The sequence below is a fragment of the Lithobates pipiens genome, unplaced genomic scaffold, assembly GCF_037356315.1.
Source record: "Lithobates pipiens isolate NorthernLeopardFrog02 unplaced genomic scaffold, aLitPip1_a1.2 Scaffold_25, whole genome shotgun sequence".
Taxonomy (NCBI): Eukaryota; Metazoa; Chordata; class Amphibia; order Anura; family Ranidae; genus Lithobates; species Lithobates pipiens.
The window spans coordinates 182,983,038-183,055,126 of NW_027507787.1; the positions used below are offsets into that span (position 1 = coordinate 182,983,038).

Genomic DNA, 72,089 nt, shown 5'->3' on the forward strand with positions numbered 1-72,089 from the left:
TCTGTGACCGGGGGGACACAGAACTGTTCTGGAAAAGAAAGGTCAGTGTAACAGAAGAAGAGAAACTTGTCAGAGCAGAGTAGAATGAAATAGGAGGGCTTAAGGCTTTGAGCCCGACAGCATGGGAATGTGGTCGCCCCTCCCTTTATTAATAAGAGAATAGAAGCAATAGTGTAAATATTTAGGGCTATATACAGGTTAATGTATTTGGGTTAATGTCCCTTTAAGAGAATGGCAAATTGGGCTGGGGGCGGGGTTAAGGGTTGCAAGGCTATTGGTGATATCCCAAATGGTCATGTGACCCATGGGGAATGTTCTCGAAAGGGGCTTATTATATATAGGAATCTCTCACAGGTGCACTCACACCTGTTCCCAGCCAGGCAGTGAAGGTGCAACAAGCTTCCAACCCCCCCCCCCCCCCCTTCCCTTGTCGCTAAGCACGTTTATGGTGTCTGTCACCCTACGTGATGTAGGGGGGACTTTGGTTAAAAGATTTATGTATGCTCGAGTCCTTTAAGACTGGGCTGTTTTGAAGTTGATCGTTTGAAATATAAGAATTTTATGATGCAATAAAATTATCAGAATATGGTTATTATTTATTTATTGATTTGAATATACCAATAAATGTGCAGTGGCCAATTCTTTGCCAATAAGTGTGTTGAGTTATTATTTAAATAGGCTATATAAGTTTTGGTATTTGGGGAGGGTAGGTGCGGCCTGCATTCCCATGCTGTGGCCAGGGAACACAGCATTGTTAGCGATGGACTGGCTTCAATCAGTAGTCCGTTTATTGCCATGTGTCAGGTCATCGGGGGGGAGATGCCATGTCATCTTTGGCCTGGTTAGCACATTGGTAATATCTTCCAAAGACTGGGGTGACTGTTAAACTTATGGAGTCTGAAGGGAGCAGCTGTGTGTAGCTCTGGCTTTTTAATTCATGGAGACAACATCATTCCAGCGTACAAGTGGTACTTTTGCTGATAAGTGTCCCTCAATCCCAACTCAAAAAGTTGAGAGGTATGCATTAGTACACACCCTACACAAAACACTAAACAGTTATTACATTTGTGAAATTCCTTAACATTGAAGAGAAAAGTCTAATAGGATTTTCAGGAAGTCCTCTCTGTAGTTCAAAAAATGCTGCATGTATTCTGCCAAGGAGGAGCTGTTAGAACAGGGGTTACATCATATCCTCCTCTCTCTCTACACACTGTAATCAAACTACATTTCCCATGAATCTTTTGGAATTGCAATGAATATATTTTTCTAAATTTGACTTCAATTACACGTTTCCAGTTTGTACTGTACAGTATATATTCTCTATGTGCTTTTTTTTATATACGTGTTGTAAACTGTATTGTATAATAGCTCTGCGGGACCAAGTGCATAAACCGTTTGAACTTGAAACCTAAAGACTTTTATTTATAAGCAAATGAAATTTAAAGGCTTTCTTCAGCACACAGGTAAAAATATAAACCAAAGTCCGCTTATCTTCAGGACAAAAGCAAAAATTCAAGAAAACACATACAGTTCTGTAGCCGGGTCTTCGCCCCAAAGTTTTGAGAGTCCTTATCAAATCTTTTGCAGCCTCCAAAACAACAACACAGCTCATCAGACAGGTGTAAATCACCTACGCCTCCTCACCACCACCTCTTCACTACTTCCTGTCTTTTATGAGCTGCTTTCCTGGAGGCCTTTAACCCCCTGTGTGCTGAATCCCTTTGTTCAGGGTGGGAGGCTCTTTCCCACCCGAATATCACTTCAGAGCCCCCCCCCCCCAAATTCCGGGTCCCAACTAACTCTCTCTTAATATAGAGAGGACCGCGAGTCAATCCTCTCCTGATGACTACACCCAGAATTTCTCACCCATTCTGGGTGACCCCCCATAAGTCTACCGTGACTCCCTTAAAGGGACCACAATCCGAATACTGGTGATACATAGCACCAAACCTTGGCATCCTGTACAGTGTGTGTGTATACACACACACATATGTAAATTCTATTTTTAGAACACTGCGATGAGGAATGGCCTAGAGCCAAAGGGAACCAATTATTCACCACATGAATGAATGAATGAATGAAATACTTATATAGCGCACAATGCGAACTGAATCGCCTCTAGGCGCTGTGGCGAGCTTTGATCATCTGCTAAAAGAGGAAGGTCTTGAGTTTTTTTCTAAAAGCCAGGTGATTTTCTTCCAGGCGGATGTTGATTGGTAGAGCATTCCATAGCAGAGGCCCTTGGACAGCGAATCTCCGATCACCCTTGGATTTATACCGGGCTTTGGGCACGAGGAGGAGGCTTTTGTTAATACATAATACATCTCTCTGCTAGCTACTCCTCTGCTTGTTGATCATGTCGGTCCACCGGTTTGTACAGACTGTGTTCTTTATTTCAAGGTTCTGATGAAGAGGTTATCCTCGAAATCCTTCAACCTATTTTTAAGCATTTGCCCCTGTATGGGCATGTCCAACTTTTAACCCTCTAGTGCATACTTTTTAACCTCACTTTTATGATATGTAGTTTATATATTGATATTTTTGATGTATGCATTTTATTGTTCATGAATAAACTCTATGACTTTGATGCTAGCGTTTGATCACCAAATTCATTCCACACAGCTTTCTTCAGACCACCTCTGGTCAGTCAAGGCAGCGGGGCACACAGTATCATCTTCTTCAGTTTTGTGGTTTCATACAGTACTACAACTTTTCACACAATTAACTTCCTCACGAGCGCAGTAGTATTTTTTTCTTCTTCTGTTTACATTTTATACTAGGACTGTACATGTTAAATGTGAACAAGCTCACTTCAACATAATTCCTTCCCCAGGCAGCCAGCCATACTACTCTGTAACACACAGAATAGGTAGGTTACAGCCTTATAACTGCAAAGCATGTTTGTGCTTTCCCATTCCAGCCACAACAAGAGATAAACATATTGCCCTTACTTGCTTTATGTAATCATTACTGAACTGTAGACACATGCCCATAATTCTATATTATACACACTGTACTCTGCTGTTAGAAAGATCTCAAAGCTACAGGAAGAGGAGGAATATTTCTAATACTGACTAACAGCTTGTATGGTGTATGTGAGAAGATCCCTAGTTACACCAAAGAGCTGGGACATGCTGCTTTACATCAGGATGTGGGACAAGTAAATGTCGGCATGAGAAAAACACACACAAAGTGCAGCGCTAACTTCCTAATCAATAACACAATAATGGTGAAACCCTCTAATGTATGGATATCTCAATAAACTTCAATATTACCACAATACTGGTCTGCGTGATATGTAACGTCACATCAAACTGAAAATAAGACATAAAAAATAACTGCAAACTTTGCAGGGATGGTGGAAACCTCTCCTACACATATTTGGCAGTGAATGGTGTCCACTGGTTATCAGTGCAGCCTATCAGTGCCCATAAGTGCGTCCTCAGTACCCATCAGTGCAGCATACAAGTTCTGCATTAGTGCAGCCTCAGTGTGGTCTCATCTGTGCCCACCAGTGCTTGTCATTGCGGTGTTATCCATGTCCACCGGTGCCCATCAGTGCAGAGAAGAGATAGTTACCAGACAGCGGCCTGATGACAGAGCGGAGATCTCAGGCTGTGACAGGTCTTGTATATAAAAACACTGATAACCGTAATGCCTCCTGGACCAGCATTGTGTTAGACAGCACACTGTTTCAATGCCCATCCAGAAGGCAGGACATTACAGTGATCGGTGATTCACATACAAGATCTGTCACAGCCAGAGATCTCTGCTCGGTCATAGGAGGAGGAAGGAGGGGGGGGGGGGGGGGGGGGGGAAGGACACCGCCTCCATGGGTGGTACAGACTGGGGGTGTCAAGATCCCTCCTCCCACTACAGCGAGCAGGGATGAAATAGAAATCCCTGCTCGCTTTAGAGAACTACAAAATGGGCAGTGACAAGACCGCTGGCTGAGTATACATGAGGAATAGCATCCAACGGTCTTACAAACAGGATATCACAGGGCAGTAATGGTTTTTCAGCAAGATCAGAAGGCTATTGCAGAGAACTACAGAGCTAAGAAGATAGATGGCATAGTTGGTGAAGATAGTAGCTCAGCAACAGGGACATGGAAAAATGTTTTTTTTTCCCGGAGTTCTGCTTTAACCAATTCCAACCCGGGAAGATTTGGCTGCTGAATGACCAGGCCATTTTTGGCACTGCGGCAATTTAACTGACAATTGTGCGGTTGTGTGATGCTGCACCCAAACAAAATTGTCATTCTTCCCCCCACAAATAGAGCTCTCTTTTGGTGGTATTTGATTGCCTCTGGTTTTTATTTTTTGTGCTATATAAAAAAACACACACAAAAAAAAAAAAAAAAAAAAAAAAAAGCACAAATAATATTTTGTACATTTTGCTATAAATATCCCCATTTTTTTTCTTTAAAAAAGGCAATTTTTTTTTATTTAGTTTAGGCTGATATGTATTGTTCTACATATTTTTGGGCAAAAAAATAAAGATAAATTCGCAATAAGCGTATATTGATTGGTTTGCGCAAAAGTTATAGCGTCTACAAAATAGGGGATAGATTTATAACATTATATTTTTTTTTTTACAAAAAAAATTGTGGCAATCTGCCACATTGTATTATATACAATTTTTGGGACCATTGGCATTTATACAACGATCAGTGCTATAAAAACGCACAGTTTATGTGGCCACGGAAATAGCAGATCTTGGTTCTTAGCCATTAGGAACTCGCAATCTGTCACTCCTCACAGACCAGAACAGGGATTTGTGCGTTTAAACACACACACACGTCCCTGTTCTGCCTCGTGTCGGCAGTCATCGCAAATGTCAGCCACGAGTATCGGCACTCCTGAAAAAAAAAAAAAAAAAAAAAAAAAATTTATATATATATATAATTATTTTTTATACATACACCTTTTACTATTTAAAAAAAAATAAAAAATAAAAAAAAAAGTGTGTAACGTTTGCTATTCAGAGCAACCGAATTGCAGCTGTTTTCTGGCTTATGTCATGACCTTTTTTTTTTTTTTTTTTTTTTTTAAGAAAAAAAAATTAAGATGGAATAAAAACTCAAAATTATTTCATGTTTAGCCACACACACACACGCTAAAATAGAAAGGCGTCTTTGCTTCAACAGAGTTCTTATTAGACTAAACCCAAAAGACAAAATTTTCAAAAACACTGCACCCCATGCATTGGCAAGAAACACAAGGCTTATTTTGTGGAAACTTTATTTTGTTATTACTTTAAGTACAAGTGCTTTAGATTGGCATTTCCCAAACCAGCATTAATTCCAGTCTTTAAGTTCCTTTCACAGAATCATGGGTTAAAAATGAAACTGCTAAAAGCTGTGCTGAAAAACGTGTCAGGGTTTCCCAGTTCCAGCCCAGCCAGGACATCACCGCTTTAAATGGTATGATCCATAGTAGACAGTACTGGTTGTGTAAAAGGCACAAGTTTCTTGTCACATTGTTAGAGAATAGCGATCCTAATCAAGGCCATAATCAACAGCATCCAAACTGTCCTGAGAATAGAGCTTAAAAAATTCCAAAAGGACCTCTGGAGCAGTGAAGGTTGCCTCGACAGCTGGGTCGTGTAACATACGATCACGCCAAGCTTTGATGTCTGGAGTCTTATCCAAAAGACTAGAAAAATAAAAACAGCAAATTTAGTACAAGATATGTTTTGGTGATTTTCTATGTCTGTCTAGCCAGTCACAGTTGCCTGTCCCTTTTCTCCATAAAAATCAAAATAATCTGGCACCAGGGGTGTCTTCTTAGTGCTCCCCTCTCCTGCTCATCCAACTTAAAATGAGCATTTCTATGGAAGGATCATTGACATTGATCTTTATGTGTGTAGATAATCAAACTGCTATCAGTATTAATATATAGCAGGACTTTTTTTTCAGAACAGAAGGGCTTGGAGAGACCTTTTTACCACACCACTTCCTCTCCAAATTACAAAAAGGACAAAGGGACTTAACACCAGTTCATTTTGTGGGTTTCCATCTTTTAAAAGCCCTATGTCAGTGAGAATACCTGTATAACATTGGGCTGTATGCTTACTGGAGGACTCAAGGGTGTTTTAGGTACACACAGAGTAAAGGGCACACATGTTTTAAGTTTGGACTGGATCAGCTTCCTCAATTTTGATGTAAAAATCCAGTGACTAGTATGATTTTAGAACTAATAAGTAATAGAAAAAAAAAAAAATACTAAGTTTACAACTGCAAAGATTTGATATTGGTAAGCTATTCAAGATGATTAAAAACAAAAAAACTCAACAAGCAATGAATAAACAAAGTTGCCCTTACCTTTCCAATCCAAAAACACTGAATCTTTCAAACCAGGGCCACACCATGTAATCAATAAAGGATACAGATTTACCACCGAAGAATGGGGTTTTCTTCTTAGCAAGTGCCTGAAAGGCAGAGCAAAGACAGCAACATTTTAAAAACAATTTTACCCATTTCACCATTATCTTGGATCATAAGATTTTAGAGCTATGCTGAATATACTGCTCAGTGGGTCTGTTTAATTTTAAAATTCATTTTTATATCTGTTTGAGATATAAAATATCAATATTTTGTATTCTATTTTTTTGGCCAGTAGACGGTCCTCCATCTCTTTTTTCACCCTATCCTTATCTGTTTTACTGGATACAAAGCCCAATAGCTCAAACTAAGAATGACACACAGAAATGCATGAATTAAAGCAGTACCTTTTTGGACAGCTCTGTAGAGCGTTTCAGTTAAAGAGGAGGAGACAAATGAAATGGTTCATGATGATTACTATTAAATGAAACATCTGTGAAACATACATAGTCCCATTCTGTCTGCAAACACACTGGGTCTACAACAATAAACGTACACAGAAAACAAGTTTCCATGGAGGTATTTGAGACGGTAGCAGGGCTGTCTTTAATATTGATTGGACCTAGAGCAAAAAAAATAAAAAAAAAATATTGGAGCCCCCTCCATGCAGTTTTGCCCTCCACCTAGACTCAAAATCAGTTTACTGAATCAGATCAGCCAACGATTGCCAGACATTACAGTATATCATTACCGCTCCCTGACTGGTTGTTAGAGGTTACAGCACATCTCCTCACTGCCTGCACACTATGGATTGGGGAGGTGAGGGGACCCATTAATTAGACAGAAAACTTAGCTCTTGTACACACGGTCGGAGATTCCGACGGAATGTGTCCGATCAGACCATATTGTTGGATAATCTGACTGTGTGGTCTCCATCTGACCGTTTCCGTTGGACCAAGTTTTCCAACTGGTCTATAAAATTTTCCGACAACATGCCCGGATCGGACAAACTCAGACGGACAAAGTGCCACACATGCTCAGATCAAATTCCTAGACCAAAGCTATTTGCTACTAGTCTGAACGTAGTCCCGTCGTAACGAAACAACGTCATCACGTTATGTACAATCGAATTTTCCGATAACTTTGTCCGACCGTGTGTATGCAACAGTTTCGGACAAAATCCAACGGATTTGGTTGTCAGAATGTCCGACCGCATGTACAAGGGCTTTGAGATCCTAAGACTCCTGGGATCAGTGGCAGTGCAGGGTGGAAGGGAGGGTGTGATCAATGGCAATGCAGATTTTTTTTCCAGCGACTACCAATATAAAGAAGAGTTTCAACACTGGCCACCAAAAAAAAAAAAAGTTATTAGGGGTTTACACTGACCACTAATATAATAGAAATATTCACAGTAACCACCAATGTAAGGAGGGATTTACACTGACCACCAATGTAAGGGGGGAGCATTCAAACTGGCCACTAGTGTGAAAGAAAGGATTCTACATCAAGCACAAATGTAATGAGATTTACACTGACCAATGTAACTAAGACATTTAGCCTGCGCTCACATTTGTGTGCATTAAACTACTGGCCTTTAGCAGATACACAGCAGTGCCATTAATTGTTTGTGTGATTTTGAAAAAGGGTTTGGGAACTTTCTTCTGCATTTGTAGCCCATAGAATAGGCTGCCCTACATCTTTATCCACCCTGTCAGTACACCATCCTCTCCACTCCAATCCCCCTCCCCTTTAACTCCACCTGCCTCCTCAGCTCATCTTACCTCCATACCTTCCCTCCTTGCTCACCTGTGCACCCCAAACTGCAATTTGCAGAACAGGCTAAGGTTAGGCTTAATGACCAGTTGCAGGCAGGACTTTCAAGCATGCCCCTTTACCTCCATAGTGGGAAGTATAGGCGATGATGGATATGATTTCGGGGGAGGGATACGATATACATATGAATACTGCCTCCATTTACACATCAATGCTGCTGGTCTGCTTCCATTTATATATCAATGCTGGTATTCACATGTAAACACAGGGTCTGCAGGTGAGTCATCTGTACACAATAGGGCAGGACTGGGCAGCATTAGTAACAGAACTTCACACTGAGATATCAGGACACAGCATGGGACTAAAACCTCAAGGGATAAGATAATTTAAAATGGGATAGTTGGAAAGTATGAGGCAGATGCTTTGGGCCTCACAACATTGACAGGGCCCATGGCAGCTGCCCCTTTACCCCGCCTTAAAAAAAACAGCCCTGGATGGTAGCAAACCTTTTCAATCACCCAACCTAGGAAAAAGGGCCATAAGAAAAGATGAAACTGTACTACTGAAATAAAAAGGGATACATGGGGCTTTGTGGTGCAGCAACAACATGCATCCCTGTCTCTCTAGTCAGCTCTGGCAAAGATCATTCAGCAAGTTTCCCAACATTTGGCTACTTTAATTTTAAATGTCTGACAAGTTGTTTTATCATGTTTGGCATGGACACTTCAGAGATTTTGTTTAAAATATTATATTGTGCATATGTCTGACATCTTATGCCACTAAGTGTACCTACTTTGTTTCCATATTTCCATGGTGCACATGCACGACTCTGAAAATGTCAGCTAGACTGTGGTACAGTATTGATTCTGGTAGAGCAGTTTTGAACATAAATATAACAGTATGCTGAAAATGCTCTATGTGTCACTAATAGAAGTGAGTCTATTCATTGAAAAGTTGCACAACGGCTTCTAATATTTGAATACTGGGATAGTTGGTATATAGAGTATAATATACATCACAGTGCACAGTATGGAGTGTATAACGTATAGCACAGTGAACAAAGTAGAGTGGTGGGGCAATCCATCATGCTGGGTTCCCCAAAACGATCAATAAAATAAATCTTACCTCTTCCAGTTTTTTTAATTTCTCAAGGAACTGTGATTTTAATTCAGTGGTGTCTTTATTATCTTTCTGGGCAAACACAATCTGGTAAAATACAGGTACGACCTGAAAAGCAATAGATACCAATATTGTTTGGTTATGTTGTTGGGTCAGAAAACAATAATTTTCCCCTGTACATCGCTCCTGTCCATACAACTCATTTGTGCCTAACAGCAACATAATTAATATTGACAATAGTAAACAGATGGAGAGGACTGTGATACTTCAAATTGGGCACCCCCCCAAAAAAAAAAAAAAAAAAAACTATGTAAGATGCCAAAGGGCAGCCATTTTCAGATTTTTTTTTTTCTCTGAAGGCAGTGACCCTCCCTTTAGAACATGGCCATAACACAACATTCATCTCCATTTATCTTGAGCCAACATTTCCAGAAGAGTCTGGAAGCGTCAAAAGAACAGCTACCTCAACTCATGAATGGCCATTAAACCATTCTGCTGTACCACGACTTAGATAAAGTACCAAATAGAGATTTGCTAAAGCTGTAAATAATTTAATGCTTTTGAAAGAGTACTGATGAAAAAGCTTTGGCTATACTTCTATGGTTCACAGGAGTGCAGTTTGTTCTGCAAAAGCCCACTGTTGGTTAATGTGACAGAGCCGGTCAAAGCTCTGAAAATATGGTCGGGATCCACCCAGGTGCCTCGACCAACAGCTGGCTTAGCCTCTCAGCAAGTCGCTGAGAGTCTGAGCCAGCTGGTCCCACCCCCTGCACAGCCCAGTGCTAAAGGGAGCGTTGGAGGGACATGGCAGATAGCTGGTGATTGAAGTCACTGCAGCCTGAAGACAGAGCTGAGCGATCAGCGATATTGGATCACTCAGTTCCCAGTCTGGAGCCAGCAGGGGACAGATGTAGCATCAGATCACTGATAAAGCTGCAACCACCTAGCAGAGGATATTTTTTTTTTCAGAAATACCAAACTTCTCTTTTAAGGTCTGCTAGCAGTAAAAAAACATAAAAAGATTACCACTTCCTATTGAGGACATTGGGATCAGGCATCGTAAAACATAGGGTCATAAAACCCACTAGGAGTTCATGACATGCAATAAAATGTCTTACACAGAATTAGTTGATATTGTAAAAGCCATTTAGATCTGATCTACAAAAGACCTTTTCTCCAATTGACAGTCTTAAAATCTACATATAATCATAATTTAAAGCTACATTGCTACTGATAATATATTTGAATGCGGAAGAAAATACTGGACAGATAAAGAACACACATGACTAGGCTATCATATACAGGGGCAGAAAAGACATCTTCCCCCTCCTGGGTAACCTGCCTATCTGAGGTAAATCATGTTTAATATCTCTGAAATGTCAGTTGAATACTGTACAATATTAGGTGTCAGAGCTGGGCTCTCAGCAGCTCCCTTCTCTGTGCTCAGGCTGCTCAGCTGTTGGATAATTGTCAGCCTGATCTACATATCTGCAAGTTCTCTGCTGTGTTCCTGTGAAAGACTTTGCCCGGCTTTGGTTCCTGAACCTGTTCTTCTGCCTCCGACTACACTGATCTCTGGTTTTCCGATTACTGGCTTGTCTGGCTATCCACTTTGGCTTCCGATCCCTGGCTTTGTTTTGACTGCATTTACTGAGTCATGGTTCCTGATAATATGACCGTTATCAGATCATTACATATGGTATACTCAAATTATTAATACATTTAGAAAACCTTATCTGATTGAGGGACAGCTGAATGATCGTAAAGACTGACATCCCATCGGCCACTCCTCAGACCTTCTCATCGGTCATTTGTGTCCACACCCATAAGCAGTCTAGTGCTCTCCTTTTACCATCACCCAAGATTTATGAGAGCCACTGATCCAGCTTATGCTCATTGACTGGACTTTGCTGAATTCACAGAGCCAGAACTTTGAGTACTTTCATTATTAAACCTTTTTTGTTTTCCTTATTGTCTTTTTTCTGTTGCAACACCTTTTTTTTTCAGTAAATATTCAGTTTGAACTGTGTTTTTTTTATTAAATAATATTTTAAAACTGTTAATATTGTCACTAATGCACCAAAGAATTTAAAGAATCCCTTTCTCCTTAAAGAGCGCTACTATATCATAATCTCTGGAATATTCCTGTGTGGGGACAGTGTATATTATAGACATTAAAAAAGGCATAATCATTATCGTGAACATTGATATTTAGAATATCTGGTGGCAGGTGATTTGAGGAATAAATGGTTAACTGTAGTTAACCAAACCCAGTGGTGATCGCTTTCAGTCTACTGGCACTTAGATTGTGGTCCCATGTGCTGGAAAATCTGTGCAGGGTGAAGCAGAGTGTCATGGTTGCAGATGACAGTGAGGTGTGCGTTTGACAAGCCATTTGTCACAAGATGTTGAAGGTGGCAGGAGTCTCACACTGTGCTCAGACTCCTGAGTAGGGAGCACTACTTGGAGGCAATTGGGAAAGCACTTTTCTCTAAAGTTTACTCCAGGAACCCATGTAATGTAGCTCCCCATTGTCCACATCCATGGACTTCTACGCATTACCTCCATCCTAGCCTGATCTAGTAACATCAATGAACTGTGTTCTTTAGCCTTGGGCTTAGTGGTGAGGATTTCACTTTTTGAGCAAACAGTTGCCCAGTTTCCCTATAGTGGTTTTAAGGGTCATGTACAAGATCATTTCACTTTCTGGGCACTAGGGATGAATTGCTTTGGAAAATATGGCCTATAATTTTTTTTATGGAGATTTGTTTGTTCACTTTTTCTACTGATATACACATTAATCCATTTTTTATTAAAGTGGTTGTAAACCCTTACAGACCACATTTACCTACAGGTAAGCCTAGCTTAAGGCTTACCTGTAGGTGAAAGAAATATCAAAAGACAGGCACCGATGTCTACGGTGAATGAACCGTAGACAACGGCATGCAGGCACACTGAGCGTGCCTTTTCTAACGGCGATCGTGCCGTTAGTGGCAGCTCTCACGCGCGGGAGTGACGTCATCGCGGCACCGGAGCCGCGATATCCGGAAGGAAGATGGAAGCTTCGTGGAAGAGTGGACAGCGGTGGCATCGCAGGCTCCTGTGTCAGGTTAGTGACACATAATGGGCATAGTGGCCCATTATGCTTTACCTTTGCAGTGAAACAAAGAAGAATTAAAACCCATCAGGGTTTAATTCCTATTTAAAGATACCAGCACATGTTGACCACTTTATGATTCAATAAAACCATATTTAAAGACTGATTCATGGGCTCTAAGGGTCAGTTAAATTCAAGGAAAATTTTCAGTTTGGGTCACTGGTCAAAAGTAAGACAGTCCATACATTAGTAATTGTTTTTAATTCTAACACGAGGTTGAATAAAAAAAAAAAAATAAAAAAAAAAAAAAAAGACCCAATTCCCTCATCCCCACATTCGAGGTGGATAGGGGAAATCATATCCGCTGAGTTATGGACTTCGGACAGCGGGGGGACTTCAGTGTTGCCAGCTACAGCCATTGTCTCTTCCCAATCAGTAAAAACCCAACAGTGTGGTTGTACAGAAGTTGATTGGTAGATCGGCTTATGTACAATGAGCCTGCCTAAACATGGTTTGGATTTCAGCCGGTCCTTGCTGAAACATTTTGAATTTCTAACCATGTATTGGCTGCATAAGAGGCTTCCACTTTTGTATATACTTTCCACCCAAAAACAAAAAAAAAAAAATAAAAAAAAAAAAAAAAAAAAAACACAAAGGTTCTCATTATACATACTGCAGAGAAAGCTTCCAGCAACATCTTCTGTTCAGCTTTTGCATAGGGGTCAGTTGGAATCAGCTTAGCCCCAGGAAAAACTTCATCCAGGTATTCACAAACAATTGCTGATTCATAGATTATTTTCCCATCAGAAGTTTGAATTGTAGGCACCATACCCGCAGGATTCAGCTCTAAATACCAGTCCGGTTTGCTCTTCAGATTGATGTTTACTACTTCATGCCTATAAAAACAAGTAACACAAAAAGGTGGTGTTCCTGATTCAAACTGTGCTATAAAATAACTCCACATACTATTTAGTAGCCCTATACTGACACCTGTCATTAAAACGCTTGTTACTCCAAGACTTAGCCCTTGTACACATGGTTGGAGATTCCAACAACCGAAGCCGTCGGATTTTGTCCGACGGATCTTGTCCGAAACTGTTGCATACACGCGGTCGGACAAAGTTGTCCGAAAATCCGATCGTCCGGAACGTGATGACGCAATTTAGTTACAATAGGACTACATTCAGGCTAGTAGCCAATAGCTTTGATGTAGGAATTTGATCTGAGCATGCGTGGCACTTTGTCCGATCGGAATTCTCCACACATGATCGGAGTATGTCCGATTGGAGCATTTTGTCGGAAAATATTTCCAGCAAGTTGGAAAATTTGGTCCGACGGAAACAGTCCGATGCAGACCACACACAGTCGGAATATCCGACAAAACGCTCCGATCATGTGTACAAGGGCTTAATATTCCCGATATATGCCTGCTGTACCATGTACTTGTATGAGAAAGTATCTTGTGTCTTTCCCCTCTCCTCTCTCTCTCCCCCTCTTGAAATATAGAGTGGATGGAGGGTATAAGAGCGATTTTGTTTAAGTCCCTTAGCATTTATGTCCCGGAAAAAACAGAAGATGGTTCTAAATGAATTAAAACGCTCCCGGACAGAGGTGGCATTTGTGCAGGAGACACATTTTAATATTCCCTTAGATCCTACAGTGGATACTTCCTCTGGGACCTCCTGTTCAGGGTGGCACCAAGAGATGTATTATGCGTAAAATGCATGAATTGCAGTTGACAGATGTATGGCGGGCTTTACACGCAGGGGAAAGATTATACTTTCTCTAACCCCTACCAATTGTATTCCTGCATAGACCTTTTCCTGGTTCCACACCATCGACTTACCTCAGTATTAGAGGTGTCCATAGGAAGTATAACATGGTCAGACACCATGCCCTGGTCATGCTTTGGCGATTTCTAAGATGTGTGCACTTTTAAGCAACCCCCCCCCCCAGAGGATTATGTGATGCCAAGAATTAGTGGGAAAGAGACCTTAAAAAAAAAAAAAAAAAAAAAAAAAGACTCTCACCCCAGCTCAGCATCAGATTATTTTTTATCTCTCACTTAAGTCATTAATATGTATGCGCAATGGTATTATACCCAGTCAAGGCTTAGTAAATTCTCGGAGAACCCAGATCACTGTTGGCGTTGTAAAGAGCAGGGAACTTTATTTCATATATTGTGGTCCTGCCCAAAGATTAGACAGTACTGGTTGGAGGTACAGAGGATCCCCCAAAGGTTTACAGACTTCTCAATGTCAGATGATCCCACGCTCTTTGTTACATTGTTCACAAATCCCTCAGCAGACATACAAAAAAAATCTATGGTATGTCATTTGGTTAAAGCGTGTGTCACTTTGTTGGGGAGACTAAACTACCCTCTATTGTATTGTGCCTTAATAAGGTCAGAAACATTGGGGCAAGGGAGGACTTCGTGCTTTTGGCTCAAAATATAAAAAAGCAATATATCAGTCTATATACTCAGAAGGAGGAAGGAGAATGATGGACGGTCCATTGGGGAGTAAGGCCCACTTGGCTGTCTGGGCACGTGCTTTGTAAATTTACAGAAGCTTTCCATCATCCTTGGGAATGGGTTAGGTTCGTGGGGAGAGAGGGTAAATTACTATACTTTTTTTCTCTTTGGTTTTGTTTTGGGTTGTTTTGATTATCTAATAAAAGGGGGGGGGGAATCAGAGAGATTATAGTGACAGTCGTCTAGGCTTCAAGACTAGGGCAATAAGGAGTCCCGTTGAAGTTAGGAGGAGTATACGTGGAAAGATAAAAATTAATGTGCATATTCAGGTGCAAAAGGTGGAATATTAAAATTAGCCTAGATGTAATAAAAGCTAAAAAAAAAAAACTGTATGTACTGGAAAGATATGCATTAATGTATTCTCTGCCTCCCTTTTATAAATAAAGAATTTGAAAACAAAAGGAGAAAGTATCTTGTTCTCTTTGTATTGCTTCCTTTATGTGAAATCCCTGGTGATCCTGCTATTCCCCTTGCTTTCCCATTAAAAACTGACCACACCATAGTCAGTTCTCTAGCTATGCTGGAAACTCACAATGATCTCTCCTCCAATGATCAGACTTGTCCTGTGTAGTATGGGTCTATATTCATAACTGATTTAAAAAGAACTTGGGATTATACAGGATTTATATAGCGCAAACAGCTTACGCAGCTATTTACAACTAGACATGTGAAGAGTAAAATATTTCGTTTCGGAATTTCGTTTTCGTCCGAAAACTTGATTTCTTTAGTTACTCCCGAAATTCGTTTTTATTTATTTCGTTCAAAAATTGCATTCGTCCGAAAATCCACATGAATTACGGTCGAATCTGTCTTTGAAGGCTTATGGCGTCTGTCGAATGTATAAAGAAGATTCGACGGAGCTAGTATATAGCATACTTTAGAACCCTATTAAAGTCAATGGGACTCCAACGTTCAAAATCTAAAGTGCTAATTTTAAAGGCTAATTTGCAAGTTACTGTCCTAAAAAGTGTTTGGGGACCCGGGTCCTGCCCCAGGGGACATATATCAATGCAAAAAAAAAGTTTTAAAAAAAGGGCCGTTTTTTCGGGAGCAGTGATTTTAATAATGATTAAAGTGAAACAATAAAAAAGTGTAATATCCCTTTAAATTTCGTAGGGGGGTTGTCTATAGTATGCCTGTGAAGGGGCTCATGTTTCTGGTGCTTAGAACTGTCCCTGCACAAAGTGTCATTTATGCAGGAAAAAAAGTCCTTTAAAATCACTCGCAGCTATTATGAATTGTCGGCTCCCGTAATACAGAGAACACTCATTGAAAGTCATTGATAAAAAAATAAAATAAAAATAAAGCGTGGGGGTCCCCCAAATTCAATTACCAGGCCCTTCAGGTCTGGTATGGATATTAAGGGGAACCCCGCGTCAAATAAAAAAAAAAAATTGACGTGGGGTTCCCCCTAAAAATCCATACCAGACCCTTTATCCGAGCACGCAACCTGGCAGGCCGCAGGAAAAGAGGGGGGGGGGGGGGGGACGAGAGAGCGGCCCCCCTCCCTCCTGAACCGTACCAGGCCACATGCCCTCAACATTGGGAGGATGCTTTGGGGGTCTGTGACCCCCTCAAAGCACCTTGTCCCCATGTTGATGAGGACAAGGGCCTCATCCCCACAACCGTGGCCGGTGGTTGTGGAGGTCTGCGGGCGGGGGGCTTATCAGAATCTGGAAGCCCCCTTTAACAAGGGGACCCCCAGATCCCGCCCCCCCTGTTTGAAATGGTAAGGGGGTACAAAAGTACCCCTACCATTTCACAAAGTGTAAAAAATGGTTAAAAACAAACACACTTTTTTGAAAAATTCCTTTATTAAAAATAAAAAAATAAAAAAAAAGATTCCAGCGGCGGTAATCCACTCTTGCTATCCAGCGATGGACGGTCATCTCTCCAGCGATGGCTCATCTCATCCAGCGCAGCGAATCCATCCTTCTGTCTCCGTGGAGGAGACACTGCAAGGATTCCGGCGGCCTAACGTTTCTTATATACGGTGGGCGGGGCCACCCGTCACCTGACCCCGCCCCCCCTCTGACGCAAGGGGAAACCCGGGGTTCCCCGTGACGTATGGGTGACCCCGCCCCCCTCTGATGTAATGGAAACCTGCCTGTGTTACATCAGAGGGGTGCAGGGTCCACCCATACGTCACAGGGAACCCCGGGTTTCCCCTTGCGTCAGAGGGGGGCGGGGTCAGGTGACGGGTGGCCCCGCATACAAGAAACGTCAGGCCGCCGGAATCCTTGCAGTGTCTCCTCCACGGAGACAGAAGGATGGATTCGCTGCGCTGGATGAGATGAGCCATCGCTGGAGAGATGACCGTCCATCGCTGGATAGCAAGAGTGGATTACCGCCGCTGGAATCTTTTTTTTATTTTTTTATTTTTAATAAAGGAATTTTTCAAAAAAGTGTGTTTGTTTTATTTAACCATTTTTTTTACACTCTTTGTGAAATGGTAGGGGTACTTTTGTACCCCCTTACCATTTCAAACAGGGGGGGGGGCCGGGATCTGGGGGTCCCCTTGTTAAAGGGGGCTTCCAGATTCTGATAAGCCCCCCGCCCGCAGACCTCCACAACCACCGGCCACGGTTGTGGGGATGAGGCCCTTGTCCTCATCAACATGGGGACAAGGTGCTTTGAGGGGGTCACAGACCCCCAAAGCATCCTCCCAATGTTGAGGGCATGTGGCCTGGTACGGTTCAGGAGGGAGGGGGGGCCGCTCTCGTCCCCCCCCCCCCTCTTTTCCTGCGGCCTGCCAGGTTGCGTGCTCGGATAAAGGGTCTGGTATGGATTTTTAGGGGGAACCCCACGTCAATTTTTTTTTTAAATTTGACGCGGGGTTCCCCTTAATATCCATACCAGACCTGAAGGGCCTGGTAATTGAATTTGGGGGACCCCCACGCTTTTTTATTTATTTATTTTTTTATTTTTTTATCAATGACTTTCAATGAGTGTTCTCTGCATTACGGGAGCTGACAATTCATAATAGCTGCGAGTGATTTTAAAGGACTTTTTTTCCTGCATAAATGACACTTTGTGCAGGGACAGTTCTAAGCACCAGAAACATGAGCCCCTTCACAGGCATACTATAGACAACCCCCCTACGAAATTTAAAGGGATATTACACTTTTATTGTTTCACTTTAATCATTATTAAAATCACTGCTCCCGAAAAAACGGCCGTTTTTAAAACTTTTTTTTTGCATTGATACATGTCCCCTGGGGCAGGACCCGGGTCCCCAAACACTTTTTAGGACAGTAACTTGCAGAATCTTTTCTCTGTCAAATCTTTTTTCTCTGTCGAATATTTTCTCTATATAATCTTGGACTAATAGAGGTAAGGTTAGGCACATTCGACCACAGGTTCTATAGACAGATTGTTATTGTCAGAGTCATGTCGAATCTCCTATTCTATATCGAACTGTTGTAACAATGAAAACGAAAATAAAGCATTTATTTATGTCGGGTCTTTCGTTTTTCGGATTTTGTGCTTTCGTTAGTCAAAACGAAAACGAAAATAGCTGAAATTCGGACGAAAATGCATATGTCTATTTACAACTTGAGGGTAGACAGTACAAATACAATACACTTAAATACAGTAGGAATCAGAGGGCCCTGCTCGTTATTAACTATGATAGTTTAAAGATAAGCATTCCTGTGGCTATACATCTGTATACTGGCTATGGCTAAAACCTGTTAATTACAGTCTCCTTTCACATATAAAATACAAGAAAACATTGAAAAGCAGGAGTGCCTCGCCTAGGACAGACAAGTGAATGTTCCTAGAAATTGGAGAGACTGTCATCTCCAAGACTTCCTAGTGACTTCAGAAGTTGGGGGCTCCTCATTACTATACTACGTGTGTGTTTTAATCATTGCATTTCATCAACAAATCTGAAATGGTAAATATATGAACCGGTCAAATGAAACAAGGAATTTAACCCCTCTGTTACATCCTGACAAGCGCCCGCTGCACAGCCATTCACTGGGAAGCTCAGTGTGCTGCTGCTTCTCTCCCCAGCTGTTTTGCAGCTGATAACAAAAAGGTATTTATAATGTTTTTTTTTTTGTTTATCCTTTCATTTCTATTTTAAACTGAATAAGTTGATTTACAAGGTGATCGTGTACAATCACATGAGGAAAACAAACCTAGGCATGCGCAGAAGAAAATTTGTATTCTTTGTCATCTGTGACTGTACGTTGGCACCCTATTCATTCATTATAAATGAGATGTCTGTACACAACACCTATTAATGTGCCGCACAACACAATAGAAAGCTTACATGTAAATGTGCATGCAAAGGCAGAAGACTGTCAAAACTGAATTTCCTACATCTCAGGAAATAAAAATAACACATCTCACAGTTGGTGAAGTAAAAAAAAAAAAAAAAAAAAAAAAAGCAAGTCTATGGCTACGTACACAATAAAGAAAATGCATTCGAAGACAAATACTAAACAATGATCCTCGCTCATTCCCTACTCATAGTAGCCACACCTGCCGCCTATCCCTCCTCCCTTGATTGACAGACTGGCAGAAGTGACATTTCCCCGGCGGGTTTGTGATTGCATTTAGTTATCTTGGAAATGATGCCACTTGATGAAAACCGTCACTTCTGGAAATGAAGTACATGCTCACCCCTTAGTGTGGGGGCGCCCACCCTCAGAGCTGTGATGTGCTCAGCAAAGAAAAGTGACCACATGTCTTGAATAATAATAATAATATTATTATTATTATTATTATTGATCTGCACCTTTCATGGATAAAAAAAAAAAATATATGCAAGCAAGTTTGTCTTACATTTCAAAGACTGATTATTTCTAAGTACATATTTTACTTTGGGGAAATGTATATTGATTACTTAGTTCATAACCACTTTGAATACACAAAGCCAAAGCAAAAAACATATCAAACTTTAAATCACCAGACAGTGTGTATATAAATTTCTTACTTGACTCCTTTGGCAACTAGGACGAGTCTTGCTCTCTGGGCAAAGGGGCAGAATCTCATGCTGTATAGTCTAATCGACCCTTCCGGCACTGGCCCTGGGGCAGCACTGCCTGAAAGGAAAACATTATTAACACGATTGCTCAATTCCAAAAAGTAGGCATGTTACACAAATATATATTTTTAACCAAAAGTTACACAGGCCGTGTGAAATAACAATAGTTGGCCTAAAGCAATCGCTGCCTTCTCTACAGTAGAGATTTGTTATCTTTATACAAACAGTATTCAAAAGAATGTTACATTTCTGTAGGAGATATGTAAATGTTTTATTTCCATAGCTACCAACCGCCCCTACTTTCAATAGATTTGTCCCTTATTTTTAATATCTTGACCTGGAACTTGTCATTGTACACAAGATCAGTTATAAATAGGAGTTCAGGTTGCCTTTGCTTGTAGGCCTCTTTACAAGTCATTTGAATGCTTTATAAACACCCATGTCCGCCAACGTGTGGTTTGGCTCTAAGGCCCTGTTCACACTAATGTGCCGCAGTAACACGCGTTTCACACATAGTGCAATGGGGTGCCTTAGCACAACACAACACATATTACCACAACACACTAGAATGAAAGGTGTAAGTGGCTTTTAAAAATGACCTAGCTAATGCAGAACAAGCTGGTTCACACAGGGGCAGCACGACTGCCTCAGGCAATCTGCACACGACTTCAGCGGCAGCTTGCAAAAGGACTTCTGTATATAAGTCAATGCAAGTTGCCTGAAGTCACCCCAAAAGTAGTACAGGAACCCTTTTCTAAGTAAGAGCGACTTGAGTCGCTCCTATTAGAACGGTTCCATAGCACAGAATGGGACGCGACTTGTCAGGCGGCTAAGTCGCCTGACAAGTCGCCCCTGTGTGAACCGGCTCTTAACGTGCCTATAAATGCAACATTTTTATTCATTTAAAACTGAAGAGCCAATTGGCTGTTTGTGGCTCCTGACCTGTCAGTTCTGTGCATGACCAATGGGTGCTGTACTCCTAGAAGGAGGGCTAGAGACTTACACATAGAAATCAGTACATCCAAGCAGACATTCTACAGCACGACATAAAGGGAAGCATCACTCACCCCCACCTCCATCTTCTACTTTACCTTTCTCGCTGGGTAGGCCACAAAACACATTCACATACCCATCGCTAAAGCAGCACTATGTACAGATCTGCCGTGTACTGGGTCCTGCAACATCGTTAGGAGGTTGGTTGTGTAATTTGGGTTCTTCCAGCCAGCCTCCTTATGACACGACACACACAGGTACCAGTAGCAAACAGCAAGCCCCCAAATGATGTGCCCTGGTGCATGCAGTCTCCTGGGATGTGCAACATAGGTATTCCAGGAGAATACAGGCAACAGAAACGTCATTGTAGTCTAGGAAGTGGAGAGCGAATTACCCCAAAAAAGTAATACATATTTATATAATAATAATAATAATAATAATAATAATAATAAATCACTTGGCTATTGTAAGGGGTGGCAGGATGGAGGAAAGTGGCCTGGGAGGATTAAGTTCCACTTGAAAGCACAACTTCACCCAAAAGAGGACGTTCACACTTTTCTGCCTTACCCCCTCCTCTACTACTCAGACACGTAATTTTTTTTTTTTTTGGGGGGGGGGGGGGGGGGCACGTGGAAGGGAATGGGTATTTGGTTTTGACAATTTCCCCTAGGCGATCGAAGCATAAATTCTGTCCCTCACCCCTTGCCTGCAATCTTCTGGGATGACATCACTTGAAGCTCTCTGGAGAACATCCCCAATCCAAGTCACCTGAAGCTCAAACAAGTTCTGGAGCTTTTTTTTGTCGCTTAGGACCCCCCTACTCTGGACAAATGAGACCCCTTTGGATGGCAGCACTGTCAGTCTGGGGGAGGAGAGGAGAGGGGTGTAAGGTGTCCTAGCAGATTTAGATATGAAAAAAAATAAAAATAAAAAAAATAGGGAAGGGGCTGAACTCTAGCTCAGTTTATAAGCAGCTACTGTAAGTTCCCCCCTTTTGGGATAAAGGTTTTACATAAATAAAAGCTGACCATTGCACACATCCGATTCCCCCTCATTCTGAAAAAAAAAAAAAAAAAACACACACACACACACACACAACACACGATCCCTAGGTGAAAATAAAAGAAAAAAAAAGCCTAAAGAAAAATAAATGCAGCCACCGCATCTATGAACTGGTAAGCTGCAATAAAATAAATGTTTTCTTTCGGGTTTAATACCGATTTAACATGGAGTGCATCTTGATATCATGTGGTTTAGGAACTCAATAACCTGAAAAGAGTGAACACTTACAATCTGCTGATCCAAATGTCACATTGCACACTTACCTTTAGCCAAACTTCTTTCAGAGCTAGTCATGTTTGCAGACCGTCACCTTTGGAGGAAGCTGTAAGACAAGAATAACAAAATGAAGGCAATTCTTGTATTTTGCACAACTCTCAGTTTCCAGCAGCCTAGTACAGCCCTCACCAAGAACAGGGCGGTGTGTCTAGAAGAACTTGTTTGCATTAAATATAAAGCAGCTGCATTCCGTCTCCTCCCACCACTTAATGATCAACTGAAAACAGCGTGTATCCTATAGAAAAAGAGTATATATGCGTTATCCATATACCGATTACATAAATGTGATATGACTAATATATAGACCTCTGTGTGTGTGTGTGTATATAGCACAGCACCATGGAAATGATTCTTTACAACTAGAACTAGAGACATTCTAGTTGTATGTATAGCAACATCTTTTTGTTGCTTTAAAGAGGAAGTAAAGGCACTTTTTTTTTTTTTTTTAATGCAACCTGCAAAGCAAAGGCATAATGAGCTAGTATGCATAGCATACTAGCTCATTATGAATAACTTACCTGAGAACGAAGCCCCCCAAAGCGGTCCTCCTTCTTCATCTTCACCGCTGCCATGTATCCCGGAGTGACTTCCGGGTCTCGCTGCTCCGGCGCTGTTATTCGCCGAAGCCGTGATGACATCACTCCCGCGCATGCGCACGGGAGCCGACATGAGCGGCATATCGCCGTGATCTGCGGCCTGCTCAGTGCGCCTGCGCGCTGCTGTCTTTTTGTAAATATCTCCTAAACCATATAGGTTTAGGAGATATTTCTTGGACCTACAGTTAAGCCTTAAAGAGGAAGTAAACCCTTACAAACGACTTTGACCTACAGGTAAGCCTAGATTAAGGCTTACCTGTAGGTCCAAGAAATATCTCCTTAACCTATATGGTTTAGGACATATTTGCCTGAAAACGGGCACCGCTGTCTGCGGCGCGCAGGCGCACTAAACGCGGCAGTTCCAAGAATGGAGCTGCCGCATTTGTCGACTCCCGTGCGCATGCGCGGGAGTGACGTCATCACAGCTTTGCCGAATGACAGCGGCGGAGCTGCGAGACGCCACTCCCGTGCGCATGCGCGGGAGTGACGTCATCGCGGCTTCGCCGCTGTCATTCGGCGGAGCTGCGAGACACCACAAGCAAGATGGATGCGGCGGACTACAGGGGACAGCGGCGACTTCGCTGGCTCCTGTGTCAGGTAAGTGACACATAATGGGCTACTATGCGATGCATAGTAGTCCATTATGCTTTACCTTTGCAGGGAAAAAAAGAGGAAGTAAACTCATCAGGGTTTACTTCCTCTTTAATCTAGGCTTACCTGTAGGTCAAAGTGGTTTGTAAGGGTTTACAACCACTTTAATAGAGCAAGAAATTGTTATAACTGCCATCAAATTATTATTATTTTTTGCCAGTATATGTCCCAGTAAATAAGAAGAAATCTCTACAATGTGATGTGAATTTCCCCTCTTCTACTATACAGGCTGCATCTCCAGTTTCAATGGTGGTAGGATGTGTGTGATTTGTTAAAATGTTTGTTACCCCAACATTTCATATTCCTGATATGTGCCTGCTGTACCATGTACATGTATGAGAAAGTATCCTGGTCTCTTTGTATTGCTTCTCTAACACAGAGGTTGGTTGTATTTTACATATCAAAAGGGCCAGAGGAGTTACTTGCAGGGGATTGTAAAATGTATAAATACAAAATAGATGCAGTGCTAGTGACATAGCAAAATTATAAAAAAAAAAAAATCGAATTTTCTGGTGAAAAAAGGTGAAAAAGAAAGACTAAAGCAGGGTCCCAAAAACATTAGTTCATAAATGAGAAAATGACAACAACCATGTGTGTTAAGTATAGATGACAAGCTGTAGAGGAGGAAACTGTGAAAGATCCTTCACACAATGTGCATCCAGCTCCACACCCAAGTGAGTAAGTAGCCTGCTTACCAGCTCTCCATGACCACTAGAATAGTAGTCTCACCAAGCACAGGGAAATCAGTCTACCCAGGACCCTTACTATTGTCTGGAACTGCAGCTTTGCTAGTAAGACTCGAAAATATAAAAAAGAATTCCTCCCATTTTTATAAATTAATTAAATAAAATAAGTGTGTTGCACTTACAAGATAAAAGCCGTTCATATGCAATACAGCAGCTTGTCTTGTGATAAGAACCACAGCATCTCCACAGGCTTTGTTTCACTTCCTGGTTTGTTTCGCCATCAACCTCCTGAGAGGATAAAAACGTGATGACATCACCGTCGCAGGCTGCATTTGTCATTATTAGATGTCAGTTAATATTCCCCATGTGTTCAGCTAAACGTACATGCCTTTTTGGCCATCCAATATACTATTTAGAGCATGGACACTGGATCATGTAATCAAATGTAAACATATTCAGTAGAACGGGTAACAAATGATTCTATATTATACGTCCTATTTGTCTGAGTAGATGAAAATGTCTTGCATTTTCTCCATCTGAAGGAAATGATCTCACAAATGCTACATTTTCTACAGGGGAAAAAAACTTTCATAGATTGAAGAATGAAATTGTTTTCAGGGGGTCTACTATATTTGGGGCAATGTTGTCTCAAAGATGGAGCTCCTCTGTATATTACTATGGGGCAGTCTGGGATTATTGGACCAAGTATTTTGTCATTCTTTAGTATACCCCAATGTTTATTGAGGATCTTCTTAACAGAGAAATGTTGGTTAGAGTATCCTGTAATCATAGAACATCCAAATTTGTTATCTGGTCCACAATTGGTCTTGTTCTATTTAGCATATGACCCCTATCCATATTCCTTACTTTTTCAATAGTTTCATCAATATCCCTCACCTGATAACCCTTTTCTGCACTCACATTCTCTGTGCCGAGAGTACTGGTTATGTACTAGTTGCCTAAAATCCATAAAAATCTTTCAAAACCGGCAGGCCTCCCTATAATCAGCGGCATTGACTCTGTGACAGCAAAGCTAGGCAGATATGTGGATGGTTTTTTGCAGCCTCATGTTACTGCGACTCCCTCTTATTAGAGAGACACAACACAAGTTATTAATCTGTTGGCAGAATGTGAGTGGAGAGAAGGCTACATTATGGCGACAGCTGATGTGGCCTCTCTCTACATTATCATATCTCACCAGCAAGGTCTAGAGGTGGTGAGGTTTTATCTTGAACAGGATCACTCTTTACCACAAATGCAGAAAGAGTTCATCATAGAACTTCTGATTTTCGCGACGAGTCATAATCACTTCTGGTTTGGGGATTACTTTTTCCTACAAACCTGTGGAGTGGCTATGGGCACAAAATTTTGCGCCCAGCCTAGCTAATTTGTTTATGGCCTGTCGGGAGAAAGAGGTGATTGATGCAGATCCCCCAAGAGAGTTATGCCGTTGGAGGAGGAACATCGACAATGTCCTCCTCCTGTGGGATGGGGACCTACCTTCCCTTGAAGCATTTTCTTCAAGACTCAATCAAAATGCTAGAGGCATCTCTTTACAGTATGAGGCGAGTCACTCCCAGATTAATTTCCTTGATCTTAATATCATGGTTAGAAACGGGCGTCTGATCACTACCACATACTTTAAGGAGACTGCTACGTAATGCTTACATTCCGCTATCCAGTTGCTACCATGTATCATGCTTAAATGCAGTTCCCAGAGTCCAATTTCAACACATTAGGCGTTACTGCATGGATATTTCTGATTGCCATCAGCAGGCACAAGTGCTGAGATCAAGGTTTCTGGAAAAGGGTTATAAGGACAGGGATATTGATGAAACTATTGAAAAGGTAGGGAATATGGATAGGGGTCATATGCTAAAGAAAACAAGAGGAACCAATCATGGACCAAATAACAAATTTAGATGGCCTGTGATTACAGGATACTCTAACCAACATTTCTCTGTTAAATAGATCCTCAATAAAGCTTTATAATTTAAAAGGGAGACAATACCGTTATAATACAATAAAATACAAGAAGATTAAGAGGGTCCTGCTCAGAAGAGGTTACAATCTAATAGGGTGGGGCATGGGGTACAAAAGTTTGCAACTGTGGGGAAAACACATTGGGGGGTATACTAAATAATGACAAAATACTTGGTCCAATAATCCCAGACTGCCCCGTAGTAATATACAGATGAGCTCCATCTTTGCGACACAACATTGCTCCAAATATAGTAGACCCCTGAAAACAATCTATGAAAGATTTTTTCCCCTGTAGAAAATGTAGCATTTGTCAAATCAATTCCTTCAGAGGGAGAAAATGTAAGACTTTTTAATCTACTCAGACAAATAGGACGTATAATATAGAATCATTCATTACTTGTTCTACTAAATATGTTATTAACAGTGTCCCAGAGACAGAAGGGACCATTCGGATTGCACAGAGCGACTTACGCATGTGTAGTAGTGAACCAGTAAGTGAAGCCTCGAGGCTTCACTTCCCGATTCCCTAACCGAAGATGGTGGTGGCAGCATTCGAGGTCCGAGGGATGATTCAGCCTCAGGTGCTGACATCGTGGGTGCCCTGGACAGGTAAGTGTCCTAATTTTAAAAGTCAGCAGCTGCAGTATTTGTAGCTGCTGACTTAAAAAAAAATTAAAAAAAGTGGCGGACCTCCGCTTTAACCACTAGAGATCCGCGCTATAGCCAAATGACAGCTACAGCGCGGACCTGCTTTGCCGGGACGACGTCAATAGCCGGGACGAGCGGCCTGTCCCTGATAAATGCCCTGGTCGGGTAATTGGCCAAATAATACATAGCTTGCCTTGCGGTAAGCGCGCATTCTATGTGGTGTTGACACTGTATCTGTAGAATAATATTATTTATGGTTTGGTTCATATCTAATTCATATTAATTCAAACATTCACATTTTTTAGCCCCGCTACATTTTTTCCATTTATTCTGTGCGTGTATCTCACATTTAGTGGCTGCTTTTAGTTTAAAATGCTTTTCTGTTTCATTAGCGCAGTATTTTTTCTTACCTATTTTTGTATATATAAATATTTTGTTGCGTTTGTATAATGCCTTGTACACACGGTCGGAAATTCCGACGGGAAATGTCCGATCAGACAAAGTGCCATGCATGCTTAGATCAAATTACGAGACCAAAGCTATTGGTTACTAGCCTTAATGTAGTCCTGTCGTAACAAATGAACGTCATCACGTTCCGAACGATCGGATTTTCGGACAACTTTGTCCGACCGCGTGTAGGCAACACCAGTTTCGGCCAAAATCCATCGGAAAAAATCTGCATTAGACTTTGGGGTGCTAGTAGCTGTGTTTACATATATATAATATATATATATATATATATATATATATATATATATATATATATATATATATATATATAAATGTTTTCCTGATGGTTGGTTCTAGGGAAGCTTTAGCCTTTGGGTTTCCCTTTTTATGATTGTAAAATGTCAATTTGTGTGATCAGAATTGAAAAGTGCAATTTGGTAAGAAGGCAGTCATTCTTTTTCACATTCTTTCTTTCTTCTCCAAGATGGGAGCACAGGTCTAGATTATAATAGATATTGCATACATGGAAGCTATATAGGTGCATATTATTATGGATTGGACATATGCTGGATTGTAGTATTACTATGCTTGCTAGGACGAATGGAACTCTGAAGGCTATTGTTCATTGTAATCTTTACTTTGTTGGATTTTGTTGCAAGTATCTTGCGAACTTTGTTCTGTGCTGGGACTCAGTAAAATGCTTCTCTCTGGGAGAACTGGGATGCAACTGGAATAACTTGCATTAAAATAGTTCATTAATTAATAATCACCACTACACCGGATCACATGACTGACCTAAAAAAGGCTGAAAGTAGGTAAGTATATACATTTTTTTACACAGGTTATTCAGTATAGGAAGTGGGGGGAGGGGGGGACATTTTAAGGGGTAGGTAGTATTAGTCTGGAATTAAACTGTCTCTCTTCAACCATAAACTAATGATAAGTAACACCAAGCACCTCAATTATACATGTTCTGAGCTGTAAAAACCTGACAAAGTTCCCCACTCCACCCACAACTGAAACATGTTTTGGCTGGATATACATTTTAAGTGACCAGCATTGGTAGTAGATGAAAGAAGGTGGGGAGGTTCCATTTTTCAGTAGGGTTGGTTCAATTGAATATATACCTGCAGTTCTGCATAAACAAGATACTTTTCTTTAGATAGAAAAGAACATGATCTATACTTGTGTGCCATGAGTCAGGAATGGTGTCTTTTAAATTCTAAAAGCCTCAAATACTGTATATATTAAACTGATATTGTTTTTATTGCTATTATTGGGGATTTATATAGCACTACCAGTACAGTTACAATGTAATGCACTACTAAAAGCTTACAATCTGAAAAAATGACAGATGCCTAGTACTTTTTTATACTTAATGTTATGTAAATAAGTGTAATCAGTTATCAGTAGTAGTATATAGTGATGGACGAACTTCCGACGGGACGTTTCGCGAACGCGAAACGCGAACGGACACAAACGTTCGCGAAAACGACCGTTCGCCGCGGGCTCCATTGACTTCAATGGGAGGCGAATTTCGCAAACCTTTAGGTCGAATTTGCGGCCACGGGGTAATTATTAGGGGGTAGCACGTAGTCCCACCACCTGGACAATAGCATAATACATGTATGAGGTGAATTTGGGATCGATAACTACAAGCATTTTTTTTTTATTTGGGAAATTGTTCTGACAATTCAGGACTATGGAGCTAATGAAGGCAATGGAGGAGAGGGAAGGTCAGGGACCAGGGTAGGCAAACAAGAGGGTGCAGGAGATACAGAGCACTGACAGCAGCACCGTAATACAGAGCACTGACATCAGCACCGTGACATACAGCGCTGACAGCAGCTCCGTGACATACAGCGCTGACAGCAGCTCCGTGACATACAGCGCTGACAGCAGCTCCGTGACATACAGCGCTGACAGCAGCTCCGTGACATACAGCGCTGACAGCAGCTCCGTGACATACAGCGCTGACAGCAGCACCGTGACATACAGCGCTGACAGCAGCTCCGTGACATACAGCGCTGACAGCAGCTCCGTGACATACAGCGCTGACAGCAGCTCCGTGACATACAGCACTGACAGCAGCTCCGTGACATACAGCGCTGACAGCAGCTCCGTGACATACAGCGCTGACAGCAGCACCGTGACATACAGCGCTGACAGCAGCTCCGTGACATACAGCGCTGACAGCAGCTCCGTGACATACAGCGCTGACAGCAGCTCCGTGACATACAGCGCTGACAGCAGCTCCGTGACATACAGCGCTGACAGCAGCTCCGTGACATACAGCGCTGACAGCAGCTCCGTGACATACAGCGCTGACAGCAGCTCCGTGACATACAGCGCTGACAGCAGCTCCGTGACATACAGCGCTGACAGCAGCTCCGTGACATACAGCGCTGACAGCAGCTCCGTGACATACAGCGCTGACAGCAGCACCGTAAGCAGCCCCAGGAGGAAGTCAGCACAGCACAGGGATGGTGTGATCCCCTCATAATAAGAACCCCCAGGAGGAAGTCAGCACAGCACAGGGATGGTGGGAGCCCCTCATAATAAGAACACCCAGGAGGAAGTCAGCACAGCACAGGGATGGTGGGAACCCCTCATAATAAGCAGCCCCAGTAGAAATATGACACCGCTCAACCTCTTCAAAGAGGAGGGTAGGGGCATATAGTACGGTGTGCTTTTTTGGGTCAGGGAAGTGAGCCAAATGAATTAAGAAGGTCTGTGTGCTTGATTCCAAAAATTGTTTATAGACATATACATGGTCTACTGATCACATGTGTTGAATTCCTCCGAGATCCATGCCTCATTCATTTTTAGAAATGTGAGGTAGTTAACACTGTGGTGAGCTAGGCGAGTACGCTTATCGGTCACAATCCCCCCTGCTGCGCTGAACGTCCTTTCGGACAGGACACTGGATGAGGGGCAAGCCAACAGTTCGATTGCAAATTGGGCAAGCTCTGGCCAGAGGTCAAGCCTGCCCACCCAGTAGTCTAGGGGTTCATCACTCCTCAGAGCGTCCACATCGGCCGTTAACCCAATGTAGTCGGACACCTGACGGTCTAGGCGTTCCCTGATGCTGGATCCGGATGACACCTGTCGATGGGTCGGCTGAAAGAATGACCTCATATCCGAAGTCACCAACACATCTTCAAACCGGCCTCTTCTTGCAGGCGCTGTTGGATTGGTACCCGCAAATCCTTCTCTGGGAGTGGGAATTGCTCCTCTGCCAGCGCACGCAAAAGCAGAATGCAGCATTTCTCGAAGCAAGGCCTGGAAGTGCTGCATTCTGACAGCCCTCTGCGACGGCGGTAACATTTCCGCCATTTTGTGTTTGTACCGGGGGTCTAAGTACGTTGCCACCCAGTACTGGTCCTTGACCCTCATGCTTTTTATACGGGGGTCCCTATTAAAACACTGGAGCATGAAGGCCCCCATTTGCACTAAAGTGGAAGCGGTGTGGTGGCCTGGCTCCTGCTCATCATCCAGGATAATGTCGTCCTCTTCATTCTCCTCTCCCCATCCTCGCACAACAGGGATCCCAGAAAGGTTTAAAGCATGCTCTTCTTGCTCCTGCTCATCCGCCCCGGCACCATCCTCCTCTGACTCCTCATCAGACTCCTGTTGTTGACTTGTCTCAGATAGAGTAGCCCCCCCTGGGAATTCATCCAGCATTGCGACTTCCTCATCTTCCCGCTCCTGCTCCTCCACAGCCTGATCAATGACACGACGCAATGCACGCTCCAGAAAGAAGGCATAAGGTACCATGTCACTGATGGCGCCATGGCTGCGACTGACCAGTTTGGTGATCTCCTCAAATGGCCGCAGAAGTCTGCATGTGTCGCGCATGAGCAGCCACTGGCGCGGTGAAAAAAAACCCAGCTCCCCAGAACCGTTTCTTTCGCAGAGTTCATACAGGTAGACGTTAACTGCACGTTTCTGCTGGAGCAGCCTATCAAGCATATAGAAGGTTGAGTTCCATCGCGTCGGGCAATCGCAAATAAGACGTCTGACCGGCAGATGGTGTCGCCGCTGAATGTCAGCAAGGCGAGCCATGGCCGTGTAAGATCTTCTGAAATGGGCCGAGATTTTCCTTGCCTGCCGCAAGATGTCCTGGACCCCAGGGTATTTGACAAGGAATCGCTGCACGACCAAGTTTAAGACGTGTGCCATGCACGGCACGTGCGTGATTTTGCCCTGTTTCAATGCGCTAAGCAGATTGGCACCGTTGTCACACACCACTTTACCAACTGTCAAATTGAGCGGTGTTAGCCACTCATCTGCCTGTGAACGCAAAGCTGAAAGGAGTGCCGGGCCAGTGTGGCTCTTTGCTTCCAGGCACAACAGACGCAGCACGGCATGGCAACGTCTCACCTGGCATGTGGAATAGGTTCTGGGGAGCTTGGGCGGTGCAGTGGAAGAGACGCTAGCAGCGGAAAAGGAGGAGGCAGCTGAGGAGGAGAGGGAGGAGGATGGAGTAGGAGGAGGAGAAGAAGAGTCAGGCCTGCATGCAATCCGTGGCGGTAAAACCAAATCTACACGGGTGCCACGGGTTACATGCTTGACGGCCGTCAGAAGGTTCACCCAGTGGGCAGTAAAACTGATATACCTTCCCTGCCCGTGTTTGCTAGACCACGTGTCTGTGGTCAGATGTATCTTGGCACCGACACTGTGTGCCAGAGATACATTCACTTGCCGCTGAACATGGCCATATAGCTCTGGGATGCCCTTCTCTGAGAAATACTTCCTTCCTGGGACCTTCCATTGTGGTGTTCCAATGGCCACAAATTTGCGAAAGGCCTCCGAGTCCACCAGTTTATATGGCAGTAGTTGGCGGGCTATGAGTTCTGACAAGCCAGCCGCCAACCGTTGGGCAAGAGGGTTATCCGGCGTCATCATTTTTTTACGCTCAAACATTAGGCCCACGGAAGCCTGCCTTTTTGCAGAAAAATGTGAGCTTGGCGTGATGGAAGGTGGAGTGGAGGACAATTGTGAGGAGAGAGGAGAAGGAGAAGTAGAAGACGAGGCTGGACGGTGAGAGCCTGCAGTGTGGCTTTGTGTGTTCCGTTGCTCCCACTGGGCTCGGTGATGGCTGCTCATGTGCCTTCTTAAGGCGGTCGTCCCTAGGTGAGTATTGGGCTTACCGCGACTAACGCGTTGACTGCAAAGATTGCAGATGGCAACGCTATTGTCAGCAGCGGACACGTTAAAAAAAGCCCACACTGCGGAGCCATGTGCCGGTGTCCTGGGAGCGCCAGATGTGACCGTACATGGTCGATGACTCGCTCCTGATACATTTGCAGTCTGCTTTGTCCCTGCTGTGCAATGTAAGTCATTGCTGCTTCTCCTCCCTATCTGCTGGTCCATATCTCCCTCTGAACTCCCCTCCTCTTCCTCTCTTGTGGGCACCCACGTGACATCACTAGACACGTCATCATCAACGTCACCTTCCCCACCGCTATAAGTAGAGTAGGCAGCAACACCGGGGACCAACCTCCTCCTTGGGCTGATCTGGGTACTGGCGTCAGACTGCTGAGTAGCGCTTGTTGCTACCTCCTCTTCCTGATCCAATACCAAGAGTGGCTGCGCATCAGAAATGTCCTCTTGATATGGATCGGAAAATAATTCCAGTGACTCAAGCGGAAGGTATGTGGTGGTGGTGGTGGTGGTCGTGTTGTTGGTGGTAGTGTCTTTGGGGGTGCACATAGCAGAGAGTGAAGAAGAGGGTGCAGATCGAGAGGATGAGGAGGGTGCAGAAGAGTAAGGCTGAGCGAGCCACTCAACCAAGTCTGGTGCATCCTTTAAAGTAATTGAACGCACCTTCTGCAACTTCCCACTTTGGCTCAAGCCTGTTGCTCCTGCCCTACCCCTACCACCCCTGCGGAAGGGCCTGCCTCTTCCTCTGCATGTCATTTTTTAAATGACCCTGTGACAAAACTCTTAGTCCCTATACCGCTGAAGGACTGCTGCAGTATAGGTGAGCGGTCAGCAGTGGTGCACGTCAACCCTATCTATTGTGGACCTATAGCGGTCCTTACAGAACAGCAGACTGTACCGCACTCAAGCCTATGTACCGTAGCACCCTATACCAAGTTACCAGTCCTTATAAGAACTTTTGTGGACCAAGCAGGTTGTGTATTAGTGTTTAGCAGACTGTACGTCAGTCCCTATACCGCTGAAGGACTGCTGCAGTATAGGGCAGCGGTCAGCAGTGGTGCACGTCAACCCTATCTATTGTGGACCGATAGCGGTCCTTACAGAACAGCAGACTGTACCGCACTCAAGCCTATGTACCGTAGCACCCTATACCAAGTTACCAGTCCTTATAAGAACTTTTGTGGACCAAGCAGGTTGTGTATTAGTGTTTAGCAGACTGTACGTCAGTCCCTATACCGCTGAAGGACTGCTGCAGTATAGGGCAGCGGTCAGCAGTGGTGCACGTCAACCCTATCTATTGTGGACCGATAGCGGTCCTTACAGAACAGCAGACTGTACCGCACTCAAGCCTATGTACCGTAGCACCCTATACCAAGTTACCAGTCCTTATAAGAACTTTTGTGGAACAAGCAGGTTGTGTGTTAGTGATTAGCAGACTGTACGTCAGTCCCTATACCAATGAAGGACTGCTGCAGTATAGGGCAGCGGTCAGCAGTAGTGCACGGCAACCCTATGTATTGTGGACCGATAGCGGTCCTTACAGAACAGCAGACTGTACTGCACTCAGGCCTATGTACCGTAGCACCCTATACCAAGTTACCAGTCCTTATAAGAACTTTTGTGGACCAAGCAGGTTGTGTGTTAGTGTTTAGCAGACTGTGCGTCAGTCCCTATACCGCTGAAGGACTGCTGCAGTATAGGGCAGCGGTCAGCAGTAGTGCACGGCAACCCTATGTATTGTGGACCGATAGCGGTCCTTACAGAACAGCAGACTGTAACGCACTCAGGCCTATGTACCGTAGCACCCTATACCAAGTTACCAGTCCTTATAAGAACTTTTGTGGACCAAGCAGGTTGTGTGTTAGTGATTAGCAGACTGTACGTCAGTCCCTATACCAATGAAGGACTGCTGCAGTATAGGGCAGCGGTCAGCAGTAGTGCACGGCAACCCTATGTATTGTGGACCGATAGCGGTCCTTACAGAACAGCAGACTGTAACGCACTCAGGCCTATGTACCGTAGCACCCTATACCAAGTTACCAGTCCTTATAAAAACTTTTGTGGACCAAGCAGGTTGTGTGTTAGTGTTTAGCAGACTGTGCGTCAGTCCCTATACCGCTGAAGGACTGCTGCAGTATAGGGCAGCGGTCAGCAGTAGTGCACGGCAACCCTATGTATTGTGGACCGATAGCGGTCCTTACAGAACAGCAGACTGTAACGCACTCAGGCCTATGTACCGTAGCACCCTATACCAAGTTACCAGTCCTTATAAGAACTTTTGTGGACCAAGCAGGTTGTGTGTTAGTGATTAGCAGACTGTACGTCAGTCCCTATACCAATGAAGGACTGCTGCAGTATAGGGCAGCGGTCAGCAGTAGTGCACGGCAACCCTATGTATTGTGGACCGATAGCGGTCCTTACAGAACAGCAGACTGTAACGCACTCAGGCCTATGTACCGTAGCACCCTATACCAAGTTACCAGTCCTTATAAGAACTTTTGTGGAACAAGCAGGTTGTGTGTTAGTGATTAGCAGACTGTACGTCAGTCCCTATACCAATGAAGGACTGCTGCAGTATAGGGCAGCGGTCAGCAGTAGTGCACGGCAACCCTATGTATTGTGGACCGATAGCGGTCCTTACAGAACAGCAGACTGTAACGCACTCAGGCCTATGTACCGTAGCACCCTATACCAAGTTACCAGTCCTTATAAGAACTTTTGTGGACCAAGCAGGTTGTGTGTTAGTGATTAGCAGACTGTACGTCAGTCCCTATACCAATGAAGGACTGCTGCAGTATAGGGCAGCGGTCAGCAGTAGTGCACGGCAACCCTATGTATTGTGGACCGATAGCGGTCCTTACAGAACAGCAGACTGTAACGCACTCAGGCCTATGTACCGTAGCACCCTATACCAAGTTACCAGTCCTTATAAGAACTTTTGTGGAACAAGCAGGTTGTGTGTTAGTGATTAGCAGACTGTACGTCAGTCCCTATACCAATGAAGGACTGCTGCAGTATAGGGCAGCGGTCAGCAGTAGTGCACGGCAACCCTATGTATTGTGGACCGATAGCGGTCCTTACAGAACAGCAGACTGTAACGCACTCAGGCCTATGTACCGTAGCACCCTATACCAAGTTACCAGTCCTTATAAGAACTTTTGTGGACCAAGCAGGTTGTGTGTTAGTGATTAGCAGACTGTACGTCAGTCCCTATACCAATGAAGGACTGCTGCAGTATAGGGCAGCGGTCAGCAGTAGTGCACGGCAACCCTATGTATTGTGGACCGATAGCGGTCCTTACAGAACAGCAGACTGTACTGCACTCAGGCCTATGTACCGTAGCACCCTATACCAAGTTACCAGTCCTTATAAAAACTTTTGTGGACCAAGCAGGTTGTGTGTTAGTGTTTAGCAGACTGTGCGTCAGTCCCTATACCGCTGAAGGACTGCTGCAGTATAGGGCAGCGGTCAGCAGTAGTGCACGGCAACCCTATGTATTGTGGACCGATAGCGGTCCTTACAGAACAGCAGACTGTAACGCACTCAGGCCTATGTACCGTAGCACCCTATACCAAGTTACCAGTCCTTATAAGAACTTTTGTGGACCAAGCAGGTTGTGTGTTAGTGATTAGCAGACTGTACGTCAGTCCCTATACCAATGAAGGACTGCTGCAGTATAGGGCAGCGGTCAGCAGTAGTGCACGGCAACCCTATGTATTGTGGACCGATAGCGGTCCTTACAGAACAGCAGACTGTACCGCACCCAAGCCTATGTACCGTAGCACCCTAGACAGACCAAGTTACCAGTCCTGATAAAGAGCTTTGTGGAACAAGTGAGTTGTGAATGATTAGCAGACTGCAGCAGAAGGGCAGCAGTCAAGTATAATATTCTTTCTATATTTGGAAGAAAGAATATTATACGTGTACAAGCCTATTACCGTACCACTGATACCAGTCCTGAAAAGAACCTTTGTGGAACTAATAGTAACAGCAAGTCTTTAAAATTATCCTCACTGCCTGACACACTGCTTCCTGCCTGTCCCTATACAAATTGGCAAAAAAGAGTAGGCTGGAACGATTAGCTGGAACAGCTCTTTTGTGGACCTGATAGTAACAGCTAATGATGATGATGATGATGATGATGAAGAAAGACTAATCTGGCTGAGCTGTCCCTAAAATAGCAGCATACAGCGCTCTGTCCCTTTATCTAAACTGACAAAAGAAACTCAGGCTGCTGACCTAACACCTATACCAGTCCTGAAAAGAACTTTTGTGTACCAAATAGCTAGCGTTTTCTCTGTCCCTACTCCACACAGGATCCTTTCCCTACAGTGACAGAAGAAAGAATGTAAAATGGCCACCGGATCGGGTGTATTTATAGGTTAGGGGGAATGTCCAAGTGTCCATGAGCTGTCATGTCTCAATTGGTTGTCCTGTAACACATGATAAACGTGTCACGAAAGGTTAAAGTTCTTGTATACATTAAACACGTAAGTCCGCCGGGGCGAACGACGGAAAAAGGCGTTCGAACCCGCGGACGGCGAAAGTCGGAAATTCGCCGCGAAACGACCGCCGGGCGAACCGTTCGGCCATCACTAGTAGTATATATATATATATATATATATATATATATATATATATATATAAAATAGGTGAACCCAGTGACTGGTTATATAAGTTCAAAGTCATGATGAATCTTCTGTATGTCCTATAGAGAAGGGGAAGTTGAACCTTGTAACCACTTCCATACATACACAAAAATGTTGAGTCACAGTGCTGCAGAGAAAAACGAAAGAAAATAAATACCATAATCATTGGATCCATACAAAGACTATGACCTACCCTTGTATTTACAGCACTCTGATAACAAGTGATATGCACCAGCAGTTGCCCAGAGCTTTCCTAACACACAATATATTAAGTGTGTTTTAAACTGTACAATCAGTAAAATGACTTTTCTTCTTATAGAGAGTGTAGTTCTAACACTGTATATGTTATAAAGTAGATAATTATTGCAATGCGCAGTAAAGAATTACTAAAAAACATAATTTTTTTTTTTTTTGCCTGCTTCCATGTCTACCATCTCCCGCTCTAAGATCATATGCTGGGGGAGATGCCCCCAAGGCCAGATATATGGTAATTGGCGTTGATCCAATACCAGTGACAAAGGAGTTTCATGTATCTTGATACAGCTTGACTTTTGGTTATTAATTATCCGTGTAAAAGGAACTGACGCACTAAACGGAATATACATCTGTGGACAATTTTTATCTATAATTGGTCCTGAAGAAGCAGATAAAGAACATAAAACATGTTGATCTTGGAATATGACATTACAGAATGTGTGTGAATCTGAAATGATTGTGTGTATATTATATACCTTTGTATATCACTTTTAACCAGTTCCCGACTGGCTCACACAGATATACTGCGGCAGAATGGCTCTCTTGGGTGAAATCCGGTATGGCTACGTCCTTCTCCTTTTCGGTCACCGGGGGGGGCCAGATGCACGTGGCCGCTGGTCACGAACGCCGCCGGCCATATGCGATTGCGTGCAAATAAACACACAAATCCCTGTGCTGTCAGAGGAGAGGAGACATGACGTTTGCTCCAAGTAAGTAGGAACAGCGAAATGTCTCCTCTCCTACTCAGTACTATCCCCATACAGTTAGAACACACTGAGCGAACACACATTTAACCCCTTGAACGCCCCCTAGTGTTAACCCCTTCCCTGCCAGTGACATTTATACCGTAACCAGTGCATTTTGTAGTGGTCCCAAAAATGTGTCCGATCTGTCCGTTGCAATGCCGCTAAAAATTGCAGATCACTGCCATTACTAGTAAAAAAATAAAAAATACAAAAAATGCCATAAAAATGCCATAAATCTCCCCCCTAGTTTGTAGACTCTATAACTTTTGAGCAAATCAATCAATATACGCTTATTGCGATTTTTTTAAATCAAAAATATGTAGAAGAATATATATCGGCCTAAACCGATGAAGAAATTTGTTTTTTAAAAAAAAAAAAAGCTTGGCGGATATTTATAAAAGCAAAAAGTAAAAAATAAAAATTAAAAAAAAAATTGTCGCTTTTTTTTGTTTATAGCGCAAAAAATAAAAACTGCAGAGGTGATAAAATACCACCAAAAGAAAACTCTATTTATAGAAAAAAAAGGACGCAAATTTTGTTTCCTTCGTTGCCTGACTGCGCAATTGTCAGATAAAACAACGCAGTGCCAAATTGTAAAAAGTGCTCTGGTCAAGAAGGTAAAATCTTCCGGGGCTGAAGTGGTTAACATTGTTAAGGTTTTTGACCTTTTAAGCAGTATATTAGTAAAACGTAGTTTCTAGCTACAAAAAAGTATTCATTGGTTGATACATATAGCCGGCTTCTGGAAGTGTTTTATTCAGAGTTCCCCTTTTTCCTTATAGTTTTGGTTTGTTCATTACCTTGGGATGATAGAACCTTAGGAATGTAAAGTAAGCTAGGCTGTGTTTACTCCTAATTATATATATATATATATATATATATATATATATATATATATATATATATGTGTATGTATGTACTTTGGATTAATTAACTATGGTGTAATTTACCGTACATGCCAAGAATCTTTTTCTAAGATAAATGTTCTTTTAATTGGCTTTAAAGTGTAACTAAACCTGCAATTTAAAAACTGTGAGCAGGAAGTTCTATAATGCAGAAGAGACATGCTATGATACAACCTCTGCAATAAGACAAACGTATCTGCCCGTTTGTAATTTTCCATTGAATGTACACTGAGCTGTGCATGCGCAGCACAGTGGACATTACTGGCACACTGTAGTGGTATCGGAATAAATAACTCTTGAATGCATGTGTGGAAGTCAAGAAGAAGCCCAAGGAAAAGATATCAGGGGTTGGTGAGGGATCCGTTACTGCTGTGACAGAATGAAAAATAGGGGGAAAAACAAACATGATAATGGCACAGTGTTCATTTGGTCTTCAGGGGACCCCTCTGCAGGAGAGAAGTAAGTATTTGAGGAGTGTTATTGTAATATTATATTACTTTTCTAGCTCTCACACCACCAATATCCTGCCTGCTTAAAGTGGTTGTAAACCCTTACAACCAACTTTGACCTACAGGTAAGCCTAGATTAAGGCTTACCTGTAGGTCCAAGAAATATCTCCTAAACCTGCACGGTTTAGCGCGGGAGTGACGTCAACGCGGTTCCAACAAATGACCGCGCCCGAGCTGCGAGACCCACCAAGAAGATGGAGGCTGCGGACTACAGGGGACGGTGGTGACTTCGCTGGCTCCTGTGTCAGGTAAGTGACACATAATGGACTACTATACGATGCATAGTAGTCCATTATGCTTTACCTTTGCAGGGAATCAAAGAGGAAGTAAACCTATCAGGGTTTACTTCCTCTTTAACAAGGTCAAATTTCACCAATAAGATAAGAGAAAACTAAAATTCCCTTCACAGCTTATAAATAAAGGTCAGTAATTGAAATGTGTATAAATTCCTGGTTAGTGGTTTACTTAGCTTCCAGTGGCAGCTGGTGGTTTTTTTTGGGGGGGTGGGCAGCAAACAACCCCCCCCCCCCTGCCACCAGTGGAGAAGCACTAGCACAACTGCCAGCTACCTCCCACACATGGCACGACACTAACACCCCCTCTCCACCACCTGTTGTCCTTACCGTGGATGCGGGCGGTGAGAGCAGTGGTCAGAGCTGCTGTGGCTATCTTCCAGCATGGCGGGCTCCGGTGTCCTCTCCTGGAGTCCTCTACGCAGTGCGTCTCCTCTCTGCTCCTCCAGGCGCTGGGTGTCCAATAGGATCGTCTGACGTTTTGGCCAATCTGGAAATAAGTTTCAAGCCTGGTTCCCGACTGGCCGGGAGGAGGATCAGTGTTGCAACAGTGAATATTTATTCGCTGTTGCGACACACCTGGGTGGGCTCCGGATGCATCCTCTGTGACCTGAGCCCACATTGAACCCTATTATATGGCTCTAATCAGGTGATTAAAATAAAAAGAATTATGGTTGACATTGCTGCCTTCCTGACAGCCAGGCTGTTACTTTTTCTTCAACGCTTTCTGAATTACTAACACATAACAAGAATTTCCAAGACCTTTCCAACACTCATTTACAACATGATTTTCCTGGCTTGTGACACAGCTTCTGACACAGCCTTGCAACTAACATTTCCCGAAGTGGCAAGCAATGCTAGCGCTCATATCTCTCTAATGCTGTGTACACACGATCGGAATTCTCGACGGAAAAAGCTCTGATGGTTTTCTCGGCATGTTTATGTTTGTGTTTTTTTTCAAATAGGCTTTACTATCACTTTTATTTGATATGCACCATGTTTCTGTAGTTTACACTTCCTAAGAATTCACATAATGATTTTGTCTTGCTTGTTTATATATATATATATATATTAGTTCTATTGTTAACATAAGTCAAAAGAACATGAGACATTATTTCCCAAGTAGTGATGGACGAACTTCCGACGGGACGTTTCGCGAACGCGAAACGCGAACGGGCACAAACGTTCGCGAAAACGACCGTTCGCCGCGGGCTCCATTGACTTCAATGGGAGGCGAATTTCGCAAACCTTTAGGTCGAATTTGCGGCCACGTGGTAATTATTAGGGGGTAGCACGTAGTCCCACCACCTGGACAATAGCATAATACATGTATGAGGTGAATTTGGGATCGATAACTACAAGCATTTTTTTTTTATTTGGGAAATTGTTCTGACAATTCAGGACTATGGAGCTAATGAAGGCAATGGAGGAGAGGGAAGGTCAGGGACCAGGGTAGGCAAACAAGAGGGTGCAGGAGATACAGAGCACTGACAGCAGCACCGTAATACAGAGCACTGACATCAGCACCGTGACATACAGCGCTGACAGCAGCTCCGTGACATACAGCGCTGACAGCAGCACCGTGACATACAGCGCTGACAGCAGCTCCGTGACATACAGCGCTGACAGCAGCTCCGTGACATACAGCGCTGACAGCAGCACCGTGACATACAGCGCTGACAGCAGCTCCGTGACATACAGCGCTGACAGCAGCTCCGTGACATACAGCGCTGACAGCAGCTCCGTGACATACAGCACTGACAGCAGCTCCGTGACATACAGCGCTGACAGCAGCTCCGTGACATACAGCGCTGACAGCAGCACCGTGACATACAGCGCTGACAGCAGCTCCGTGACATACAGCGCTGACAGCAGCTCCGTGACATACAGCGCTGACAGCAGCTCCGTGACATACAGCACTGACAGCAGCTCCGTGACATACAGCGCTGACAGCAGCTCCGTGACATACAGCGCTGACAGCAGCACCGTGACATACAGCGCTGACAGCAGCTCCGTGACATACAGCGCTGACAGCAGCTCCGTGACATACAGCGCTGACAGCAGCTCCGTGACATACAGCGCTGACAGCAGCTCCGTGACATACAGCGCTGACAGCAGCTCCGTGACATACAGCGCTGACAGCAGCTCCGTGACATACAGCGCTGACAGCAGCTCCGTGACATACAGCGCTGACAGCAGCTCCGTGACATACAGCGCTGACAGCAGCTCCGTGACATACAGCGCTGACAGCAGCACCGTAAGCAGCCCCAGGAGGAAGTCAGCACAGCACAGGGATGGTGTGATCCCCTCATAATAAGAACCCCCAGGAGGAAGTCAGCACAGCACAGGGATGGTGTGATCCCCTCATAATAAGAACCCCCAGGAGGAAGTCAGCACAGCACAGGGATGGTGGGAGCCCCTCATAATAAGAACACCCAGGAGGAAGTCAGCACAGCACAGGGATGGTGGGAACCCCTCATAATAAGCAGCCCCAGTAGAAATATGACACCGCTCAACCTCTTCAAAGAGGAGGGTAGGGGCATATAGTACGGTGTGCTTTTTTGGGTCAGGGAAGTGAGCCAAATGAATTAAGAAGGTCTGTGTGCTTGATTCCAAAAATTGTTTATAGACATATACATGGTCTACTGATCACATGTGTTGAATTCCTCCGAGATCCATGCCTCATTCATTTTTAGAAATGTGAGGTAGTTAACACTGTGGTGAGCTAGGCGAGTACGCTTATCGGTCACAATCCCCCCTGCTGCGCTGAACGTCCTTTCGGACAGGACACTGGATGAGGGGCAAGCCAACAGTTCGATTGCAAATTGGGCAAGCTCTGGCCAGAGGTCAAGCCTGCCCACCCAGTAGTCTAGGGGTTCATCACTCCTCAGAGCGTCCACATCGGCCGTTAACCCAATGTAGTCGGACACCTGACGGTCTAGGCGTTCCCTGATGCTGGATCCGGATGACACCTGTCGATGGGTCGGCTGAAAGAATGACCTCATATCCGAAGTCACCAACACATCTTCAAACCGGCCTCTTCTTGCAGGCGCTGTTGGATTGGTACCCGCAAATCCTTCTCTGGGAGTGGGAATTGCTCCTCTGCCAGCGCACGCAAAAGCAGAATGCAGCATTTCTCGAAGCAAGGCCTGGAAGTGCTGCATTCTGACAGCCCTCTGCGACGGCGGTAACATTTCCGCCATTTTGTGTTTGTACCGGGGGTCTAAGTACGTTGCCACCCAGTACTGGTCCTTGACCCTCATGCTTTTTATACGGGGGTCCCTATTAAAACACTGGAGCATGAAGGCCCCCATTTGCACTAAAGTGGAAGCGGTGTGGTGGCCTGGCTCCTGCTCATCATCCAGGATAATGTCGTCCTCTTCATTCTCCTCTCCCCATCCTCGCACAACAGGGATCCCAGAAAGGTTTAAAGCATGCTCTTCTTGCTCCTGCTCATCCGCCCCGGCACCATCCTCCTCTGACTCCTCATCAGACTCCTGTTGTTGACTTGTCTCAGATAGAGTAGCCCCCCCTGGGAATTCATCCAGCATTGCGACTTCCTCATCTTCCCGCTCCTGCTCCTCCACAGCCTGATCAATGACACGACGCAATGCACGCTCCAGAAAGAAGGCATAAGGTACCATGTCACTGATGGCGCCATGGCTGCGACTGACCAGTTTGGTGATCTCCTCAAATGGCCGCAGAAGTCTGCATGTGTCGCGCATGAGCAGCCACTGGCGCGGTGAAAAAAAACCCAGCTCCCCAGAACCGTTTCTTTCGCAGAGTTCATACAGGTAGACGTTAACTGCACGTTTCTGCTGGAGCAGCCTATCAAGCATATAGAAGGTTGAGTTCCATCGCGTCGGGCAATCGCAAATAAGACGTCTGACCGGCAGATGGTGTCGCCGCTGAATGTCAGCAAGGCGAGCCATGGCCGTGTAAGATCTTCTGAAATGGGCCGAGATTTTCCTTGCCTGCCGCAAGATGTCCTGGACCCCAGGGTATTTGACAAGGAATCGCTGCACGACCAAGTTTAAGACGTGTGCCATGCACGGCACGTGCGTGATTTTGCCCTGTTTCAATGCGCTAAGCAGATTGGCACCGTTGTCACACACCACTTTACCAACTGTCAAATTGAGCGGTGTTAGCCACTCATCTGCCTGTGAACGCAAAGCTGAAAGGAGTGCCGGGCCAGTGTGGCTCTTTGCTTCCAGGCACAACAGACGCAGCACGGCATGGCAACGTCTCACCTGGCATGTGGAATAGGTTCTGGGGAGCTTGGGCGGTGCAGTGGAAGAGACGCTAGCAGCGGAAAAGGAGGAGGCAGCTGAGGAGGAGAGGGAGGAGGATGGAGTAGGAGGAGGAGAAGAAGAGTCAGGCCTGCATGCAATCCGTGGCGGTAAAACCAAATCTACACGGGTGCCACGGGTTACATGCTTGACGGCCGTCAGAAGGTTCACCCAGTGGGCAGTAAAACTGATATACCTTCCCTGCCCGTGTTTGCTAGACCACGTGTCTGTGGTCAGATGTATCTTGGCACCGACACTGTGTGCCAGAGATACATTCACTTGCCGCTGAACATGGCCATATAGCTCTGGGATGCCCTTCTCTGAGAAATACTTCCTTCCTGGGACCTTCCATTGTGGTGTTCCAATGGCCACAAATTTGCGAAAGGCCTCCGAGTCCACCAGTTTATATGGCAGTAGTTGGCGGGCTATGAGTTCTGACAAGCCAGCCGCCAACCGTTGGGCAAGAGGGTTATCCGGCGTCATCATTTTTTTACGCTCAAACATTAGGCCCACGGAAGCCTGCCTTTTTGCAGAAAAATGTGAGCTTGGCGTGATGGAAGGTGGAGTGGAGGACAATTGTGAGGAGAGAGGAGAAGGAGAAGTAGAAGACGAGGCTGGACGGTGAGAGCCTGCAGTGTGGCTTTGTGTGTTCCGTTGCTCCCACTGGGCTCGGTGATGGCTGCTCATGTGCCTTCTTAAGGCGGTCGTCCCTAGGTGAGTATTGGGCTTACCGCGACTAACGCGTTGACTGCAAAGATTGCAGATGGCAACGCTATTGTCAGCAGCGGACACGTTAAAAAAAGCCCACACTGCGGAGCCATGTGCCGGTGTCCTGGGAGCGCCAGATGTGACCGTACATGGTCGATGACTCGCTCCTGATACATTTGCAGTCTGCTTTGTCCCTGCTGTGCAATGTAAGTCATTGCTGCTTCTCCTCCCTATCTGCTGGTCCATATCTCCCTCTGAACTCCCCTCCTCTTCCTCTCTTGTGGGCACCCACGTGACATCACTAGACACGTCATCATCAACGTCACCTTCCCCACCGCTATAAGTAGAGTAGGCAGCAACACCGGGGACCAACCTCCTCCTTGGGCTGATCTGGGTACTGGCGTCAGACTGCTGAGTAGCGCTTGTTGCTGCCTCCTCTTCCTGATCCAATACCAAGAGTGGCTGCGCATCAGAAATGTCCTCTTGATATGGATCGGAAAATAATTCCAGTGACTCAAGCGGAAGGTATGTGGTGGTGGTGGTGGTGGTCGTGTTGTTGGTGGTAGTGTCTTTGGGGGTGCACATAGCAGAGAGTGAAGAAGAGGGTGCAGATCGAGAGGATGAGGAGGGTGCAGAAGAATAAGGCTGAGTGAGCCACTCAACCAAGTCTGGTGCGTCCTTTAAAGTAATTGAACGCACCTTCTGCAACTTCCCACTTTGGCTCAAGGCTGTTGCTCCTGCCCTACCCCTACCACCCCTGCGGAAGGGCCTGCCTCTTCCTCTGCCTGTCATTTTTTAAATCACCCTGTGACAAAACTCTTAGTCCCTATACCGCTGAAGGACTGCTGCAGTATAGGGCAGCGGTCAGCAGTAGTGCACGTCAACCCTATGTATTGTGGACCGATAGCGGTCCTTACAGAACAGCAGACTGTACTGCACTCAGGCCTATGTACCGTAGCACCCTATACCAAGTTACCAGTCCTTATAAAAACTTTTGTGGACCAAGCAGGTTGTGTGTTAGTGATTAGCAGACTGTACGTCAGTCCCTATACCAATGAAGGACTGCTGCAGTATAGGGCAGCGGTCAGCAGTAGTGCACGGCAACCCTATGTATTGTGGACCGATAGCGGTCCTTACAGAACAGCAGACTGTACTGCACTCAGGCCTATGTACCGTAGCACCCTATACCAAGTTACCAGTCCTTATAAGAACTTTTGTGGACCAAGCAGGTTGTGTGTTAGTGATTAGCAGACTGTACGTCAGTCCCTATACCAATGAAGGACTGCTGCAGTATAGGGCAGCGGTCAGCAGTAGTGCACGGCAACCCTATGTATTGTGGACCGATAGCGGTCCTTACAGAACAGCAGACTGTAACGCACTCAGGCCTATGTACCGTAGCACCCTATACCAAGTTACCAGTCCTTATAAGAACTTTTGTGGACCAAGCAGGTTGTGTGTTAGTGATTAGCAGACTGTACGTCAGTCCCTATACCAATGAAGGACTGCTGCAGTATAGGGCAGCGGTCAGCAGTAGTGCACGGCAACCCTATGTATTGTGGACCGATAGCGGTCCTTACAGAACAGCAGACTGTACTGCACTCAGGCCTATGTACCGTAGCACCCTATACCAAGTTACCAGTCCTTATAAGAACTTTTGTGGACCAAGCAGGTTGTGTGTTAGTGTTTAGCAGACTGTGCGTCAGTCCCTATACCGCTGAAGGACTGCTGCAGTATAGGGCAGCGGTCAGCAGTAGTGCACGGCAACCCTATGTATTGTGGACCGATAGCGGTCCTTACAGAACAGCAGACTGTAACGCACTCAGGCCTATGTACCGTAGCACCCTATACCAAGTTACCAGTCCTTATAAGAACTTTTGTGGACCAAGCAGGTTGTGTGTTAGTGATTAGCAGACTGTACGTCAGTCCCTATACCAATGAAGGACTGCTGCAGTATAGGGCAGCGGTCAGCAGTAGTGCACGGCAACCCTATGTATTGTGGACCGATAGCGGTCCTTACAGAACAGCAGACTGTAACGCACTCAGGCCTATGTACCGTAGCACCCTATACCAAGTTACCAGTCCTTATAAGAACTTTTGTGGACCAAGCAGGTTGTGTGTTAGTGATTAGCAGACTGTACGTCAGTCCCTATACCAATGAAGGACTGCTGCAGTATAGGGCAGCGGTCAGCAGTAGTGCACGGCAACCCTATGTATTGTGGACCGATAGCGGTCCTTACAGAACAGCAGACTGTACTGCACTCAGGCCTATGTACCGTAGCACCCTATACCAAGTTACCAGTCCTTATAAGAACTTTTGTGGACCAAGCAGGTTGTGTGTTAGTGTTTAGCAGACTGTGCGTCAGTCCCTATACCGCTGAAGGACTGCTGCAGTATAGGGCAGCGGTCAGCAGTAGTGCACGGCAACCCTATGTATTGTGGACCGATAGCGGTCCTTACAGAACAGCAGACTGTAACGCACTCAGGCCTATGTACCGTAGCACCCTATACCAAGTTACCAGTCCTTATAAGAACTTTTGTGGACCAAGCAGGTTGTGTGTTAGTGATTAGCAGACTGTACGTCAGTCCCTATACCAATGAAGGACTGCTGCAGTATAGGGCAGCGGTCAGCAGTAGTGCACGGCAACCCTATGTATTGTGGACCGATAGCGGTCCTTACAGAACAGCAGACTGTAACGCACTCAGGCCTATGTACCGTAGCACCCTATACCAAGTTACCAGTCCTTATAAGAACTTTTGTGGACCAAGCAGGTTGTGTGTTAGTGTTTAGCAGACTGTGCGTCAGTCCCTATACCGCTGAAGGACTGCTGCAGTATAGGGCAGCGGTCAGCAGTAGTGCACGGCAACCCTATGTATTGTGGACCGATAGCGGTCCTTACAGAACAGCAGACTGTAACGCACTCAGGCCTATGTACCGTAGCACCCTATACCAAGTTACCAGTCCTTATAAGAACTTTTGTGGACCAAGCAGGTTGTGTGTTAGTGATTAGCAGACTGTACGTCAGTCCCTATACCAATGAAGGACTGCTGCAGTATAGGGCAGCGGTCAGCAGTAGTGCACGGCAACCCTATGTATTGTGGACCGATAGCGGTCCTTACAGAACAGCAGACTGTAACGCACTCAGGCCTATGTACCGTAGCACCCTATACCAAGTTACCAGTCCTTATAAGAACTTTTGTGGACCAAGCAGGTTGTGTGTTAGTGATTAGCAGACTGTACGTCAGTCCCTATACCAATGAAGGACTGCTGCAGTATAGGGCAGCGGTCAGCAGTAGTGCACGGCAACCCTATGTATTGTGGACCGATAGCGGTCCTTACAGAACAGCAGACTGTAACGCACTCAGGCCTATGTACCGTAGCACCCTATACCAAGTTACCAGTCCTTATAAGAACTTTTGTGGACCAAGCAGGTTGTGTGTTAGTGTTTAGCAGACTGTGCGTCAGTCCCTATACCGCTGAAGGACTGCTGCAGTATAGGGCAGCGGTCAGCAGTAGTGCACGGCAACCCTATGTATTGTGGACCGATAGCGGTCCTTACAGAACAGCAGACTGTAACGCACTCAGGCCTATGTACCGTAGCACCCTATACCAAGTTACCAGTCCTTATAAGAACTTTTGTGGACCAAGCAGGTTGTGTGTTAGTGTTTAGCAGACTGTGCGTCAGTCCCTATACCGCTGAAGGACTGCTGCAGTATAGGGCAGCGGTCAGCAGTAGTGCACGGCAACCCTATGTATTGTGGACCGATAGCGGTCCTTACAGAACAGCAGACTGTAACGCACTCAGGCCTATGTACCGTAGCACCCTATACCAAGTTACCAGTCCTTATAAGAACTTTTGTGGAACAAGCAGGTTGTGTGTTAGTGATTAGCAGACTGTACGTCAGTCCCTATACCAATGAAGGACTGCTGCAGTATAGGGCAGCGGTCAGCAGTAGTGCACGGCAACCCTATGTATTGTGGACCGATAGCGGTCCTTACAGAACAGCAGACTGTAACGCACTCAGGCCTATGTACCGTAGCACCCTATACCAAGTTACCAGTCCTTATAAGAACTTTTGTGGACCAAGCAGGTTGTGTGTTAGTGATTAGCAGACTGTACGTCAGTCCCTATACCAATGAAGGACTGCTGCAGTATAGGGCAGCGGTCAGCAGTAGTGCACGGCAACCCTATGTATTGTGGACCGATAGCGGTCCTTACAGAACAGCAGACTGTAACGCACTCAGGCCTATGTACCGTAGCACCCTATACCAAGTTACCAGTCCTTATAAGAACTTTTGTGGACCAAGCAGGTTGTGTGTTAGTGATTAGCAGACTGTACGTCAGTCCCTATACCAATGAAGGACTGCTGCAGTATAGGGCAGCGGTCAGCAGTAGTGCACGGCAACCCTATGTATTGTGGACCGATAGCGGTCCTTACAGAACAGCAGACTGTAACGCACTCAGGCCTATGTACCGTAGCACCCTATACCAAGTTACCAGTCCTTATAAGAACTTTTGTGGACCAAGCAGGTTGTGTGTTAGTGTTTAGCAGACTGTGCGTCAGTCCCTATACCGCTGAAGGACTGCTGCAGTATAGGGCAGCGGTCAGCAGTAGTGCACGGCAACCCTATGTATTGTGGACCGATAGCGGTCCTTACAGAACAGCAGACTGTAACGCACTCAGGCCTATGTACCGTAGCACCCTATACCAAGTTACCAGTCCTTATAAGAACTTTTGTGGACCAAGCAGGTTGTGTGTTAGTGATTAGCAGACTGTACGTCAGTCCCTATACCAATGAAGGACTGCTGCAGTATAGGGCAGCGGTCAGCAGTAGTGCACGGCAACCCTATGTATTGTGGACCGATAGCGGTCCTTACAGAACAGCAGACTGTAACGCACTCAGGCCTATGTACCGTAGCACCCTATACCAAGTTACCAGTCCTTATAAGAACTTTTGTGGACCAAGCAGGTTGTGTGTTAGTGATTAGCAGACTGTACGTCAGTCCCTATACCAATGAAGGACTGCTGCAGTATAGGGCAGCGGTCAGCAGTAGTGCACGGCAACCCTATGTATTGTGGACCGATAGCGGTCCTTACAGAACAGCAGACTGTAACGCACTCAGGCCTATGTACCGTAGCACCCTATACCAAGTTACCAGTCCTTATAAGAACTTTTGTGGACCAAGCAGGTTGTGTGTTAGTGTTTAGCAGACTGTGCGTCAGTCCCTATACCGCTGAAGGACTGCTGCAGTATAGGGCAGCGGTCAGCAGTAGTGCACGGCAACCCTATGTATTGTGGACCGATAGCGGTCCTTACAGAACAGCAGACTGTAACGCACTCAGGCCTATGTACCGTAGCACCCTATACCAAGTTACCAGTCCTTATAAGAACTTTTGTGGACCAAGCAGGTTGTGTGTTAGTGATTAGCAGACTGTACGTCAGTCCCTATACCAATGAAGGACTGCTGCAGTATAGGGCAGCGGTCAGCAGTAGTGCACGGCAACCCTATGTATTGTGGACCGATAGCGGTCCTTACAGAACAGCAGACTGTAACGCACTCAGGCCTATGTACCGTAGCACCCTATACCAAGTTACCAGTCCTTATAAGAACTTTTGTGGACCAAGCAGGTTGTGTATTAGTGTTTAGCAGACTGTGCGTCAGTCCCTATACCGCTGAAGGACTGCTGCAGTATAGGGCAGCGGTCAGCAGTAGTGCACGGCAACCCTATCTATTGTGGACCGATAGCGGTCCTTACAGAACAGCAGACTGTACCGCACCCAAGCCTATGTACCGTAGCACCCTAGACAGACCAAGTTACCAGTCCTTATAAGAACTTTTGTGGAACAAGTGAGTTGTGAATGATTAGCAGACTGCAGCAGAAGGGCAGCAGTCAAGTATAATATTCTTTCTATATTTGGAAGAAAGAATATTATACGTGTACAAGCCTATTACCGTACCACTGATACCAGTCCTGAAAAGAACCTTTGTGGAACTAATAGTAACAGCAAGTCTTTAAAATTATCCTCACTGCCTGACAACACTGCTTCCTGCCTGTCCCTATACAAATTGGCAAAAAAGAGTAGGCTGGAACGATTAGCTGGAACAGCTCTTTTGTGGACCTGATAGTAACAGCTAATGATGATGATGATGATGATGATGAAGAAAGACTAATCTGGCTGAGCTGTCCCTAAAATAGCAGCATACAGCGCTCTGTCCCTTTATCTAAACTGACAAAAGAAACTCAGGCTGCTGACCTAACACCTATACCAGTCCTGAAAAGAACTTTTGTGTACCAAATAGCTAGCGTTTTCTCTGTCCCTACTCCACACAGGATCCTTTCCCTACAGTGACAGAAGAAAGAATGTAAAATGGCCACCGGATCGGGTGTATTTATAGGTTAGGGGGAATGTCCAAGTGTCCATGAGCTGTCATGTCTCAATTGGTTGTCCTGTAACACATGATAAACGTGTCACGAAAGGTTAAAGTTCTTGTATACATTAAACACGTAAGTCCGCCGGGGCGAACGACGGAAAAAGGCGTTCGAACCCGCGGACGGCGAAAGTCGGAAATTCGCCGCGAAACGACCGCCGGGCGAACCGTTCGGCCATCACTATTCCCAAGTCTGCATAGTCCTTGCTTCATTATCTTCTATAACTATGAACCTAAATACCAGGCAAGTAGATCATTTGCAAAGCAATGACTCAGCAATATGCACCTGAACTAGAGTGAATGCTTTGCATTATAATGTATATGCTATATCAGCCTTCCTCAGGCTTTTTGCACATGGAGGAACCCTTGAAATAATTAGGTCTCAGAGAACCCCTGCTAATAATTACTATATCAGCAACCCAAAGTACATTCGTGTGACCACTAGGCTGATATAAAAGAATAAGTATTGCAGAATGCAATTGACTCCTATTTGGCTAAATTATTTAGAGTACTGTAATATTAAATGAAATTAAACAAATGATAATAATAGCCAAAAAAGTAACAGAAAATGAAAATTTTTATGTTTCCTTAACTTGGTGGTCAGTGGAGAAGGAACCCTCTTACATTGTTGGTCACACAGAAGAATGTCAATTATATTGATGCTGAATGGCAAGAATTCCCCTTACAGATAATATAGAAGATAACTGGTGTTGTTGGTTACTAATATGAAAGCCAAACACATTTCTTTGCTCAAGGGACCTCATAGCAATCTCATAGCAATCATAGCAACAGAACCTTGGTTGAGAAAGACTGTCCCATCCATTCCAAAAGCAACATACTTTAGAACAGGGGTCTCCAAACTTTTCAAACAAGGGGCCACTTTATTGTCCTTAAGACTTTAGGAGGGCCAGATTGTGGCCAGCAGGGGCAGAAAATCACAGGCCCAGCATCAGTGAGAATAAATATGGCCCCAGGGTTGGTGGTCAATAGGAGTATTCCCTCTATTAGTAGGAGGAATAGTATTTCATCATTGGTATCAGTGGAAGATATAGTTCCCCATTGTTGGTGTCAGTGAGAGGAATAGTGCCTCATATCAGTGAAAGGATTGTGCCCCAAGGGCCACAAAAAGGCTAGCAAAGGGTTGCATCTGGCCCACGGCAGCAGTTTGGAGAGCCCTGCTTTAGAAGATCTTTTTAATAGACATTTTAAACATTACTACAATGCGATAACGTAGCAAGAAATCCTTACAAAATAGATCATTTATTATTAAAAGGACTTCAATATTGCTTGGTGTCCTTGAAAGAGGTATCTATATCATACCAGAGAAATATGATTGATTGCATTGCACTCAGGTGGCAATCAAACACCTTTGGTATAAATGTGCCACATCCTACATAATCTATAAATGCTAAAATTTGGGAATAATGGACTTTATAGGCACATATAAAAATAATGAAAAAATGTAATAGTTCACATAAAGTTCATACATATACAACATTGATTATAAAAAGATATGGGACACAGAGGTTTGTCCTTGAGGATATACTTGAGTCATATACTTCCTGTGGGGGCAATACTGAGAAAATGCCCACACTGAGGTGTATATATTCCTCTTGGTTATTCCCACAATCCTCATAGATTAAAAATAATTGCTCGCTCTGCATGTTTCGCGATCTGACCTGTCGCTTATTCAGGAGATTCAATATTTCTAGTTAGAAAGACATACTTTAATTAGAATACAGTACAAATTATTAGTATTAAGGAACAAGTGTGCATGTGTATACAAAACTATACATGAACTCGTCAATAATATAGTGTTTAGACAAAGAGTTTCAATGCTCACCTACGACATGACCACAAAAAGGCCCCTCCAAATTTAGGTAATAACTGGGGACACTGATGCTGGGCAATAGCCACAAAATAAGTACACGTGTCAGGATGTGGGGATGTACAAGGTAACTGAATGTAAAGAATATTTAACCACTTGCTTACTGGGCACTTAAACCCCCCTCCTGCCCAGACCAATTTTCAACTTTCAGTGCTGATGCACTTTGAATGACAATTGCGCGGGCATACAACACTGTACCCAAATGAAATTTTTATCATTTTTTTCCCACAAATAGAGCTTTCTTTTGGTGGTATTTAATTACAGCTGGGAGTTTTATTTTTTGCTAAACAAACAAAAAAAAAATGCAAAAAATAAATAAAAAATCATGTTTAATAGTTTGTTATAAAATTTTGCAAACAGGTCATTTTCTCCTTCATTGAAATGCGCTGATGAGGCGGCACTGATAGGCTGCACTGGTGGGCACTGATAGGCTGCATTGGTGGGCACTGATAGGCTGCACTGGTGGGCACTGATGGGCATAGTTAAGGCGGTACTAATAGGCACAGATAAGGCGGCACCGATGGGCACAGATAAGGTGGCACTGATGGGCAAAGATGGGCACAGATAAGATGGCACGGATGGGGGTCACGGATGGGTGGCACAGATGGGTGGCACAGATGGGTACCACTGATGGATGGGACTGCTGGGCACTGATGGGCACTGGTAGATGACACTGATGGGCATGGATATGTGGCACTGGGGTGCAGCACCTTTGTTGAGGAAGATTGTGGGCACTGTGGGCACTGCTGGGTGGCACTATGGGCACTGCTGGGTGGCTCTGACGGGGGGGCACTTATTTTTTAATGAGGTGGCACTGGCAGGGGGTAGGTGGGCACTGGCAGGGCTGGCCGTGATCGGGACTGATGTCCCAATCACGGCCGCCGGTGATCGGCTCTTTTTTTCTCCTCGCGCTGTCAGGGCGAGGAAGAATAATAGCCGATTACCGGCTCCGTTGTATCACATGATCAGCTGTCATTGGCTGACAGCTGATCACGTGATAAGGGGTCGGGATCGACCCCTTGCTCGGATCAGTGATCAGGCGAGTTTCATAGACTCGCCGATCACAGGGCGCGCAGGCCGCTCGTGCACGGGACGACGTCAATAGACGTAGTCCCAGCAAAGGAGGTCCGCACTGTAGTCGTCATTCGGCTATAGCGCGGGTCTCAAGTGGTTAAATAAGTATTAGCAAATACTTCAATTAGAGTTTGAATAAGCTGTAATACTAGGTCCCAAACTCAAATATCAGTTGATATGTGGCCACTACTGTTCACATCGCCTTAAACCAGGTACTTGCCAATATATATATATATATATATATATATATATATATATATATATAAAAAAGTAGAGTTGATCCTCCCAGGGTCTTTAACCACTTTCAGACCGGACCATTTTGCTGGTAAATGACCAGAGGTCTTTTTACACTTTGGCACTGCGCTGCTTTAACTGGTAATTGCGCGGTCATGCAATGTTGTACCCAAACAAAATTTGCGTCCTTTTCTTCCCACAAATAGAGCTTTCTTTTGATGGTATTTGATTGCCTCTGCGATTTTTATTTTTTGCGATATAAACGTAAAAAGACCGCAAATTTTGAAAAAAAATGATATTTTCTACTTTTTGTTATTAGAAAAATCCAATAAACTCAATTTTAGTCATACATTTAGGCCAAAATGTATTCAGCCACATGTCTTTGGTAAAAAAAAAGTCAATAATTGTATATTTATTGGTTTGCGCAAAAGTTGTCACATCTACAAACTAAGGTACGTTTTCTGGAATTTACGCAGCTTTTAGTTTACGACTGCCTATCTCATTTCTTGAGGTGCTAAAATGGCAGGGCAGTACAAAACCCCCCCAAATGACCCCATTTTGGAAAGTAGACCCCCTAAGGAAATTGATAAGAGGCATGTTGAGCCCATTGAATATTTTATTTTTTTGCCTCAAGCGATTGAATAATGACAAAAAAAAAAATTTTTTTTTTTTTTTTACACAAAGTTGTCACTAAATGATATATTGCTCACACATGCTATGGGCGTATGTGAAATGACACCCCAAAATAAATTCTGCTGCTTCTCCTGAGTATGGGGATACCACATATGTGGGACTTTTTGGGAGCCTAGCCGCGTACGGGGCCCCGAAAACCAAGCACCGCCTTCAGGCTTTCTAAGGGCGTAAATTTTTGAGTTCACTTCTCACTACCTATTACAGTTTTGAAGGCCATAAAATGCCAAGATGGCACAAAACCCCCACAAATTACCCCATTTTAGAAAGTAGACACCCCAAGCTATTTGCTGAGAGGCATGTTGAGTTCATGGAATATTTTATATTTTGCCACAAGTTGCGGGAAAATTACAAACTTTTTTTTTTTTTAACAAAGTTGTCACTAAATGATATATTGCTCACGCATGCCATGGGCATATGTGAAATGACACCCCAAAATAAATTCTGCTGCTTCTCCTGAGTATGGGGATACCACATATGTGGGACTTTTTGGGAGCCTAGCCGCGTACGGGGCCCCGAAAACCAAGCACCGCCTTCAGGCTTTCTAAGGGCATTACAGTTTTGAAGGCCATAAAATGCCAAGATGGCACAAACCCCCCCCAAATGACCCCATTTTGGAAAGTAGACACCCCTAAATTTAGGGGTACACTAGTGAGACTAGGTAATAAATGGCGGGTGCCCTGAAACTATAAAAAAATAACTAACCAACCAGCATCACCTGTAACAGTTATATGGTGATCACTGGTGAAAGGGTTAACTAGGGGGCAATTAGGGGGCTTTATGCGGTAGTATATGGGGGTCCCTGGCGCTATAAAAAGCTGCAGCGAACCTAAATACCTACCTGCCTAACTAGCGTCACCTGTGACACTAATACAGCGATCAGAAAAAGGATCGCTTATTAGGCTGGGTTCACACTGGAGCGATGCGGGAACGCCACGAATGCGCGGCGGGTTCCCGCATCGCATGCCTCCCGGCGGCAGTTCACACTGCCCTATGCGAACTGCTGGGAGTGCCAGTGAAATGTTACTGACACCCCCAGATCAGTTCTCATATCGCAGTGCGATCTGCAAACTCGGATCGCATGGTGTGAACACCCATGCGATCCGATTCTGCTGCGGGCCAAAAAAAGGGTCCCGTGCGAATTTGCGGCGGGTGCGGCGGGTGCGGCGGGTGCGGCGAATGGCTGAACTCGAATCGCACAGAGATCGGATGTGATTTGCACTGCAGTGCGGTGCGAATCACATCCGTTCTCATAAACCGCTGCAATGTGAACCCAGCCTTAGTGACACTGGCGACGGGGGGTGATCACGGGGTTAAACCTTTATTGGGGGGGTTAGGGGGGTACCTTAGAACTAAAGGGGGCTAACCCTAACTGCCCTAACAGTTATTAGTCACAAATGACACCCGCCGGGTGATCAGGGGGTTAAACCTTTATTAGGTAATAAATGGCGGGTGCCCTGAAACTATAAAAAAATAACTAACCAACCAGCGTCACCTGTAACAGTTATATGGTGATCACTGGTGAAAGGGTTAACTAGGGGGCAATCAGGGGGCTTTATGCGGTAGTATATGGGGGTCCCTGGCGCTATAAAAAGCTGCGGCGAACCTAAATACCTACCTGCCTAACTAGCGTCACCTGTGACACTAATACGGCGATCAGAAAAATGATCGCTTATTAGGCTGGGTTCACACTGGAGCGATGCGGAAACGCCGCGAATCCGCGGCGGGTTCCCGCATCGCATGCCTCCCGGCGGCAGTTCACACTGCCCTATGCGAACTGCTGGGAGTGTCAGTGAAATGTTACTGACACCCCCAGATCAGTTCGCATATCGCAGTGCGATCTGCAAACTCGGATCGCATGGTGTGAACACCCATGCGATCCGATTCTGCTGCGGGCCAAAAAAAGGGTCCCGTGCGAATTTGCGGCGGGTGCGGCGGGTGTGGCGGGTGCGGCGGGTGCGGCGAATGGCTGAACTCGAATCGCACAGAGATCGGATGTGATTTGCACTGCAGTGCGGTGCGAATCACATTCGTTCTCATAAACCGCTGCAATGTGAACCCAGCCTTAGTGACACTGGCGACGGGGGGTGATCACGGGGTTAAACCTTTATTGGGGGGGTTAGGGGGGTACATTAGAACTAAAGGGGGCTAACTCTAACTGCCCTAACAGTTATTACAGTCACAAATGACACCAATGCAAAAAAAAAAAAAAAAAAAAATGACATTGGTGTCACTGTGACTGGGGGGGCAGGGGTAATTGGGGGGGTGATCGGGGGGTAAAGGGGGGGTGTGAGTGTGCCTGGCATGTTCTACTGTGTGTGTAGAGTGTTGGTGCAACTTACTGATCCGCTCTCCTCCGTGTCGGAACGAAAAATACCGACACGGAGGAGAGAATACATCACTTCCTCTCCTGTGTTTACATTACAGGAGAGGAAGTGATGTCACCGGGGATTTCTATTCGTCGGGAGCGATCGCGAGGGGGTGGCCATGAATGAATGGCCGTCCCCTCGTCCGGGATCGCTCCCGAACGAATACCGACCGCCGCAGGCACCGGGCGGGGGCCCGATCGGGCCCCCGACCCGCGGGAGGCAAGGGACGTACATGTATGTCCTTATGCCTGCCCGTGCCATTGTACCGACGTACATCGGCGTGCGGCGGTCGGCAACTGGTTAAAACCGCTTCCTGACCACCTCACGCAGATATACTGCAGCAGAAGGGCATGTACAGAAGAGTGGAGGAAGAAGAAGATGGAGAAGAAGATGGAGAAGAAGATGGAGAAGAAGATGGAGAAGAAGATGGAGAAGAAGAAGATGGAGGAAGAAGAAGAACACCAAAGGAAGACCACAAGAAAGAAGATGGAAGAAGAAACGGAAAGAAGAAGAAATTAATAAAGGACTTGTCAAAACCCATCTCTTGTGGGGGTCCCCTTGTTAAAGGGGGCTTCCAGATTCCGAAAAGCCCCCCATCCGCAAACCCCCACAACCACCGGGCAAGGGTTGTGGGGATGAGGCTCTTCTCCCCATCAACATGGGGACAAGGTGCTTTGGGGGGGAGGCCGCTACCCCAAATCACCCTCCCAATGTTGAGGGCACATGGCCTGGTACGGTTCAGGAGGGGGGGCGCTCTCTCGCCCCTTTCTCTTTTCTGGTATGGATTTTGAGGGGGACCCCACGCGATTTTTTTTTTCATTTTGTCACAGGGTTCCCCTTAATATCCATACCAGACCTGAAGGGCCTGGTATTGAATTTAGGGGGACCCCACGCATTTTTTCTTTTAATTTTGGTTCGGGTTTCCCCTGTGGGGAAATCCCATACAGTTTTTATCAATGAACTTTTATGTGTATTGTCGGACTGACAATTCATTATAGCCGCGAGTAGTTCTAAATGACTTTATTTCCTATTGAAGTGTCATTTTGCTGTCAGACTGTTCTAAACATGGGAAACATGCGCCCCTTTACAAGCATACTATAGACACCCCCCAGGCACGAAATTTAAAGCAATATTACACTTTTATTGTTTCACTTTAAGCATTATTAAAATCACTGCTCCCGAAAAAACTGCCTTTTTTTTGCATTGATACATGTCCCCTGGGTCCCCAAACACTTTTTATGACAATACCATGCATATAAGCCTTTAAAATTAGCACTTTTAATTATTCATGTTCGTGTCCCATAGGTGTTAACGGTGTTCACGTTTTCAAACACATTTTTTGCCCGTTCGCATGTTCTGGATGCAAATTGAACAGGGGGGTGTTCGGATCATCGTTAGCGGGGATACCCACGATCATCTCACGGAGAGGAAGTACAGGAAAATTCTAATGTAAACAAGCATTTCCCCATCCTGCCTAATGACACTGACACTGATCACAGCTCCCTGTGATCGGGAGCGGTATTCAGTGTCGTGTCACACACAGCCCCTCCTCCCCACAGTTAGAATCACTCCCTAGGACACACTTAAGCCCTACAGTGCCACTTAGTGGTTAACCCCTTCACTGCCAGTCACATTTACACAGTAATCAATGCATTTTTAATTGCACTGATTGCTGTAAAAATGTGAATGGTCCCAAAATTGCACCAAAAGTGTCTGATGTGTCCGCCCTAATGTTGCAGTCCTGATAAAAATCACTGATCGCCGCCATTACTAGTAAAGAAAAAAAATTAATAATAAAAATGCCATAAAACTATCCCCCATTTTGTAGACGCTATAACTTTTGCGCAAACCAATCAATAAACGCTTATTGCAATTTTTTTTACCAGAAATATGTAGAAGAATGCGTATTGGCCTAAACTGAGGAAAAAATTTATATATATATTTTTGGGGGATATTTATTATAGCAAAAATTAAAAAATACGTTTTTTTTCAAAATTGTCTCTATTTTTTTGTTTATAGCGCAAAAAATAAAAACCGCAGGGGTAATCAAATACCTCCAAAAGAAAGCTCTATTTGTGGGAAAAAAAAAAGAACGTAAATTTTGTTTGGGAGCCACGTCGCACGACCACGCAATTTTCAGTTAAAGCAACACAGTGCCGAATTTCAAAAAGTGCTCTGGTCTTTGGCCAGCCAAATGGTCCGGGGCTTAAGTGGTTAACTATGTGATGACACACTTTAACAAGTAATTTTGATTGAGACTAGAAGAGGGTAACTAGCAAAGACCAAAGTACCTTAGTTCACTAATCCGAGATAGAGGGATTCAGTCACAGTAGTGTATGCACATACACAGCGATTGTGCACACATCCTATACCGGCAAGCTTTTGCATCCACTATCCTAAAGGGCAAAGGAGACAGGGATGCCGTGATGACAGGGAGACTATGTACACACACTGGAGCCAAAGTGGTTGCTTACCTAATACCAGAGCATGGTGCATGGTAAAGTACCTGGAATTGCGGTGGTTCCGGGTCCTGAGTGTGGGGCTTCCTTATTTGCTGTTCCATGGGATATGATAGACATCCACTTTAACTATCACAAGAATTCAAAAAGGCTTTTTGTTAAATATTTATCAGAAATGACAAATAAAACACTTCTATGTATTGTGCTAAATTCTACCATTATCATAATATTTTCTTTGAATACGATTTAGTTATTAGGAGTACACGTGACTATACCTGATAATTGGAGTGTTAGGATCAACGCTTTGTTATTTTCTGGCTTAGATTACCATAAAAAATGCTTTATATCAACCTTTTCTATCTCTTCATCAGATTCCTCACGGCCAAGATCATTTGTTGTCTGAAGTTCTTTCATAACCGAGGTATTGTACTTTGGGATATCAAACCAGAAAACATCCTGCTGGATAGCGTCGGACATGTCAGGGTCACTGATTTTGGCATATCGGAAATGGATGTGCATTCCTCTAAGGCCCTGACATCCTATGCCAACACTCCACCCTACATGGCACCAGAAATGAGTATTGGATCATTTTGCTTTTCCCTTTTTCATGTTGGTAAAGCAACCAGTAATGACCATTCTACTATTTTTTGATATTTCTACATATTCATTTGGAAATGCCATATGGATTTGCTGCTGACTATTTCTCCCTGGGAGTTATAGTCTATGAGATGGCAATTGGAGAATAGCCATTCGCCTTCTCAATCACCAACTCTGACACCGTCTGGGACACCAATTCAGACACAGTCTCAGGCACCAACTCAGACACCAATTCAGATACAGACAAATAATAGCAACTCTCTCCATGGGGCAGCACCATCTAGTGGTTTCATGTATCACAACAGATCACAAATAAAGAAATACACATGATTGGCCCAATGACTGGTGGTTGTGTATACCTGATGTTGTTTGTTTACTCCTGATGGATGTCTATGCGAATTTATATTGAATTACATGTGAGTGAATTTATTTTTTAATCACTTCAGCCCCGGGCGATTTTACCCCTTAATGACCAGGCTATTTTTTGCAATACGGCACTGCGTCACTTTAACTGACAATTGCGAACGCTGTACCCAAACAAAATGTTTGTCTTTTTTCCCCACAAATAGAGCTTTCTTTTTTGTGGTATTTGATCACCTCTGCTGTTTTTATTTTTTGCGCTATAAACAAAAAAAAGAGCGTAAATTTTGAAAAAAAAAAACAAAAAATATTTTTCTGCTATAATAAATATCCCAAAAAAATATATATAAAAAAAAAAAAAACACATTTCTTCATCAGTTTAGGCCAATATATATTCCTCTACATATTTTTGGTAAAGAAAAAAAATCGCAATAAGCATATATTGATTGGTTTGCGAAAAAGTTATAGCGTCCACAAAATAGGGGATAGATTTATGTCATTTTTATTATTATTATTTTTTTTTTTTTACTAGTAATGGCGGTGATCTGCGATTTTTATCGGGACTCATACATTGCAGCGGACACAAATCGGACACTTTTGACACTTTTTGGGACCATTGACATTTATACAGCGATCAGTGCTATAAATAGCCACTGATTACTGTATAAATATCACTGGCAGGGAATGGGGTTAAGACTAGGGGGCGATCAAGGGGTTAAATGTGTTCCCTATGTGTGTTCTAACTGTGGGGGTAATGTGGCTGACTAGAGGAGGAGAGAGATGGTTGTTCCTACTTGGTAGGGACACACCACGATCTCTCTCCTCTCCCCTTTACACACAAAAAATCCAAGTTCTCGCTCTGTCACGGGCGATCGCAGGTGCCCGGCGATTATCACGCCTGCTACATCATCCTAAAGAGCCAACATACAGCTACAATGGCTCGAACAGGGGACCCAACCTGCTGCAGTATAACTGTGGTGGCTGGTCGAAAAGGCGTTAAATAAATATTGTACATTACCATCTACACTATCAGTCCTTTTCTCTTCCCAATGCTTCTACATACTGATGTCGGCTGGAGGAGTGGAGATTAACTAACCAGGAATCTTGCTGGGCATGCACATATACACAAAGTTTGTTTCACCCCCCATGGAAACAGTAGGGTCCATTCAATAAGATGAGAAGATACCCAAAGGGATCTTGGTGGTGGGCACACCAGTGGTGTAGTGTGTGAAAAATAAGAAGATTTTTGAAAGACATTCCACTATTATTTTTATAACTTATGGGATTGATGCTATAAGTAAATAGAATTGGGTAAATTCTGTGATCCAAAAGTTTTGAGAAAAGCGTTTGCAATTCTGTCAGATGGCGAAGCAACTTAGGGTCTGATGTGTGTTCATGGCACAACTCTGCCCTTTGCAAAGCCTGAAAAACTCTCAGGAAGTCCGCCTGTCTCTCTTTCAGTTTCATTCCCACAGCATTAAGGGTGCCTCGCACTACAGCCTTATGACCATCCCATAAAATACCATCACTAAACTCTCCATTAGCCTTCTCTGCAAAATAATGAGATAGAATCTCCCGTACCCCCAAAACCACCCCCAGATCATCCAAAAGGTTCTCATTTAACCTCCAGGACCATGTTCACGCTGCCACCTGGGGCAACGAGAGCGAACGGGTCACCGGGGCATGGTCAGAGATAGTAATCTGGTCAATAGTGGAGTCTATCAACAGGTAAAGGGTACACTGGTCGACCAGCAGGAGATCAATTTTAGTACATAAGTGAGAAAAGGGTTATTCCTGCGCCTAATCAGGGAAGAATCCGATAATCGTACTGCTGCATACACTGAAATGGCCGTGACCGTGACGAACACGCGTCGGGACGCTACCGGAAGTGACGCAATCGAGCTCGAGGCTCGTTTATACACTGCATTTGAAACTTGTCTGCTTGTGAGTACATTACTGTTTTGCTGTAATAAATCATATGTGTTGAGAATTACTACACTATGGGGCTCCCTTCCTCCTTATTTCTTTAACCCCTTACATATGCACCAATTGCCGAGGTAAACCTACACCCCCCCCCCACGCTGAGTGCTGCTGAGCAAATACTTAAAGGGACCAACACAGCGTGATAGGCAGGAGACGCCAGGATCCGTGGATACCAGGATCTGTAAATATCGGGACAAGACCTCGAGGGATAAAGTACAGGAGTTCTGAGGATATACATATCACACGCTGTTACCTTACAGCTGTAAGGTAAGGGGACACCCATACTCCAACCACACAGGACCACGTGGGATATATTCACCTCTTTCACCACCATCACCGATTATATTGCTCTGTGCACTTATATACAGACACGGACATTATATGCGATTTGTCGACATATGCGACTTTTGACATAATCGCCACCGTTTATCGCACAAAGCAGAATGGTCACACTCTGATATATGCTATTGTTATTTTTTATATAATTTCTTGTAGGTATCGCACACAGTTTTTTGATTAGTTTGTGGGATTCTTTTTACTCCCTTAACACCAATATTACTTATGCGTTTATTTTGATTTTCTGTCATTTTCTTGCACAATTGAACTATTGAGCTGTTCACGGTCGCAGGAATATTGTTTTGATGATTATATGGTAGAGAACACCCGCACGGACCTTGTTCTACCACTTCTGTGACACTAGCACTTTATGCGACTTCTGGCAGCTACAACTCACCATTTCTTGCACATACGTTTTATCGAGTTGGTGATTGTTTTATACATATTATCCTATTTACCTTATTGTGTAATAGAATATTCCACACACCTTCTCACCTTTAGCACTGGCACTTTATGCGATTTTGTCAGCGTGAACAAATCGCACTGCGATTCACTATTCTTTGTGACTGCTTTATATATATTGTTTTATTTAATCTATGGTGTAGTTAATACTTTCATGATTCTATTTATTGTCTAGCACTGGCACTTTATGCGATTCTGTCAGTTATAAAATCACATTAGGGATTACTTATTCCAAGCATTGCAATTTTTTCTTTTTTTTCTTACTCATTACATTTGTCTCCTATCTTGAATATCATCATGCTATAGTGGTGAGAGTTGTCCACCACCCCCTTATAAAAATACGCACAACTTTTTATATACCTTTCTCTTACTGTATACGGGAATATATATATCACGCACAATCTTAGTGCCTATAGAATTTATTAAGCCTCCTAGGCCAACTCCCTATTATAGTACCGCGCATCACTACTTTTTTACCAATTTTAGTACATACCCTATGAACACTAGAGTAGTAGTTGTAATCCCTCTCAGAAGCATGTAAAGCCCTACAGCAATCAACCAGAGTTTGGCTCTGAAGGGTCTTAAAAAAATGCTTCAAGAAGGCATAGATGTGTGTCGATCTGCTCGCGGAGGTATATAAAGAAGGATTAGGACTAATGTTGAAGTCTCCCCCTAGAATTAATCTACCCCCCCGGAAGTCCTCCAAGTTGTCTAGGACCGAATCAATAAACGAGTGTTGTTTGGAGAGTGTTGCTTTGGGCAACCCCCGGATGTGGATATTAGAGCGGCGACTACAATTTTTATAATCATCTAGCTGGCATATGCGAGTCTCAATTCTCTGGTCCTGAGCCATACACTTAGCCCTGAGCTGAGGGAGGGCTGGAATTGTATCCTCCATCTTCTGCTCTAAAATTTCCAGCCTAGAGCTCAATTGAGTGGTGTCCACCTTCAGCTGGTCAATGTCCTGCCTGAAGGCCTTCTCCACCCTACAGGAAAAATGTTCCAGATCATCCCTTGGGGGGGGGACCATGTATGCTGCTTCAGGTCCTGATCACCCACCAGCTCTGATATATCTGAACCCTGCCTTTGTGAGGCTGAAGGGCTAGGGGAGGCAGCAGGAGCCGTATCTCTTACCAGCTGTGGAGATGCAATAGGAGAAACAGCAGGGTGCTGGGAGGCTCTGGTTTTCTCTGCAGCATCTCTCCCACAATCCTTCCTGAGTGCCATTTTGGATGTCCTGCCATGCGGCTGCACTATGCACCAGAGAATGAGTTTATGGAGCCCTTGCCCCGTTTCTCGGACCCCAATGGCTGTGAGGAGGCTCTCCGGCACTGAGACATCGCAGTGGACACCGTGATTGTGCAATAAGTGCCTCATCCCGGTAAGCGCTAATGTAGCTGCGGTCTGTGAGGAGCTCTTTCTCACTCGGCCATGTCCAAGCCACGACCCCATGTGAACTGTGTTTTGATAGTTATATATTTTTTTTGCACAAGCGTCTGTTGATTCTTAGTGGCACATTGTACACGTGGACTTTTGAACTATATATATATATATATATATATATATATATTGTAATGTTGGGGTGATTAAGCACAATTGGTAGATGCACGTTTTAGTCTACATCAGGCAGGCGTTTTATGGTTAAGGGCCTGGTAGCCCACGTTTATTATAAGAAAACAAAAATATTTAGTTCATCCAGTAATCCCACGCAGGGGTTTAAATTCATTCAGCACACAAATGAACATACCAAGCCACCTGGCTCTCAATTGTCAACAGTTCCTCTGCTTGCTCCCAACAGATTTGTCAACTCTTTCCAGCCCCCTGGACTCACCGACTTCCTTAGTCTTCCTGACTCTCAAGGTTGTCAGCCTTTCCCAGTCCCTTACACGGACTACAGTCTCCCACAGGGCAAACCACTCTTCAGCCAGCAGCAAGCTGTTCACACTCCTCCACCTTCCACACCACTCTACAACTTCCTGTCTTGCTTTTTAAAGACACTGCCTTAACAGGTGGGTTAATCAATTGTATTCCCTTAAAGAGAGCACAACCCAAACAGAGGGGAAATATAGCGTCCTTCCAGGACCCAGCCACGGCGTCCATTACAATATATATATATATATATACATACACTGTATATACATATATATTTATATTCTTATATAATACTTTTTTTTTTTTTAAACTAATTTCTCTTTATTAAATTTTTTTAAAACACAGATCTACAATAGCTTTCACAATTCACAAAAAAAACGTCATCTCATACATATATAGTAAAGCCAAAGCCATATACAACACTCAAGTTACCGCAGGCTTGCCTACATAAGTATCCCCCAACCCCCCAACCCCCCACCCTACCCGTCCCCCACCTCGAACACATGCTGCTCGCCCCAGACACCTCAATCATGGTTGGCTGGTTGGAATAATTGGTTGGTTGGTTAAATAATAATTTTTACATTTGCACAAATGGTATTTAATAAAAAAAAAATTTTTTGTACCTGAAGTATATTTTGGATATAATGCGGATATATTAGTTATATTTATTCATATATTTGCATTTTTTCACATTAAGATTTGATATTTATTTATTTTTATACTGATGATTTTTGGTGAGTATCTCTAAGCCCTTGTACACACGGTCGGACATTCCGACAACAAAATCCGTCGGATTTTGCCTGAAACTTGTGCTGCATACACACAGTCGGACAAAGTTGTTGGAAAATCCGATCGTTCAGAACGAGATGACGTTAGTTCATTACGACGGGACTACGTTCAGGCTAGTAGCCAATAGCTTTGGTCTAGGAATTTGATCTGAGCATGCGTGGCACTTTGTCCGATCGGAATTCTCTACACACAATCGGACAAAGTCCGATCGGATCATGTTGTCGGAAAGTTTTATATGGAAAGAAGGGGGAAGCACAGTTCGATTAGCACGGACTGCAAAAGGGGTTACTTTGGGCACCAAAAAAAATATTTCAAAAAGAGGTTAATTCATACAAAAATTATATTTTATAATTATATTATATTTTATTTTAAATATCACATCCGGACGCTGGACGAACCTTGCATAGGTTGGAGACAGTGGATGCAGCTTGATATACGGAGAGTTTCTCTTTTTCCAAAAACAAAATATTTCTCCCTTACATGGATGATTGGTGCTTCTGTAAGCTTTGGTCTGCTCGTGCGGGTTATGTGCACTGAACTACCAACAGCAGAGGACTTTTTCTTCGTGCCGCCAAAACTAATCCACATTTGAAACGATAACGAACGGCGTGCGGTCGGCCAGTGAGTGGTGTACACTCTGTGGACTTTGTAAAATTCGGCTCGGTAGAGCCAATGACATGCCTGCTAAGTAAATTCTGAAAGACTGGACAGCTTTATCTTTACAGAGAACCGAACAACAGTGCCCAGGAGGGCTGTGGTAATGTATGCGATATATACATGAATATTTAAAACCATTTGTTGAATTATTGGGATACTGCAGCGTCTATTGATTTAATTAAAAAGAACAGCCTCCGGGTCTGAAACAACTCAGTCGGTTTGTAATATACTAGCCTTTTGTGGCTTCCTGGAACAGATATTTGTCTTGGAAAAACTTTCTTGAAACAAAGTAGCTTGAACTAAGCTGAAAATCCTTGGAAATTGTTTATACTAACATTGGAGAATGAACTTTATATTTATATTTATAATTACTAAATGAACGTTCTGTTACAAATCCAGCTAGTAACCAGGCTGATAGTAATAGCTGTAATTTAATATTAGTTTCTCCCCTTAGATTGCTGTTGACTGCCTGGTAAACGTTTAATTGACATTGTGAGCATTTCTCCAGGTCGAATTAGTTTACCATAATTACTCACGGCAACTAGCAGCAATTGGTCCAGACCAGCGTAATTTTCTGTGTTTGTTGTGTGTGTTATTTATGTCCTGTCGGTAGTCTGTCTTTCACGATATATGTACTGTCTATTTTGAATATGGGTATTCTTTATGAATTGCCCTTGTTTTTTTAGTAATTTAATTATGGTTAATCATGATATTTAAAATATTAAAATAAAATATAATTTTTGTATGAATTAACCTCTTTTTGAAATATTTTTTTTGGTGCCCAAAGTAACCCCTTTTGCAGTCCGTGCTAATCGAACTGCGCTTCCCCCTTCTTTCCATATGCTATTTGGTTACGGCATCAATACCTTAATTAAGGATTCAATAGGGGTAGAATTAAAGTAACCCTTTATTAGTGGACAAATCTGCACTCTTATTCCCTTTTCCCCTTCCCCACAACTATTTGATTCGGAAAGTTTTATAGCCCAGCTCTAAAACTTTGTCCGTCGGATATTGCAATGGAAACAGTCCGATGGAGCCCACACACAGTCGGATTATCCGACAACACGGTCCGATCGGACATTTTCCGTCAGAATGTCCAACCGTGTTTTCAAGGGCTAAGAGCTATCAATAGTGTGGTGTATACACTGTTTTAAGTGGTAGCAGCTCTAGCCTTTAACACATTTTACTTATTAACACTGAATTTTTCTATCTCACACATAATTGTCATGGGGATTTGTTACTTTTCTTTTTTTATTACTCATTTTGCGCAGAGTGAAATATACTGCCTTCAACTGTCCTTTCCATATTCTGTGTACCACTGCCGGCTGAGATTGTGTAGACCAGCTGGTATCTTCTACAGAGCATGCTCATATATCAGTTCCCTTGTAAGCTTTTCGTTTACTAATTTTTCTTATCTATGAAACCTACATGACTAGAGAGTCACACGTGTGGGCGAATACACAGTGGTAAATTACACTCCCTCCCTCCTCCTCCATGTCCTCCTACTATTAAACATTATAGGGGTGTATAGTATGCTGATTGATTACATTCATTAAGACTCACAAAAAGCTTAGGGGTTGATTTACTAAAACTGGAGAGTGCAAAATATGGTGCATCTGTGCATAAAAACCAATCAGTTTGTAATATATATATATATATATATATATATATATATATATATATATATATATATATATATATATATATATTTTTTTTTTTTTTTTTTAGTTTTTTTTTGTTTTTTTTAAACTTAATTAAACAATCTGAATTAGAAGCCGATTGGCTACCATGCACAGGTGCACCAGATTTTGCACTCTCCAGTTTTAATATAAATCAGTAGTAAATATATCTAATACAATTGCAAATACCTGTAAAGTTAAAAAAGAGCCTTGGATATAGATGCTGTCTGAACAACATGAAAGTTAGAGCCCTTTCACACCGAGCCGTGGATGGGCGTCGGCGGTAAAGCAGCACTATTTTTTTAGTTTTAGCGGGGCTATTCAGTTGCTAGCGGGGCGGTTTTTACCCCCCACTAGCAGCCGAAAAGGGGTTAAATCCGCCCATAAAACGCCACCGGAGCAGGCCCTCTGGCTTTCACAATGGAGTGAAAGGAGCCGCTTTTTTCAGGCGCTATACAAGCACTATTTTTAGCACTGTAGCACCTGAAAAACGCTGGCAGTGTGAAAGGGGTCTTAGTGTGAATCATCTTTAACTCCCCCTACACCATATTAATGGACAAAAAATACACATTTAATGTTCAATAAAGATTTACAGGGAGCTATAATATAATTTAATTTGAATTACTCTTCTGAAACTCCCTTTTTTTTTTGTCATGTGACTGTCACAGCACCAATCAGAGCTGTGCAAACAGACTCATACTGTAGAGAGCATAGATCAGCAGAGTAGTAGAAGCCCCTCCCAAAGATCTTTCCCCGCAAATGGCAAATAACAGGGAAAGATCATGTGCACACAAAACAGTGCTGTATGAATAAGTGGCATGATATATATGAGTTATGTGAATGAATTATGACAATTAACACTTCTCTGGATAGTTTTTCTTTAAGGGCCTTGTATGGGTTTTTAGGGGGGCCTCACATTTTTTTTTCTTTTTTTGCATGGAGTCCCCCTTCAAAATCCATACCTGGGGGACTTTCACACTTTTTTTTTGTATAAGGTACACCCTTAAAACAAATACCAGCCTCAAAAGATCTAGTATACAGTATGCATTTTTTTTTATTAAGTCATCAATCCCATTACTATGTGTTTAAGCCTAGTGATGGACGAACTTCCGACGGGACGTTTCGCGAACGCGAAACGCGAACGGGCACAAACGTTCGCGAAAACGACCGTTCGCCGCGGGCTCCATTGACTTCAATGGGAGGCGAATTTCGCAAACCTTTAGGTCGAATTTGCGGCCACGGGGTAATTATTAGGGGGTAGCACGTAGTCCCACCACCTGGACAATAGCATAATACATGTATGAGGTGAATTTGGGATCGATAACTACAAGCATTTTTTTTTTATTTGGGAAATTGTTCTGACAATTCAGGACTATGGAGCTAATGAAGGCAATGGAGGAGAGGGAAGGTCAGGGACCAGGGTAGGCAAACAAGAGGGTGCAGGAGATACAGAGCACTGACAGCAGCACCGTAATACAGAGCACTGACATCAGCACCGTGACATACAGCGCTGACAGCAGCTCCGTGACATACAGCGCTGACAGCAGCTCCGTGACATACAGCGCTGACAGCAGCTCCGTGACATACAGCGCTGACAGCAGCTCCGTGACATACAGCGCTGACAGTAGCTCCGTGACATACAGCGCTGACAGCAGCACCGTGACATACAGCGCTGACAGCAGCTCCGTGACATACAGCGCTGACAGCAGCTCCGTGACATACAGCGCTGACAGCAGCTCCGTGACATACAGCACTGACAGCAGCTCCGTGACATACAGCGCTGACAGCAGCTCCGTGACATACAGCGCTGACAGCAGCACCGTGACATACAGCGCTGACAGCAGCTCCGTGACATACAGCGCTGACAGCAGCTCCGTGACATACAGCGCTGACAGCAGCTCCGTGACATACAGCACTGACAGCAGCTCCGTGACATACAGCGCTGACAGCAGCTCCGTGACATACAGCGCTGACAGCAGCACCGTGACATACAGCGCTGACAGCAGCTCCGTGACATACAGCGCTGACAGCAGCTCCGTGACATACAGCGCTGACAGCAGCTCCGTGACATACAGCGCTGACAGCAGCTCCGTGACATACAGCGCTGACAGCAGCTCCGTGACATACAGCGCTGACAGCAGCACCGTGACATACAGCGCTGACAGCAGCTCCGTGACATACAGCGCTGACAGCAGCTCCGTGACATACAGCGCTGACAGCAGCACCGTGACATACAGCGCTGACAGCAGCTCCGTGACATACAGCACTGACAGCAGCTCCGTGACATACAGCGCTGACAGCAGCTCCGTGACATACAGCGCTGACAGCAGCACCGTGACATACAGCGCTGACAGCAGCTCCGTGACATACAGCGCTGACAGCAGCTCCGTGACATACAGCGCTGACAGCAGCTCCGTGACATACAGCGCTGACAGCAGCTCCGTGACATACAGCGCTGACAGCAGCTCCGTGACATACAGCGCTGACAGCAGCACCGTGACATACAGCGCTGACAGCAGCTCCGTGACATACAGCGCTGACAGCAGCTCCGTGACATACAGCGCTGACAGCAGCACCGTGACATACAGCGCTGACAGCAGCTCCGTGACATACAGCGCTGACAGCAGCTCCGTGACATACAGCGCTGACAGCAGCTCCGTGACATACAGCGCTGACAGCAGCTCCGTGACATACAGCGCTGACAGCAGCTCCGTGACATACAGCGCTGACAGCAGCTCCGTGACATACAGCGCTGACAGCAGCTCCGTGACATACAGCGCTGACAGCAGCTCCGTGACATACAGCGCTGACAGCAGCACCGTAAGCAGCCCCTGGAGGAAGTCAGCACAGCACAGGGATGGTGTGATCCCCTCATAATAAGAACCCCCAGGAGGAAGTCAGCACAGCACAGGGATGGTGGGAGCCCCTCATAATAAGAACCCCCAGGAGGAAGTCAGCACAGCACAGGGATGGTGGGAGCCCCTCATAATAAGAACACCCAGGAGGAAGTCAGCACAGCACAGGGATGGTGGGAACCCCTCATAATAAGCAGCCCCAGTAGAAATATGACACCGCTCAACCTCTTCAAAGAGGAGGGTAGGGGCATATAGTACGGTGTGCTTTTTTGGGTCAGGGAAGTGAGCCAAATGAATTAAGAAGGTCTGTGTGCTTGATTCCAAAAATTGTTTATAGACATATACATGGTCTACTGATCACATGTGTTGAATTCCTCCGAGATCCATGCCTCATTCATTTTTAGAAATGTGAGGTAGTTAACACTGTGGTGAGCTAGGCGAGTACGCTTATCGGTCACAATCCCCCCTGCTGCGCTGAACGTCCTTTCGGACAGGACACTGGATGAGGGGCAAGCCAACAGTTCGATTGCAAATTGGGCAAGCTCTGGCCAGAGGTCAAGCCTGCCCACCCAGTAGTCTAGGGGTTCATCACTCCTCAGAGCGTCCACATCGGCCGTTAACCCAATGTAGTCGGACACCTGACGGT

The 72,089-nt window shown here is 44.3% G+C and overlaps 1 protein-coding gene across 1 annotated transcript; it reads right to left on the bottom strand.

The window, feature by feature from the left end:
* Positions 1–5,226: 5,226 nt before the first annotated feature.
* On the bottom strand, positions 5,227–24,358 carry LOC143930709 (glutathione S-transferase omega-1-like). The gene is made up of 7 exons (XM_077455246.1): positions 24,290–24,358; positions 22,162–22,220; positions 19,793–19,901; positions 12,988–13,210; positions 9,224–9,325; positions 6,326–6,432; positions 5,227–5,657 (listed from the first exon to the last, which is right to left on the bottom strand). Exons 2-7 carry the CDS (start codon positions 22,190–22,192, stop codon positions 5,501–5,503), a joined length of 729 nt encoding a protein of 242 aa, XP_077311372.1. The 5' UTR covers positions 22,193–22,220; positions 24,290–24,358; the 3' UTR covers positions 5,227–5,500.
* Between the last annotated feature and the right edge of the window lie 47,731 nt (positions 24,359–72,089).

Coding starts and splice junctions, on each gene's coding strand:
- LOC143930709 (XM_077455246.1), bottom strand. CDS start 22,192: ATGACTAGCTCTGAAAGAAGTTTGGCTAAAG. Junction 19,902..22,161: donor TGAAAGAAGTTTGGCTAAAG/GTAAGTGTGCAA, acceptor TTTTCCTTTCAG/GCAGTGCTGCCCCAGGGCCA. Junction 6,433..9,223: donor AATTAAAAAAACTGGAAGAG/GTAAGATTTATT, acceptor TCTGCCTTTCAG/GCACTTGCTAAGAAGAAAAC.